This window comes from Oncorhynchus clarkii, chromosome 15 (genome assembly GCF_045791955.1).
Source record: "Oncorhynchus clarkii lewisi isolate Uvic-CL-2024 chromosome 15, UVic_Ocla_1.0, whole genome shotgun sequence".
Classification (NCBI taxonomy): domain Eukaryota; kingdom Metazoa; phylum Chordata; class Actinopteri; order Salmoniformes; family Salmonidae; genus Oncorhynchus; species Oncorhynchus clarkii.
Window position 1 is genome coordinate 1946617 of NC_092161.1, and position 71886 is coordinate 2018502.

The 71886-nt window shown below is 45.3% G+C and overlaps 1 protein-coding gene across 3 annotated transcripts; it reads left to right on the plus strand.

Moving 5' to 3' along the window:
• Positions 1-10000: 10000 nt before the first annotated feature.
• On the plus strand, positions 10001-58804 carry LOC139366868 (SH2/SH3 adapter protein Nck1-like). 3 transcript variants are annotated; one of them, XM_071104564.1, is made up of 5 exons: positions 26387-26638; positions 27927-28154; positions 28197-30370; positions 53247-54010; positions 58419-58804. In XM_071104564.1, exons 3-5 carry the CDS (start codon positions 30091-30093, stop codon positions 58617-58619), a joined length of 1245 nt encoding a protein of 414 aa, XP_070960665.1. In that variant the 5' UTR covers positions 26387-26638; positions 27927-28154; positions 28197-30090; the 3' UTR covers positions 58620-58804. The 3 variants fall into 3 exon arrangements, with proteins under 3 accessions (XP_070960667.1, XP_070960665.1, XP_070960668.1); XM_071104566.1 differs by lacking the exons at positions 26387-26638; positions 27927-28154 and adding an exon at positions 10001-10192 and having other exon boundaries at positions 30130-30370; XM_071104567.1 differs by lacking the exons at positions 26387-26638; positions 27927-28154; positions 28197-30370 and adding an exon at positions 37140-37211.
• The last annotated feature ends 13082 nt before the right edge of the window (positions 58805-71886 follow it).

The following is a 71886-nucleotide window of genomic DNA, read 5'->3' on the forward strand; positions in this document are numbered from 1 at the left end:
TTAGAAGGGGAGTGGACAGTGTCAGTACTGTAGATTATAGAGGTTAGAAGGGGAATGGACAGTGTCAGTGCTGTAGATTATAGAGGATAGAAGGGGAGTGGACAGTGTCAGTACTGTAGATTATAGAGGTTAGAAGGGGAGTGGACAGTGTCAGTACTGTAGATTATAGAGGTTAGAAGGGGAGTGGACAGTGTCAGTGCTGTAGATTATAGAGGTTAGAAGGGGAGTGGACAGTGTCAGTACTGTAGATTATAGAGGTTAGAAGGGGAGTGGACAGTGTCAGTGCTGTAGATTAGAGATTAGAAGGGGAGTGGACAGTGTCAGTGCTGTAGATTAGATGTTAGAAGGGGGCTGGCGGATAGTGGTTTAGCAGATGGTTTACCATAAAGCAGATTACCTCAGCCCTCACATCGAGAGGCCTCATGAGTTGGGTAGAAAGAAAAATATGTATTCAAATGATTTGTCAGACATGGAGGAATGTAGAAAATCTGTCTTCTCGCGAAAACGTCTATAACGTCTATAGTTTCCCAACTGTTTGGCCTAAAAATATATATGATTCTCTTATGAACATGATGGTGTTCTCCTTTCTGCTCTATGACCCCCAGAAGTGTCAGGGGACTCATCTGAAGGTAACCTGATACCGGGATGAAAAATGAATGGAAATGATTAAGGCATTTCAATGGCAAAGTTATACAAGTAATTACACAATACATTTTTTATTTTTTTATAATCTGAGATTTTTTATATCGCTCTGATATAGGACAAGGCACACTTAACCAGCATGGCTACCACAGCATTCTGCAGCGATACGCCATCCCATCTGGTTTGCACTTAGTGGGACTATCATTTGTTTTTCAACACGACAGTGACCCAATGCACCTCCAGGCTGTGTAAGGGCTATTTGACCAAGAAGGAGAGTGATGGAGTGCTGCATCAGATGACCTGGCCTCCACAATCACCCGACCTCAACCCAATTGAGATGGTTTGGGATCCGTTGGACCGCAGAGTGAAGAAAAAGCAGCCAACTGTGTGTCCAAAATGTTGACTGGTACTTGTTCAAATATCCCTGGCACAACCTGGAGGAGTGTTGGGTTATTGTACTGTTGAAAAACAAATGATAATCCCACTAAGTGCAAACCAGATGGGATGGTGTATCACTGCAGAATGCTGTGGTTGCCATGCTGGTTAAGTGTGACTTGAATTATATATATATATATATATATAATTCACACACACACACACACACACACACACACACACACACATACATACATACATACATACACACAAAATATATAAATATGGGGGATTATAAATGATGCAGACAGTTGCATTGATGGACGCTACAATCTATGTGCAGTATTAAAGCTGATCCACCTCATGTATGTTTCTATGGGATAATAGCAGGCCAAATTCAGTATATTAAAGCTGATCCACCTCATGTATGAATCTGTTATTCAATGCGTTTCTATGGGATAATAGCAGTAAGGCCAAATTCAGTATGTCATCAAAAAACATGTTCATATTTGTTTTATATACCTACAGGGTTCCTAAAATTCACAATCAAATGGCTGAATTGACTTTGGTGTGATGATCTTTAAACAATTCCATATGTTTAGTTTAGTAGTAATCTCGCGTTGCCATACTTCCAAAATCCCATCGCTGTCCCGCCTCCCTTGACGGTCTGGATAATGTTTTATTGTTGAATGGTCCGCTGGCTCTGTGGCAAGATTTTGATTGGATGTTACATTTCAAGAACCCTCCCCCCACATGCCCGTTGGTGCTACGTGTTCATTGTTTTCAGACCGGGAAGGACACATTTGGCAGAGAGTTGTTCCAATCTTTGCAACATTGCAGAAAATGGAAGAAAACCTGGAGAAAAAACATCATTCTGTTTTGTCAGTGTGCTCTATATAGGAAATCAACATCAACATATTTTTATGGGGTTTAAAAAATAAAAATATAATAATAATAATTATTCTGGGATTTCCCGGCCATCCTCACCATAAACTGTAAAAATAATCGTCACACACTGTTGCATGTATGACACTAATCTAATAAATTATCAAATTACGTCTTTACTATAAAACCCATAAAAAAATGGGATGGGTGGTGGGGGGGGGCTCAGACTGGCCTCTGCCTGGGTCCTCCAAATAACTAAGTCCGCCCCTGGTTGTGTGAGAGAAACCATTTTGTAACCCTAAGGTTTTGATGAAGTGTTTGGGGTGTGGCTAGATGGTATACAGCCTGGGTTGAACAGATGTAAAAATGTATTACCTTTCATGCTCAAATTGAGTCAGTCAGAAGTTTAGCTAACCTTAACCTACTTCTCCTAACCTTAACCTACTTCTCTTAACCTTAACCCACTTCTCCTAACCTTAACCTACTTCTCCTAACCTTAACCTACTTCTCCTAACCTTAACCTACTTCTCCTAACCTTAACCCAATTCTTCTAACCTTAACCTACTTCTCCTAACCTTAACCTACTTCTCCTAACCTTAACCTACTTCTCCTAACCTTAACCCACTTCTCCTAACCTTAACCTACTTCTCCTAACCTTAACCTACTTCTCCTAACCTTAACCTACTTCTCCTAACCTTAACCCACTTCTCCTAACCTTAACCTACTTCTCCTAACCTTAACCTACTTCTCCTAACCTTAACCTACTTCTCCTAACCTTAACCTACTTCTCCTAACCTTAACCTACTTCTCCTAACCTTAACCTACTTCTCCTAACCTTAACCTACTTCTCCTAACCTTAACTCTCCTAACCTTAACCTACTTCTCCTAACCGGCTATGAGGTATGTAGTCGAGGTCTGTTTGTTCCTGTGTGTTTATTTGTTTGACAATATTCATAATGTTGTATTATTTTATTAAGTTATGCAATAATGTATTTAGTTTTCAGTTAGTTGTGTTTGGAGTGGGGTATTTCATATGTGCGTGTCACTGTCAGACATGCAGTATCTTGATGGGTGAAGTAAACACCCACTATTAAGTACTGATACATGGCTCAGTAAGTTAGCCACTGGGCCCTATAGGCTATGCTAAAGAATGTGTAAGCAGGAAATACTGTTTCTACTTAGAAGAGAATTGGCTGGGTTCTTTGCCTGAGAGAATATTAGAGATTGGCCCAGTCAATGGTCGGGGGGGGGGCAGCACACTGCAGGATGCAATCTGTTTCCTGCTAAAACAGATGGACACACTGTACCCAAAGGCGGACATAGTGATTTGGAGAACCTAGGCAGAAGCCAGTCTGAGGGTTTTAGAGTAAAGATATAATTATATTATAGAAAAGTTTTTACCTTGTTATTAATGTGCTACGAACACAACCAGTCATGATGTTTTCATCTGATTGTCAAACAAATCACTTTAAAAAGTAGCTTACCTTCACACATTCATCCAGAATAATTCCAGCATTCGAACAGTGAGCTGTGCACCCGCCAGCTTTCCTACAATTCGAGGTGGCTGAAACGATCTCTCCAGAGAAGGCATCCGAGCGAAACAGCGCCCCTCTGTGTTACTATACATTGCCCATGTATCTGATGACGTCTGGCCAAAAAGAGTAATGACACGTCAGCATCAGGCTACACGTACATGTCCTCTGCCTCAACGATGATGATGACAGTAGAATCAGCAGCGCCTGTCTTTTTTTTTTACTAAAGAAATGGATATTGTATCCCCCTACGGTCTAAGGGCACTGGGTTTCTACCAAGCTAGCCTTGTGGAGAACCAGGATAAGCCTGGGGAGGTTCATGGCAGAAAAACAGCTAAATGGGGAGGTGACTCTGTAAATCACCTCGCTACATGTCAAACCAATCAAATGCCTTGGCTGAGCTCCATTAGTGCTCACTAGATTAGTGTCGCAGGTGCAACAGAGCATGATAATTATTTTTTACAGTCTGTGGTGAAGATGGCCGGGAAACCACTGATTTAAATCCCCATCAAAATGTTGACGTTGATTTTGGATATTGAGCACACTGACAACACAATTACATTTTTCCTTTTCTGCAATGACGCAAACATTGGAACAATTCTCTCCAAGATACGTCCTTCCCGGTCTAAAATCAGTGACAAACAAAACATGTAGGTTTAGATCTTGAGGTAGTCACCTCATGGCCCTCGCTTCATACTCGTCGCCAAACCTACTGGCTCCTGGTCATCTACAAGACCCTGCTAGGTAAAGTCCCGCCTTATCTCTGCTTGCTGGTCACCATAGCTGCACCCACCCGTAGTACGCGTTCCTGCAGGTATATCTCACTTGTCACCCCCAAAGCCAATTCATCCTTTGGCCGCATCTCCTTCCAGTTCTCTGCTGCCAATGATTGGAACGAACTATAAAAATCTCTGAAACTGGAAACACTTCTCTCTCTCACTAGCTTTAAGCACCAGCTGTCAGAGCAGCTCACAGATCACTGCACCTGTACAAAGCCCATCTATAAATAGCCCAAACAACTACCTCTTCCCCTCCAGTATTTATTTATTTATTACCATTAGGCCATCAGATTTGCCACCAATTCTCCTTATAGGACACAACACTGCAGAGGAGTATAGAGTGTAAACTGGTCATCTCTGTATATCTGTCGCAAGACCCACTGGTTGATGTTTATTTATAAAACCCTCTTAGGCCTCACTCCCCCCTATCTGAGATATCTACTGCAGCCCTCATCCTCCACATACAACACCAGTCCCATTCTGTTAAAGGTCCTCAAAGCACACACATCCCTGGGTCGCTCCTCTTTTCAGTTCTCTGCAGCTAGCGACTGGAACGAGCTGCAACAAACACTCCAACTGGACAGTTTTATCTCAATCTCTATATTCAGACTCAACCATGGACCCTCTTACTGACAGTTGTGTCTGCTTTGTGTGATGTATTGTTGTCTCTACCTTCTTGCCCTTTGTGCTGTTGTCTGTTTCCAATAATGTTTGTTCCATGTTTTGTGTTGCTACCATGTTGTGTTGCTACCATGTTGTGTTGCTACCATGCTGTGTTCGTCATGTGTTGCTGCCATGTGCTGCTACCATGCTGTGTTGCTACCATGCTGTGTTGCTACCATGCTGTGTTGCTACCATGTTGTGTTGCTACCATGTTGTGTTGCTGCCATGTTGTGTTGTTGTCTTAGGTCTCTCTTTATGTAGTGTTGTGTTTTTTTGTCCTATATCTATATATTTTATTTTTAATCCCAGGCCCCGCAGGAGGCGTTTTGGTAGGCCGTCATTGTAAATAAGAATGTGTTCTTAACTGACTTGCCTAGTTCATTTGTATTTATTTAAGTAGCACCAACGAGTGTGGGGGAGGGTTCTTGAAATGTAATATCCAAATCGTGTTGCTTGGGGCCCGCCTCCAAGAGAGGCGTGAAAGCGACGTGATATTAGATGTATGGTAACGGGAGACTATTAAATTTACATATGGAATTGTTTAAAGATGGAAACTAAGGGTAACAACAAGGATCATTTCACTGTTTGATTTGGAATTGTAGGACCTCTGCAGGTATTATTATTTAATCAAAACAAGTTTGATGAATGTGTGACGCCCTGACCTTAGTTATCTCTGTTTTCTTTATTATTTTGGTCAGGTCAGGGTGTGACGAGGGTGGGTATGTTTGTTTTGTATTGTCTAGGTTTTTTTGTAAGTCTAAGGGGTTTTGTAAGTCTAAGCGGATTTGTAAGTCTAGGTATATGTATGTCTATGGTGGACCTGAATTGGTTCCCAATCAGAGGCGGCTGTTTAATGTTGTCTCTGATTGGGGACCATATTTAGATGGATATTTAGGTAGCCATTTTCCCTTGGGTATTTGGTGGGTTCTTGTCTGTGTAGTTGCCTGTTAGCACGCATGTGTATAGCGTCACGTTTCATTCGGTTATTTTGTTAGTTTGTTTCAGTGTTCGTTCATTTAATAAATTAAGAATGTACGCTTACCACGCTGCGCCTTGGTCTCCTCCTTACAACGGACGTGACAGAATGAATGAATGAGTCCTTACTGCTATTAGCCCATAGAAACACATTGAATAACAGATTCATACATAGATGTTTTTTTATCCTGAAAAAGTCCACAGTCCTTAACAATTACAAGCATACCCATAACATGATACAGCCACCACTATGCTTGGAAATAGAGAGTGGTACTCAGTAATGTGCTCTACTGGATTTGCCCCAAACAACACTTTGTGTTCAGGACAAAAAGTGAATTGCTTTGCCACATATTTTGTAGCATTCCTTAAGGGACTTGTTGCAAACAGGAAGCATGTTTTGGAATATTTGTATTCTTCTTGTACAAGCTTCATTGTCTTCTTTTCACTGTCAATTAGGTTCGCATTATGGAGCAACTACAATGTTGTCAATTCATCCTCAGATTTCTCCCATCACAGCCATTAAACTCTGTCAATGTTTTAAAGGTTACCATGGTGAAATCCCTGAGCGGTCTACTTGTTCGGAATTAGGAAGGACGCCTGTGTCGCTGTAGTGACTGGTTGTATTCATATACCATCCAAAGTTTAAATAACTTCAATGGATATTTTTTTTACCCATCTACCAATAGGTGCCCTTCTTTGCGAGGCATTGGAAAACCTCCCTGGTCTTTGTTGAATCTGTGTTTGAAATTCACTGCTTGACTGAATGACCTTACAGATAATTGTATGTGAGGGGTGCAGAGATGAGGTAGTCATTAAAACAATTTGAAAACACCATTATTTTATTTTGTTCTACTGTACTATTGACTGTATGTTTTGTTTATTCCATGTGTAACTCTGTGTTGTTGTTTGTGTCGAATTGCTACGCTTTATCTTGGCCAGGTCGCAGTTGCAAATGAGAACTTGTTCTCAAGTAGCCTACCTGGTTAAATAAAGGTGAAATAAAATTGCACACAGAGTGAGTCCATGCAACTTATTATGCGACTTGTTAAAGCAGAAAAGTGTACTCCTGAACATATTTAGGCTTGCCATAACAAACGGGTTGAATACCTATTGATTCAAGTCATTAAAGATTTTCATTTTTAATAAGTTTTGTAAAAATAAAAAATAAACATAATTCCACATTGACATGATGGGATATTGTGTGTAGGCCAGCGACCAAAAAGATCTAACACAACATAATATCAAATAGTCAAAGGGGTTGAATACTTTCTATAGGCACCGTATGTTTTGAGGTGTAATCACCAGTACAGCTTTTTTACACTCACATGGATTTTTCATCCCGGTGCCGGGTTACCTTCAGATGAGCCTCGTTTAGCAAAACGGAGAACACAATCGTGTTGGTGAGAATCCACTTTCCATGGGGTTATATTCATTTTTGTAGGCCAAATCGTTCGTAGGATACAGATGTTTTCTTAAGAGATTTTAGAGATGCCTCCTGTTCTGAGAAATAATTTATGTTTTTATATATATGTTATTAGTTATATGCAGGTCGTGAGGTCTGAGGTCATTTTCTCATCTGCCTGAAGGTAAGTCCGCCAGTGCACACAGCACAGACCTCTCGCCTAGACGAGACTAAGTCCACATTCCAAACACTTAAAAAGACACACCCTATCCCCTCAGCCCTCAAATTAAGTGGACACTTCTGATGACGTATCATGATGTCTGACGAGTATACACTTGCAGGGCAAAGGAGGAAGGAATGATTTGTAAATGGACTGCACTTGGCTGGAAATTCATCACTCGTTCATCCCTCGATGATTGTGTTTTCAGTGCTTTCTATGCGTTAGTCAATTATGATTACAAGTCATTTTAAATTAACTATATCATTATTAATATACGCCTACTGTATGATGACTAGAACATTAATTAGCTAACTAACATTAGCCTGCCTAGCTACTTCTGAAGAATGATAATGTTCAATTTCTACAATTTCCAAAAGTTAACCAAACAAAAACATATTTACTTTTATGAGACGTGTTTGTGTATTAGTAGTAATAGTAGTATTTACATTCGTTTTTACTTAAACTTCTATTTTGGCTCCAAATTGACGTTGAGTTAAGTTTTTGTCGGACAATCATCGCAAATGTAATAATGTGGCGTTTCAGGCCCCGAAGTGAACCTAATTTTTCACTCGCAAACTCCGTTAAAAACCAGGGCTGAGGGGCTTACGTCCCTTACTTGGCTAATAATTTGGACCGACGACAAATATGGACGCAGGGATTCCCATAAGGGCATAGTGTTTAGTACCAAAGGCTGCCTACTTTGATTTGAAAGCTAAGAAGAGGTAGAGACGTTGAGGGTATATATACTTTCTACAGGTTCCCCATTAATAAATGTCCCACAAGAAACACTGACCAAAACGTTGGTTCCTACCTTGTCACACTTTGCGGTGTCGCCACGGCCTCATCAATAGGCACACACTGTCACACAACCTACATAAATAGATCTTAAATAAACATGTAAATATTGATTTGGAAATGTGTTTCTAAATGCCTCATGAGGTAAAGGGAAGTGCACCAATGCGTTTCCAAATATCACAGACAAACTTCTCAATCAAATGTGTAGAATAGAAAAACATTGCAGAAATACAACAGAGATCAGTAGATTACCATACTAGTATTGTCTGGTCAAGACAGGACCATACTAGTATTGTCTGGTCAAGACAGGACCATACTAGTATTGTCTGGTCAAGACAGGACCATACTAGTATTGTCTGGTCAAGACAGGACCATACTAGTATTGTCTGGTCAAGACAGGACCATACTAGTATTGTCTGGTCAAGACAGGACCATACTAGTATTGTCTGGTCAAGACAGGACCATACTAGTATTGTCTGGTCAAGACAGGACCATACTAGTATTGTCTGGTCAAGACAGGACCATACTAGTATTGTCTGGTCAAGACAGGACCATACTAGTATTGTCTGGTCAAGACAGGACCATACTAGTATTGTCTGGTCAAGACAGGACCATACTAGTATTGTCTGGTCAAGACAGGACCATACTAGTATTGTCTGGTCAAGACAGGACCATACTAGCATTGTCTGGTCAAGACAGGACCATACTAGAATGCCATGGTGGTAAATGAATGCCCTCTTCTACAGCAGTAACCCACTATCAGACTTCTAGTTGGACAACCTGCCAATTATAGTGATTGATACATTAATCATTTATTAATTTATTTCAGAGAAATAATGCTGCTGATATGAAATACTAGGCTAATATATGCTGGTGATACACTTAGCCTTACCTTACTGTGGTGGGAAAAGTACCCAATTGTTGTACCTAAGTTAATGTAAAGATCTCTTATTAGAAAATGACTCAAGTAAAAGTGAGTCACCCAGTAAAATACCACTTGAGTAAAAGTATGTTAATTACTTGTTTTTAAATAAACGTAAGTATCAAAAGTAAATGTAATTACTCAAATTACTTACGTATCAAAATATAATTATAAATAATTTTAATTCTTATATTAAATAAACCAGAACCATGATTTATTTTATTTATGGATAGTCAGGGGCACACTCCAACACAGACAAACTAAGCATTTGTGTTTGGCAAGTCCGCCAGATCAGAGGTAGTAGGGATGACCAGGGATGTTCTCTTAATAAGTGCATGAATTAGACCATTTTTCTGTCCTGATAAGCATTAAAAATGTAATGAGTACTTTTGGGTGTCAGGGAAAATGTATGGAGTAAAAAGTACCTTATTGAAACAGGCAAGGAGCAGGCCTCGAACCCCCGACCTTCTAGCCCGATGTCCAGCGCGCTAAAAGCATGCAGTACATTATTATAACATTATGAGTTACAGTACATTATTTTCTCTAGGAATGTAGTGCAGTAAAACATAAATAAATAGTAAATACAGATACTTAAAATGTATTTACTTAATTGTACTTCACACCACTTTCTACATGAGAGCACATGTGGAAATAGAAAATGTGTCTGATGGAAAAATAAACATTTCATATCAATGGGATTGTTGCGGCGGCACCGGTTTGATTGACACTGACATCGTCCAATAACAATACGATTTTTCCCCTGCGACAACCAATAGGAGTGGTGCATCGTGAACATCTCCAAAGAGCTGGCGTCGTGCTGGAAACCAGGAGGCTAGCTAGCTCTTTCCAAAAAGGCATATGATAAACAGCCAGCTAGCTAGGTTTTGGTCCTATCTAGTCACCATCCATCTACACCGGCGTTTCAAATTCCCCTTTTCAGTATAATATGGTGATTTCATCAAGCAAAAACGGACAGGTACGGCCTATCAGCTAAATTCACAGGTAAGAAGACCAGCGGGGTCTGTGATGTTCATTATGCGTTTTAATTAGCTTCGCCAACTAGCCTGTTTTCGGCTAACGCTAGCTAGCTAGGTTAGCTACACTTCTCTGACCTAAAATCTGGAATAGGGGTGGGGGGCACGGCTTGACAATAAAATACAGTCCTATTTTTTTAACGTTGTAGCTAAATGTTTGATAAATAGTATATTGATTAGTTTCACATCAACGCTTACTTCACAAGCCAACTCACTGGCTAACGTTAGATGACTCAATGTTAGTGTTAGCCACACCTGGCTAGCAGGCTAGCCAGAGTGACAACTAACTTGGCTGGCTTTGATTGTTCTGTCTCACGGATTCAGTTTTATGCGATACCCTTCAATTAGAAGACATCTAAATTATTATTATTATTATTATTGGTCAGAAACCCGGTCATAATTGGGGCTGTTGTCTTACATTTTGTCAAGGCATTTTAAACTTGGAATGCTTATTAGTTAACCAGCCAATTTACTGCATAACTAGTTGGCTAACTAGCCAGACTACCTTTTTTGTTGTAAGATTTCCATAGCCATTTGCCACTCAGTTACGGTTCACGGGTTCCCCTACCAAGAGCTAGCTGACTGATCTTTAGTGCCCCTTTCAAGAGCTAGCTGACTGATCTTTAGTGCCCCTACCAAGAGCTAGCTGACTGATCTTTAGTGCCCCTTTCAAGAGCTAGCTGACTGATCTTTAGTGCCCCTTTCAAGAGCTGGCTGACTGATCTTTAGTGCCCCTTTCAAGAGCTAGCTGACTGATCTTTAGTGCCCCTTTCAAGAGCTAGCTGACTGATCTTTAGTGCCCCTTTCAAGAGCTGGCTGACTGATCTTTAGGGACCCTTTCAAGAGCTAGCTGACTGATCTTTAGTGCTCCTTTCAAGAGCTAGCTGACTGATCTTTAGTGCCCCTTTCAAGAGCTGGCTGACTGATCTTTAGTGCCCCTTTCAAGAGCTAGCTGACTGATCTTTAGTGCCCCTTTCAAGAGCTAGCTGACTGATCTTTAGTGCCCCTTTCAAGAGCTAGCTGACTGATCTTTAGCGCCCCTTTCAAGAGCTAGCTGACTGATCTTTAGCACCCCTATCAAAGAGCTAGCTGACTGATCTTTAGTGCCCCTTTCAAGAGCTAGCTGACTGATCTTTCACTCACGACTGTGGAAAACCATTGATTGTCATCTGGACCTTGCCATATTTTCCTAATGACATAGCTAGTTAACCCAACCAAGCTGGGTTAGCCTTACAGTCTGGCACGTTACCTGTGTTTTAGCTGTTTAAACTCTAGCCAACCATCTTATCAAACTTATATTTTTGACAGAACGGGTTGGATCAAAGACATTGTTTTGTTGTTTTAAAATGCAGAAGTCCTCATTAAAATAGTTCCTCTTTATCAAAACAACTGACAGAATGAGATGCAGTCTGTTAATTAACATGACTGCCCATCACAATGCCATACATGGGTTATGTACCATGTTTGTCTTGTCAGAGGGAACTTCTGGACTAGAACAGAATGTATTACATGCTCATAGTGAATATGCAGGGTGCCAATGCCAAGCAACTATTGTCCTTGCCACCGCAAGACAAATTAGAGCATCTGCGCATGCAATTGAACGTCACTAGCCGAAACCGCTATCATCTGAGGGGGTTTGATTGATTTCGCCCGGGCCCCTGAATAGGCGGGTTTTGTTTCGGCTGAAAGTTGATTGCATTCGATTTGGAAGTGGGCTGCCTTCCGGTCGTGAGAGTTAAGTTCCCCGTTCAAAGCCCACGGCGAAGTCTGCATAAAACAAAAGTTTTGTAATTAATCACGTGTAGTAATTAGTAGCATTCGGTGTTCTCTCATGCAAAAAGGAATTGCTTTTGAAAAAAAAAATGTTTTATCAGAAAATTCAACCATTTTTATTTGATCGAAAACAGATGATGTATGTGTCTGAACGATGCACCATGCTACCTCGTTGACAACATGACCAAACGGCACACATCAGTGTTCTATTTGAGAAGGGCTCGTCTCCTCCGCTTTCGCCCTTTTCAAGTGACGGGCCTATGCTTGGCGCCCCACTGTTCAGCATAATCGAATCCGCCCATTGTCCAGTCATGCCACAGCACTGTGAACCGCGGCACATTGAAGCATATGATTGGTCTAGTTATGGAAAGGGCCAAGTAGATTTGATGCGCGTTTTAAAGAAACGCCCCTCAAGATTAGAGTGGAGCTGAATGGAGAGGGAACGTTCTCCGCTGAGTTTATACTGTAACTGTAAAGGGTAGCGCGGTTTTATGTACAATATGGTCTACAAAATTAGGTTGCTGTAACACTCGTTCCTATTGCAGAATGCAGCGTTTTGACAGCATAACGTTAATTTAATTCACACACGTATTAGTCCCCTTGTTTGGTGGTTTGTCATTAGGCTTTGACAAAGGAAAGGGGGCAGGCGGACCTGTAGTATGTTTTAGCAGGGAAGTTTTGGCCTGATTTGTTTTTTCTTTCTTTTAACTATGAAAATAATTTGGTCAAACATTGGGGATCCAGAAGTGGCAATTTTGACATTTTAGTATTGTGGAGATGGTAGGGGGACTCACAACTCGCAAATATATCATTTTTTTAATCTGTAAAGTAAACTGGTGGCAGATACCTTAAACTAATAGGCATAAATTACCTGAGTAATGATATTCATTCAATTTTTTTTTTTAAAGTTGGGTGATTTTGAGAAATGAATTGTTATAAACAAGAAGATTTTCCAACACTCAGCACTTGGGAAACAGATGAGGGGAGGCCAACCCTCCTGGAGAGCCTGCAGGACTTTCTTCCAGCCATGTGTTAGAGTTCACCCAAAATGCTACATGTTTGTGACCTTACCTTGAAAGCAATCTATGATTTGGTTCCTCACAACCATCAACCATTAATATAAACTTTTCCTGTGCAGCGCCTTGGTGTAGTGGTAACATTTCACAGCACGTGTCTCAGAGAACTTTCCACCTGAGAACCGGGATCAATCCCTGCTTCCGACCTTCCCACTGTTTCCCCCCATCTCCCCATATCTTGTCATTACTGCCTGAATAAGGTGTCAAACTACCTAAATAAACAAACAAAGTATTAGCGTACTTAAAATATAATCTGCCAACAATCTCAACAAAGTTGACTAACATAGCTGACTAACCTGGGAAACCAGCTCTGCTCTTCATAGCTGACTAACCTGGGAAACCAGCTCTGCTCTTCATAGCTGACTAACCTGGGAAACCAGCTCTGCTCTTCATAGCTGACTAACCTGGGAAACCAGCTCTGATCTTCATAGCTGACTAACCTGGGAAACCAGCTCTGATCTACATAGCTGACTAACCTGGGAAACCAGCTCTGATCTTCATAGCTGACTAACCTGGGAAACCAGCTCTGATCTACATAGCTGACTAACCTGGGAAACCAGCTCTGATCTTCATAGCTGACTAACCTGGGAAACCAGCTCTGATCTTCATAGCTGACTAACCTGGGAAACCAGCTCTGATCTTCATAGCTGACTAACCTGGGAAACCAGCTCTGATCTACATAGCTGACTAACCTGGGAAACCAGCTCTGCTGACTAACCTGAGAAACCAGTTCTGCTCTTCATAGCTGACTAACCTGGGAAACCAGCTCTGCTCTTCATAGCTGACTAACCTGGGAAACCAGCTCTGCTCTTCATAGCTGACTAACCTGGGAAACCAGCTCTGATCTTCATAGCTGACTAACCTGGGAAACCAGCTCTGATCTTCATAGCTGACTAACCTGAGAAACCAGTTCTGCTCTTCATAGCTGACTCACCTGGGAAACCAGCTCTGCTCTTCATAGCTGACTCACCTGGGAAACCAGCTCTCATCTTCATAGCTGACTAACCTGGGAAACTAGCTCTGATCTTCATAGCTGACTAACCTGGGAAACCAGCTCTGCTGACTAACCTGAGAAACCAGTTCTGCTCTTCATAGCTGACTAACCTGGGAAACCAGCTCTGCTCTTCATAGCTGACTAACCTGGGAAACCAGCTCTGCTCTTCATAGCTGACTAACCTGGGAAACCAGCTCTGCTCTTCATAGCTGACTAACCTGGGAAACCAGCTCTGATCTTCATAGCTGACTAACCTGGGAAACCAGCTCTGATCTTCATAGCTGACTAACCTGGGAAACCAGCTCTGATCTTCATAGCTGACTGACCTGGGAAACCAGCTCTGCTGACTAACCTGAGAAACCAGTTCTGCTCTTCATAGCTGACTAACCTGGGAAACCAGCTCTGATCTACATAGCTGACTGACCTGGGAAACCAGCTCTGATCTTCATAGCTGACTAACCTGGAAACCAGCTCTGCTGACTAACCTTAGAAACCAGTTCTGCTCTTCATAGCTGACTAACCTGGGAAACCAGCTCTGCTCTTCATAGCTGACTAACCTGGGAAACCAGCTCTCATCTTCATAGCTGACTAACCTGGGAAACCAGCTCTGATCTACATAGCTGACTAACCTGGGAAACCAGCTCTCATCTTCATAGCTGACTAACCTGGGAAACCAGCTCTGCTCTTCATAGCTGACTAACATGGGAAACCAGCTCTGATCTTCATAGCTGACTAACCTGGGAAACCAGCTCTGATCTTCATAGCTGACTAACCTGAGAAACCAGTTCTGCTCTTCATAGCTGACTCACCTGGGAAACCAGCTCTGCTCTTCATAGCTGACTCACCTGGGAAACCAGCTCTGCTCTTCATAGCTGACTCACCTGGGAAACCAGCTCTCATCTTCATAGCTGACTAACCTGGGAAACTAGCTCTGATCTTCATAGCCGACTAACCTGGGAAATCAGCTCTGATCTACATAGCTGACTAACCTGGGAAACCAGCTCTGCTGACTAACCTGAGAAACCAGCTCTGATCTTCATAGCTGACTAACCTGGGAAACCAGCTCTGATCTTCATAGCTGACTAACCTGGGAAACCAGCTCTGATCTTCATAGCTGACTAACCTGGGAAACCAGCTCTGCTCTTCATAGCTGACTAACCTGGGAAACCAGTTTCAGTAGCTATAGTTAGCTAGCTAACACCTGTTTCAGTAGCTGCAGTTAGCCGGCTAACACCTGTTTCAGTAGCGCTGCAGTTAGCAGGCTAACACCTATTTCAGTAGCGCTGCAGTTAGCCGGCTAACACCTGTTTCAGTAGAGCTGCAGTTAGCCGGCTAACACCTGTTTCAGTAGAGCTGCAGTTAGCCGGCTAACACCTGTTTCAGTAGAGCTGCAGTTAGCCGGCTAACACCTGTTTCAGTAGAGCTGCAGTTAGCTAAAATAAGGATTAGCCACAATAGTGGACTTCGCAGTTAGCCTTTTATTGATAGTGATGCTAATTAATACATAGTAGAATTATGCCTTAATTGAATAGATCAGGCTAAACGAGGTTGGAATGTTATTTAAAATCAACAAAAGACAATTGTTTATTTGACAAATCTGTTGAAATCACACTGGATGTATTATACTTTAGAATTGCATTTGGGGCATCCTTATTTCACTGTACAGCCTTACCTATGGGTTGTGGATCAATGACATGGGGCATCAGTCTACTCAACCCAGTGTCTCCAGTCTGCTCTACTGGCAACCCAATGTCTCCAGTCTGCTCTACTGGCAACCCAATGTCTCCAGTCTGCTCTACTGGCAACCCAATGTCTCCAGTCTGCTCTACTGGCAACCCAATGTCTCCAGTCTGCTCTACTGGCAACCCAATGTCTCCAGTCTGCTCTACTCAGCATGATCTTCTCTTGATTTCAATATTTTCCTTTTTGTCTTCACTGGAAAACATATATGTGAGTGTGTGGGGCAGGGGGCCTGTTGCAGCTGGTGAATATTGTACTTTCCCTCTTCAGTCTGAAATTACTGTTCCGTGGATGGGAAGAGGGAGACTGTATCCCAGTGTGCTGGGGGAGGGGGTTGAGGCAAGCTAGGCTATTTATAAAGGGCCGTTTCCTTTAAGGCTAAAAGTCACCCCCAGTCCAGTGAGAAGTTTATTGGACTGGCAATAACTGGCCACTGGGAGCCTCTAGCCCTGTGGAAAAGTCCTTTCCCCCTCCCGCTATGTGTCGCTCTCTCCAAGGCCAGCTAGCATTACCCACATTGTACAGACTAGTTTTGAACTGAAACGGTATCAAAAACAGGCCCTACAAAGTGGTGACTAGCCTAATAGGTGGCAGGTCAAATCAAATTTGTCACATACACATGGTTAGCAGATGTTAATGCGAGTGTAGCGAAATGCATGTGCTTCTAGTTCCGACAATGCAGTAATAACCAACGAGTAATCTAGCTAACAATTCCAAAACTACTACCTTATAGACACAAGTGTAAGGGGATAAATAATATGTACATAAAGATATATGAATGAGTGATGGTACAGAGCGGCATAGGCAAGATGCAGTAGATGGTATCGAGTACAGTATATACATATGAGATGAGTATGTAAACAAAGTGGCATAGTTAAAGTGGCTAGTGATACATGTATTACATAAGGATACAGTCGATGATATAGAGTACAGTATATACGTATGCATATGAGATGAATAATGTAGGGTATGTAAACATTATATTAAGTAGCATTGTTTAAAGTGGCTAGTGATTATATTTTATATCAATTCCCATTATTAAAGTGGCTGGAGTTGAGTCAGTGTCAGTGTGTTGGCAGCAGCCACTCAATGTTAGTGGTGGATGTTTAACAGTCTGAAAAACAGCTTCTATCTCAAGGCCATCAATCTCTCGGTCCCAGCTTTGATGCACCTGTACTGACCTCGCCTTCTGGATGATAGCGGGGTGAACAGGCCGTGGCTCGGGTGGTTGTTGTCCTTGATGATCTTTATGGCCTTCCTGTGACATCGGGTGGTGTAGGTGTCCTGGAGGGCAGGTAGTTTGTCCCCGGTGATGCGTTGTGCAGACCTCACTACCCTCTGGAGAGCCTTACGGTTGTGGGCGGAGCAGTTGCCGTACCAGGTGGTGATACAGCCCGACAGGATGCTCTCGATTGTGCATCTGTAGAAGTTTGCGAGTGCTTTTGGTGACAAGCCAAATTTCTTCAGCCTTCAGCCTTCTTCACGATGCTGTCTGTGTGGGTGGACCAATTCAGTTTGTCTGTGATGTGTACGCCAAGGAACTTAACTTACTACCCTCTCCACTACTGTCCCATCGATGTGGATAGGGGGGTGTTCCCTCTGCTGTTTCCTGAAGTCCACAATCATCTCCTTAGTTTTGTTGACGTTGAGTGTGAGGTTATTTTCCTGACACCACACTCCGAGGTAGAGTCCTGGAGCCGACAAGGTGTAAAATGTCACTGTGCCCTTGAGCAAGGAACTTAACCCCAATAGCAAGGTGCATAAAGATGGCGGCCCCCATCGCCTCATTGGCTAAGTTCGGCGTATCGCTACTTTTTTGTTTTGTTTGTTTCTTCTTGTATCGGCGTTAGCGCGGTATACATGATCTCAATTTTAGCTCCAAGACGACGGCAATTTTTAAAAAGCGAAAAAGTAGATTGTGCTGATTTTATAGTTGCGCCATAGTTTCAGAACTCTGTAGATGGTGTTCAAACGATGACGTCATATCTGAATTCTGCCATCTTTATGCACCTTCGTGCTCCTGGGGGCGCTGGACAATGATTGCCCCTGGCCTTGACCCCACTGCCTGAGTGTGTCTCGGGGAGATGGGATATACAAGAAACAGATGTGATAATATACCTAATATAAGCACCCCCAAATAATAATAATTATTAGTTTGTTAGAGAATAACCGGAAAATATTAAGACCCTTAGATTGTATTTCTACGTTTTGTTACGTTACAGCCTTATTCTAAAATGGATCACATTGTTTTTTTCCCCCTCATCAAATCTACACACAATACCCCAAAACATGTTTTTAGAAATGTTCGTAAATGTATCAAAAATAAAAACTGAAATATCACATTTACATTAAGTATTCAGTCAGTACTTTGTTGAAGGACGTTCGGCAGTGATTACAGCCTCGAGTCTTCTTGGGTATGACTCTACATGCTTGTCACACCTGTATTTAGAGAGTTTCTCCCATTCTTCTTCGGTGGGTTATCTCAAGCTCTGTCACGTTGGATGAGAAGCGTCACTGCACAGCTATTTTCAGGTCTCTCCAGAGATCTGGTTCAAGTCCGAGCTCTGTCTGGTCTACTTAAGGACATAGAGACTTGTCCTGAAGCCACTCCTGCGTGTCTTGGCTGTGTGCTTAGGTTTGTTTTCCTCAGTCTCCCAGTCCCTTCCCCTGAAAAACATCCCCACAACATGATGCTGCCACCACCATGCTTCAGCGTAGGGATAGTGCCAGGTTTCCTCCAGAGGTGATTCTTTGCTTTCAGACCAAGGAGTTCAATCTTGGTTTTATCAGACCAGCGAATCTTGTTTCTCATGGTCTGAGTTATTTAGGTGCCTTTTGGCAAACTCAAGGCGGGCTGTCATGTAACCTTTTACTGAGCAGTGCCTTCCATCTGGCTACTCAGTGCTGCAGAGATGGTTGTCCTTCTGGAAGGTTCTCCCATCTCCACAGAGAAACTCTGGAGCTCTGTCAGTGACCATTGGGTTCTTGGTCACCTCCCTGACCAAGGCCCTTGGGCGGCCAGCTCTAAGAAGACTCTCTAGGTGGTTCCAAACCTCTTCCATTTAAGGATGATGGAGGCCAATGTTCTTAGGGACCTTCAATGCTGCAGACATGTTTGTGCCTCAACACAATCCTGTCTCGGAGCCACATTGGAGAATTCCTTTGACATGGCTTGGTTTTTGCTCTGACATTCACTGTCAACTGTGGGACCTTATATAGACAGGTGTGTGCCTTTCCAAATCATGTCCAATCAATTGAATTTGCCACCACAGGTGGATTCCAATCAAGTTGTAGAAACATCTCAAGGATGATCAATGGAAACAGGATGTATCTGAGCTCAGTTTCGAGTCTCATAGCGAAGGGCCTGAATACTGATGGAAATAAAACTTTAGTTTTTAGATTAGACATTTTTCAAATGTATTCAAGTCCTTTTTTCTCTTTGTCATTATTTGGTATTGTGTGTAGATTGAAAATAATTAGGGACCTATAAAATATTTTTTTGTCTGATTCGGTTGACCCCCACCCCAAATTCAGTTTCCTCTGATTTGGTTTTCCGTTGTCCACTTTTTCAGGTTTTCCCTGAAAAAAAAATAGAATGTCCAATTTTGTAGTTTTTCTAATTCCTCAACAATATTTAAACCATATCAGGAGACCACCTTTTTGAGGTCTGGGAAAAATGTGTAGTTACCCTTTTAAAATGCAACTATGCACCAACCAGAGACCCCTGTTCGGTTAGGGATGCTTCTGTAGCGCTCGTGTGATGGCAGGTTTCTCAAAACAAAATGGCTACGGGATCGACGCAAATAATCCTGATCTCCTTCTGCCAGGTAGACAGGCTAATTTGTCGTCTTTTCATCTCTATAAGAAGGTTATCATTGGCATCATGGCCAACGGCTAAACCATGTATACACAAGGGCGGGAAAATGCCAATTACTGATGCATGTGGTTCATGTCTTATGATTTAACTTGGGCAAATTAATTCATTTTTCTATTAAGTTCGATACATTTAGTTGATTTCCTACTAAGTTCAACATTTTTGAATATTGTTGAATTCAGTTTTAATGTCTGGATTTCGTCATTGTTCTCCAACACAGAATTTATATATTTTTTTAAATGTATTTATTTTTTGTTTCAATCTATTAGTAATTAGTTAGTCTAATTTGTTTCTTCTTTAGCTCCCCATCCTGTAAACTCCTTGTACTCGTCTGTCTAAAGCTCTGGTTAGCTAATGGGCTCCAGTTTCCACAACAACCGACATTAGAGAGAACTGTTCTCTGTCTGCTAATAAGTGTCTGAAAACCCCCTCTAGTCAAATGACAACTCTGCTGTATTAGACAGTTCACATTTTAGGACTAAATTGAGCAATGGCGGAAAAAGAATCTCGCCCACCATCTTACTTCACTTCTCTAATGCGCTTGCCAGTCTCAATATTGCATAAGCTGATCTCCATTTCACTTCCTCATTTCTGGTTCATGATATCTCTCTCTGGCTGACTGGTTTTACTATGGCTGCTCATGCATGTGGACACATGTCTGAACGCTCATTAATAACCAGGGGTTGGAACGTTCTGAACAGAGTCCCAATTTTTGTATTTTAATTTTCGTGCAAGCAAAATAAAGTTCTGAACTGGTTCGAACCCCCAAAAAAGCACCGCTTTATAGTGTTCCTTTTTTTTAAACCTTTTGAAATCCAAGTTTTTCACTTTTAAGTCATTAAATTACCTTACCAATCAGTGAACTGGTTCGAACCCCCAAAAAAGCACCGCTTTATAGTGTTCCTTTTTTTTAAACTTTTTGAAATCCAAGTTTTTCACTTTTAAGTCATTAAATTACCTTACCAATCAGTGAACTGGTTCGAACCCCCAAAAAAGCACCGCTTTATAGTGTTCCTTTTTTTTTAACCTTTTGAAATCCAAGTTTTTCACTTTTAAGTCATTAAATTACCTCACCAATCAGTGCGGATAGAGCAAGCAAGCTAGTTTAAATGCGTGATGGACAGTGTAGTCTATGGCTCAGGATTTGTCTACTTTTTGCAGGTGGGGAGAGAGCGAGAGAGGGTTGAGGAGGAGGCTTGAAGCTCTGGGGCATCTTGTTATGAAATGAAGTACACAGAATTATATCTAGGTGGAGCGGCTTCTATGGGAAAACTTTGAGCTAGCTAGCTAACAAGCTCGTGTTTCCGAAGAGGCACCAGAATTAAAAACACATCATGCCCTTTTTGTAGTTAAGAAATCCAACATGAGACGTTATAACTAGGCCTATAGTATCCTTAATAACAAGCATTGAACAAGTCAACCCGTTCTTCTCAAGATAATTTTTAAATTAGCTTTCTTCTGAATCAAACTTGTAGCCTCAGTACAGTAGCCTATGATCTGGATTGGCAGGTAGCCTAAACCCACTCAAAAAAAAATTCAGCTTGCAGGAAGACACTGGAATACGTTTGAGTGAGGGCTTTGCATACGCACTGTGTTGCGTTTTTGTTGTTTTACTAGAAGAAGAAAAAGCGCTAAACATTTTATTAACCGGTTTCTCAATTTCTGTTACGGATCATTTTCGTTCCGTTTCAGTTTATTGAAAATGTTCGTTATTTTCTGTTTCCTGAACCGGTTCCAACTTCTGTTAATAACAAAGGTACGAGTCCCCGTCAAGGAGGGGTACGAGTCCCCGTCAAGGAGGGGTACGAGTCCCCGTCAAGGAGAGGTACGAGTCCCCGTCAAGGAGAGGTACGAGTCCCCGTCAAGGAGAGGTACGAGTCCCCGTCAAGGAGAGGTACGAGTCCCCGTCAAGGAGAGGTACGAGTCCCCGTCAAGGAGAGGTACGAGTCCCCGTCAAGGAGGGGTACGAGTCCCCGTCAAGGAGGGGTACGAGTCCCCGTCAAGGAGGGGTCCCCGTCAAGGAGAGGTACGAGTCCCCGTCAAGGAGAGGTACGAGTCCCCGTCAAGGAGAGGTACGAGTCCCCGTCAAGTCAAGGAGAGGTACGAGTCCCCGTCAAGGAGAGGTACGAGTCCCCGTCAAGGAGAGGTACGAGTCCCCGTCAGGTACGAGTCCCCGTCAAGGAGAGGGTACGAGTCCCCGTCCCCGTCAAGGAGAGGTACGAGTCCCCGTCAAGGAGAGGTACGAGTCCCCGTCAAGGAGAGGTACGAGTCCCCGTCAAGGAGAGGTACGAGTCCCCGTCAAGGAGAGGTACGAGTCCCCGTCAAGGAGAGGTACGAGTCCCCGTCCCGAGTCCCCGTCAAGGAGAGGTACGAGTCCCCGTCAAGTCAGTCCCCGTCAAGGAGAGGTACGAGTCAAGGAGAGGTACGAGTCCCCGTCAAGGAGAGGTACGAGTCCCCGTCAAGGAGGGGTACGAGTCCCCGTCAAGGAGGGGTACGAGTCCCCGTCAAGGAGGGGTACGAGTCCCCGTCAAGGAGGGGTACGAGTCCCCGTCAAGGAGGGGTACGAGTCCCCGTCAAGGAGGGGTACGAGTCCCCGCCAAGGAGGGGTACGAGTCGCCGCCAAGGAGGGGTACATGTAGGGAGCTGCGTCTGAAACGGCACCCTGTGGGCTCTGGTCAAAAGCAGGGCACTATATACTGTGTAGGGTGCTGCGTCTGAAACGGCACCCTGTGGGCTCTGGTCAAAAGCAGGCCACTATATACTGTGTAGGGAGCCATTTCAGACAGCGCCTCTGTGTGCAGCGGAATGTTCTCAACTGTTCGTCTTGACTTATCATGCAGAAGACTGAAACAGCAGCGGTTTAACTTCCTCTTTCTGTGTGGGGAAGTTGTTGTCCACAGTGTCAATGTTTGGGTTTCATCTGTCTATCTTCCGTGGTTTTGGTGGATTTTAATGAAGTTCCTCTAAGTAGTGAGAAAGATGTGGCCACTGTTCATGACTGTCTTTCTATGAAGAGATTTTATATTGCCACCGAAATAACTTGTCATATTTCATCGTGTGGTTCTCTAGAGATTGAGACAGTTTTTGATTTGCTACAAAGATAACAAGTGATACAACAAAACAGATTTTAAACGGTGTGGTTAAGTGATACAACAATACAGATTTTAAACAGTGTGGTTAAGTGATACAACAATACAGATTTTAAACAGTGTGGTTAAGTGATACAACAATACAGATTTTAAACAGTGTGGTTAAGTGATACAACAATACAGATTTAAACGGTGTGGTTAAGTGATACAACAATACAGATTTTAAACGGTGTGGTTAAGTGATACAACAATACAGATTTTAAACAGTGTGGTTAAGTGATACAACAATACCGATTTTAAACAGTGTGGTTAAGTGATACAACAATACCGATTTTAAACAGTGTGGTTAAGTGATACAACAAAACAGATTTTAAACAGTGTGGTTGGAAGCCTAAGGGGCTTGTAGAAAAACCACACCACAAAAATAAATGTTTATTAAAATAACTAATGGAACCTACTAATTCTAAATGTAATTGATCAGTAATCACAACATTCGGTTAAAGATCTGGCTACTGACGGTTAGAAAGCAAACATTTCCATTGTTTAGTGAAGGCCGAGGTCTTTTAGGTGGAAGGGGGAAGACGAGGCTTCGCCATGAGGGATGTGGCTGAACATAACGAGAGTACACTTCGACTGGTTTCACTATTACGCAGTGAAAACGAACCTCAACGGCACACAGGAGGAGATAGGAGTGCTCCCAGAACAGGAAACATAGGCTTACAGTGTGTGTGTGTGTGTGTGTGTGTGTGTGTGCACACCTCAACCTGATTTCTGTATGAAAGGAATATTGCCAGGTGTGGTTCTGTGTGAAATTGAAATGTCTGTTTCCTTCTCTCTTTCACCCCGTCTTTCAAACATTTTCCTTGTTGTATTTAACTAGCCTACATCTGGACCATCCCATTTATCACCGTACTCCTTAGTGTCATGGGAAGGAAACAGAACAGGAAGTGGATTTAACCGCCGTAGTGTTGGAAACAGACATCATTATGACGTTATCCATTGGCACACGTGTTTATTTCCCAAGCTACAGCACAATATTTAACACACAGCAGGTCTTTGAAGGACCAAAGAGATGTGATACTGCTATCGTCCCGGCCAAACATCTGTATGGCATCGTGTTCCAGAATGCCTCCCTCTGCTTCAGAGAGTCGTCTGTCTCAAGTGGCTTGTTTAGTCCTGTAGTGACAGCCAGACGGCTTCCTCCCGGGGGCTTGTTTAGTCCTGTAGTGACTGCCAGACGACTTCCTCCCGGGGGCTTGTTTAGTCCTGTAGTGACAGCCAGACGGCTTCCCCCCGGGGGCTTGTTTAGTCCTGTAGTGACAGCCAGACGGCTTCCCCCTGGGGGCTTGTTTAGTCCCGTAGTGACAGCCAGACGACTTCCCCCCCAAAAGGCACCTAAAGACTCGCAGACCATGAGAAACAAGATTCTCTGGTCTGATGAAACCAAGATTAAACTCTTTGGCCTGAATGCCAAGTGTCAGTGCTGGATGAAACCTGGCACCATCCCTATGGTGAAGCATGGTGGTGGCAGCATCATGCTGTGGGGATGTTTTTCAGCTGCAGGGACTGGGAGACTAGTCAGGATCGAGGGAAAGATGAACAGAGCAAAGTACAGAGAGATCCTTGATGAAAACCTACTCCAGAGCGCTCAGGACCTCAGACTGGGGCAGAGGTTCACCTTCCAACAGGACAACAACCCTAAGCACACAGCCAAGACAAGGCAGGAATGGCTTCGGGACAAGTCTCTGAATGTCCTTGAATGGCCCAGCTAGAGCCTGGATTTGAACCTGATCAAACATCTCTGGAGAAACCTGAAAATAACTGTGCAGTAATGCTCTCAATCCAACCTGACAGAGCTTGAGAGGATCAACAGAGAAGATTGAGAGAGAACACAGGTGTGCCAAGCTTGTAGCGTCATACCCAAGAAGACTCAAGTCTGTAATCGCTGCCAAAGGTGCTTCAACAAAGTACTGAGTAAAAGGTCTGAATACTTATGTAAATGTGATAATTCAGTTTTATTAAACCTGTTTTTGCCTGGTCATAATGTTTTTTTTTTTGTGTAGATTGAAAAGAAAACATTTTAGAATAAGGATGTAACGTAACCAAATGTGGAAAAAGTCAACTGGTCTGAATTCTTTCTGATCACCTTATGCAGTCTTTGTCTTCTGAGGTGGAACCTAATCGTGCATTTCCTCTCTAAGACAGGAAATGACGTTGAAATAGTGGGGACAACTTTGTGTGTGTGGGGGGGGTCCTTTTAAACATTTATGAAGGTTATTTAATTTTCATGACGGGTTTCATGCATAACCGTTGATTACGTGGTTATACGATACTTGTGAAAGCCTAACAGTGAGAGTCAGTGGACCTCTGTCTATTCTGTTGGTCTAATACAGATGTCTTTCTGGCATTCCCAACTCTGCAAATGGTTATCCCAGGTAACCAACTGATTTCACACAGTGTTGTTAGCCCTGTTCTCTCTGTTTTCTCTCTCTGTTTTCTCTCTACTCTGTTTTCTCTCTGTTTTCTCTCTCTACTCCGTTTTCTTTTCTCTCTGTTTTCTCTACACTCTCATTTAATGATATGCATGTCTCTGAACTCTGACCTCTTGATCTCATGGTTCTCTAGTTCTCTGTCAGAGGGGTGTTGCGTCACTCTTCCACCCACATTCTCTACGGTGTCCCCACTTCCTGTCTCACTGCAGATCCGGTCGCCAAGTCTCCCACGACTACTTGCTGCTTCAATGCCATTTTTGTTTTGAGAGGATTTGGGACAGCTGTCAGGAGATGCAGAGATGAAGAAATACAGGCTTTGGTGTCAACTACAGTTTTGGGGTCAGATATGTTCTCTTGGGTTAGGTGTAATCTGTAAAATCACACCCAATTGTAACTATTCCTAGTCTTCTCTAAACTGGTCTGTCCATTCTGGGTTCAGACTGTGTGTGTGTGTGTGTGTGTGTGTGTGTGTGTGTGTGTGTGTTTGTAGCCTATACTAGTGTGTGCTGTAAGGAGGTGTAGCATTGGTGCCGGAGGGGGCCTTGCTCAGAGCTCACAGAGCATCACATTCCAAAAGCCTGATTTTTAGCAACCTGTCTGAGGGGTGAGGTTACTCCGCTATCTCTGTCTGTCCCTCTCTGTCTGTCTCAGGTAACGCTATTGCTGTTTCACTGCTTCCGAGCACTGACCCAGATTATCTACTGGGAAGATGGAGAGACCTGTATCTACTGGGAAGATGGAGAGACCTGTATCTACTGGGAAGATGGAGAGACCTGTGTCTACTGGGAAGATGGAGGAGTAGAGACCTGCGTCTACTGGGAAGATGGAGGAGGAGTAGAGACCTGTATCTCCTGGGAAGATGGAGGAGGAGGAGTAGAGACCTGTATCTCCTGGGAAGATGGAGGAGGAGGAGTAGAGACCTGTGTCTCCTGGGAAGATGGAGGAGGAGCAGAGACCTGTGTCTCCTGGGAAGACGGAGGAGCAGAGACCTGTGTCTCCTGGGAAGACGGAGGAGCAGAGACCTGTGTCTCCTGGGAAGACGGAGGAGCAGAGACCTGCGTCTCCTGGGAAGACGGAGGAGCAGAGACCTGCGTCTCCTGGGAAGACGGAGGCTGTACATTTTGATACGTATCACATTAACACCGTTATGCTGTAGTTTTGGTGTGCAACATTGTTGCGGTGGAAGGGGTTGCAACGCTGTGAGAACTGCTGTAGTTTTGGCGTGCGCTCAATGTGCACTTTTCCTGCTTCCTCTATCTAACCGGCTGATTGATGCCTCTGTACTAGATAGAAGCATTAGGTTAACACCGTTATGCTGTTAGTTAGGCTGGTAATCTGACTCGGGGGAATTATACTGAACAAATGGTATCTACAAGGTAATCTGACTCAGGAGAATTATACTGAACAAATGATATCTACAAGTTAATCTGACTCAGGAGAATTATACTGAACAAATGGTATCTACAAGGTAATCTGACTCAGGAGAATTATACTGAACAAATGATATCTACAAGTTAATCTGACTCAGGAGAATTATACTGAACAAATGATATCTACAAGTTAATCTGACTCAGGAGAATTATACTGAACAAATGATATCTACAAGTTAATCTGACTCAGGAGAATTATACTGAACAAATGGTATCTACAAATTAATCTGACTCGGGGGAATTATACTGAACAAATGATATCTACAAGTTAATCTGACTCAGGAGAATTATACTGAACAAATGGTATCTACAAGTTAATCTGACTCAGGAGAATTATACTGAACAAATGATATCTACAAGTTAATCTGACTCAGGAGAATTATACTGAACAAATGGTATCTACAAGTTAATCTGACTCAGGAGAATTATACTGAACAAATGGTATCTACAAGTTAATCTGACTCAGGAGAATTATACTGAACAAATGGTATCTACAAGTTAATCTGACTCAGGAGAATTATACTGAACAAATGGTATCTACAAGTTAATCTGACTCGGGAGAATTATACTGAACAAATGGTATCTACAAGTTAATCTGACTCGGGAGAATTATACTGAACAAATGATATCTACAAGTTAATCTGACTCGGGAGAATTATACTGAACAAATGATATCTACAAGTTAATCTGACTCGGGAGAATTATACTGAACAAATGGTATCTACAAGTTAATCTGACTCAGGAGAATTATACTGAACAAATGGTATCTACAAGTTAATCTGACTCAGGAGAATTATACTGAACAAATGGTATCTACAAGTTAATCTGACTCGGGAGAATTATACTGAACAAATGGTATCTACAAGTTAATCTGACTCGGGAGAATTATACTGAACAAATGATATCTACAAGTTAATCTGACTCGGGAGAATTATACTGAACAAATGATATCTACAAGTTAATCTGACTCGGGAGAATTATACTGAACAAATGGTATCTACAAGTTAATCTGACTCGGGACAATTATACTGAACAAATGGTATCTACAAGTTAATCTGACTCGGGGGAATTATACTGAACAAATGATATCTACAAGTTAATCTGACTCAGGAGAATTATACTGAACAAATGGTATCTACAAGTTAATCTGACTCGGGAGAATTATACTGAACAAATGATATCTACAAGTTAATCTGACTCGGGAGAATTATACTGAACAAATGATATCTACAAGTTAATCTGACTCAGGAGAATTATACTGAACAAATGGTATCTACAAGTTAATCTGACTCGGGAGAATTATACTGAACAAATGATATCAATGCAACAATTTCAATGATTTTTCTGAGTTACAGTTCATATAATGAAATCAGTCAATTGAAATAAATAAATTAAACCCTAATCTATGGATTTCGCATGACTGGGAAGGGCCACAGCTATGCGTGGCCTTGGGAGGATATAGGCCCACTCACTGGGGAGCCAGGCCCACTCACTGGGGAGCCAGGCCCACTCACTGGGGAGCCAGGCCCACTCACTGGGGAGCCAGGCCCAGCATATCAGAATAGGTTTTTACGGCTTTTGGGATGCTAATATGACTAGGATTATCATCAACTAGCATGGGATGCTAATATGACTAGGATTATCATCAACTAGCATGGGATACTAATATGACTAGGATTATCAACAATTAGCATGGGTTGCTAATATGACTAGGATTATCAACAATTAGCATGGGTTGCTAATATGACTAGGATTATCATCAACTAGCATGGGATACTAATATGACTAGGATTATCATCAACTAGCATGGGTTGCTAATATGACTAGGATTATCATCAACTAGCATGGGATACTAATATGACTAGGATTATCATCAACTAGCATGGGTTGCTAATATGACTAGGATTATCATCAACTAGCATGGGTTGCTAATATGACTAGGATTATCAACAATTAGCATGGGTTGCTAATATGACTAGGATTATCATCAACTAGCATGGGTTGCTAATATGACTAGGATTATCATCAACTAGCATGGGTTGCTAATATGACTAGGATTATCAGTAACTAGCATGGGATACTAATATGACTAGGATTATCAACAATTAGCATGGGTTGCTAATATGACTAGGATTATCAGTAACTAGCATGGGATACTAATATGACTAGGATTATCAACAATTAGCATGGGTTGCTAATATGACTAGGATTATCAACAATTAGCATGGGTTGCTAATATGACTAGGATTATCAGTAACTAGCATGGGATACTAATATGACTAGGATTATCATCAACTAGCATGGGTTGCTAATATGACTAGGATTATCAGTAACTAGCATGGGATACTAATATGACTAGGATTATCAGTAACTAGCATGGGATACTAATATGACTAGGATTATCAACAATTAGCATGGGTTGCTAATATGACTAGGATTATCAGTAACTAGCATGGGATACTAATATGACTAGGATTATCAACAATTATCATGGGTTGCTAATATGACTAGGATTATCAGTAACTAGCATGGGTTAGCATATGACTAGGTTAGTGCCTTTGACAACTGGACAATGAAAGAAAGAATATTGTAAAATAATTGCCTCCACGGATATGGTCTGGTTTTTGGCTAGGCTATTCTGAAGCAAGGTAAGGCGTGCCTCGTTGTAAAACCTTCATGTTTCCAACTATTTAAGAATATGTTTTCAAAATGCATACTGCCTTCAACTCATTGCAGAGTGGTGTGTGAGGCGCTGGGGAAGCCTGCCTTCGTTGACAATTAATTTCATGTTTGAGATGCTGTAGCACCAGCTCTTGTGCTTTTGTGACAGAATATCCACTCAGACTGTATCTGTATGCTGGACGCATGTGATCAAATGCATAATGAATATACTGTTCACATCCAATTTAATTCCACTAAATGTTGCTAATTAACCCATTAACCATCCATCAATGAGGAGGTTCAAAAACATTTTCTCAATGGGATTTTTTCTTCTCCCTGACAATTGGCCACAAATACATTTCTTGATCTGCTTTTCAAATGTGTTTTATTGGCCAAAGGCCGGCTGTTACTGTCTAACAGACACCCTGTGTCCTTTATGACATGACCCAAATACAACTACCAAAACCAATGGTGAACCTGAACAATCCTAATCAGTAGTTGGGTAAAACACCATTTTATACAGCGGGTTTAGTAACAATGACCAACTACGTTGGTTGTCACTCCACTAATAAAGCCTATGATTTAACATTGCGAAAGCCATTTTAGAAGCATCTGAATGCTGAAGGAGCTGTGCAGATATAGCTTATTAGAACAGGGATAGGCCTACCTCTCGTTGGCGCACTATCCCAAACTGTCCACACAGTTATCTGCCAGTCACACAGGTCCCCAGGTCCAAGATGACAAAACTAAACCTTATATCTCCTCTCTCTCCCCAGGTCCAGAGGTCCAAGATGACTGAAGAGGTGATTGTCATCGCCAAGTTTGACTACCTGGCTCAGCAAGACCAGGAGTTGGACATTAAGAAGAACGAGCGGCTGTGGCTGCTGGACGACAGTAAGTCCTGGTGGAGGGTCCGCAACGCCACCAACAAGACCGGCTTCGTACCCTCCAACTACGTCGAGAGGAAGAACAACGCCAGGAAGGCATCCATCGTCAAGAACCTCAAAGACACACTAGGTCAGGAACTGTCCTAACCTTAACCTCAGACACACTAGGTCAGAAACTGTCCTAACCTTAACCTCAGTCAGAAACTGTCCTAACCTCAGTCACACTAGGTCAGGAACTGTCCTAACCTTAACCTCAGTCAGAAACTGTCCTAACCTCAGTCACACTAGGTCAGGAACTGTCCTAACCTTAACCTCAGTCAGAAACTGTCCTAACCTCAGACACACTAGGTCAGAAACTGTCCTAACCTTAACCTCAGTCAGAAACTGTCCTAACCTCAGTCACACTAGGTCAGGAACTGTCCTAACCTTAACCTCAGTCACACTAGGTCAGAAACTGTCCTGTGTGACAGTTATTATGACATGTAAACCCCGTAAACAGTGTAAAAAAAGTGTTATTTGATGTTCAATGAAAGCACATGTTTACTCCAGTACCAGCTTTTTGAGGAGCTGCTCTCTGACAGGTGATGGGCCATTCTGCTCATCAAACTGGGTTCTGTGTGGATGTCATGAAGACTAACAAAAATAGACAGTTGTTAATTTCATTCCACAAAATTATGCAAAATAACCTATAGGCCGATAAGCATCATTGGTGAAAATGTTCTGTGGCTAACCGGTTAACCATTAACATCCCTAGTGGAACTCAAAACACTCGGCTGGATTGTTATCTCTAAATATAATATTGTTGCTATATGGCCATGTAGGCTAATTTATCTGCCAGGGAAATCTGACCATACCTATATCCTCCTGATTCCTGCTTACAAGCAACAACTACAGCTCTGGCTTTTAGCTCAGTGTGGATGTTGTCTGTAATACGTGGCTTCTGGTTGGGAAATGTACGTACGGTCACTGTGGGGACGACGATCCCAGAACATATTCCAGTCTGTGCTAGTAAATCAGTCCTGTAGCATCCGTGTCATCTGACCACTTCCATATTGAGCGAGTCACTGGTACTTTCATTATTTTTTGCTTGTAAGCAGGAATCAGGAGGATATACACTGTAATTATGGTCAGATTTGCCAAATGCAGGGCGAGGGAGATGTTTGTGTGTGTAGTAAAGGTGGTCTTAATCTATTGTTTTTTTTTCTCCAGTTGCACATGCGTTTGTGTTGGGGGAGGGGTGTAATTATGTTGTGTGTGTGTGTTGGAGGGGGGTAATTATATTGTTGGGGGGGTGTAATTATATTTTGTGGGGGGGTGTAATTATATTGTGGGGGGGGTGTAATTGTGTGTGTTGGGGGAGGGGGGGGGTGTAATTATATTGTTGGGGGGTGTAATTATATTTTGTGGGGGGGTGTAATTATATTGTGGGGGGTGTAATTGTGTGTGTTGGGGGAGGGGGGGTGTAATTATATTTTGTGGGGGGTGTAATTATATTGTGGTGGCGGTGTAATTGTGTTGTGGGAGAGGGGGGGGGTGTAATTATATTGTTGGGGGGGTGTAATTATATTTTGTGGGGGGGGTGTAATTATATTGTGTCGGGGGGTGTAATTATATTGTGTCGGGGGGTGTAATTATGTTGTGGTGGCGGTGTAATTGTGTTGTGGGGGAGGGGGGGGGGTGTAATTATATTGTTGGGGGGGTGTAATTATATTGTGTCGGGGGGGTGTAATTATATTGTGTGGGGGGGTGTAATTATATTTTGTGGGGGGTATAATTATATTGTGTGTGGGGGGGGTGTAATTATATTGTGTGTGGGAGGGGGAGTGTAGTTGTGTGTGTGTGTGTGTGGGGGAGTGTAATTGTTGTGTTGGGGGGGTGTTGATTTTGTGTGTTTTTCTTCCTATGGCCCACCGGGAACAGAGGTCTTACCTGGACTTGAAGAACGCACTGCCACCTTTACAGGTTACAACTATAGCCTAGAGATTCAACCATGTTGTCCTACCCAGACTCTCTCCACCTTTACAGGTTACAACTATAGCCTAGAGATTCAACCATGTTGTCCCACCCAGACTCTCCTACTTGGTGATGTTGTCCCTGTGTTACAGACACCTCCTGCTTGGTGATGTTGTCCCTGTGTTACAGCCACCTCCTGCTTGGTGATGTTGTCCCTGTGTTACAGACACCTCCTGCTTGGTGATGTTGTCCCTGTGTTACAGACACCTCCTGCTTGGTGGTGATGTCCCTGTGTTACAGACACCTCCTGCTTGGTGATGTTGTCCCTGTGTTACAGACACCTCCTGCTTGGTGATGTTGTCCCTGTGTTACAGCCACCTCCTGCTTGGTGATGTTGTCCCTGTGTTACAGACACCTCCTGCTTGGTGATGTTGTCCCTGTGTTACAGCCACCTCCTGCTTGGTGATGTTGTCCCTGTGTTACAGACACCTCCTGCTTGGTGATGTTGTCCCTGTGTTACAGACACCTCCTGCTTGGTGATGTTGTCCCTGTGTTACAGACACCTCCTGCTTGGTGGTGATGTCCCTGTGTTACAGACACTTCCTGCTTGGTGATGTTGTCCCTGTGTTACAGCCACCTCCTGCTTGGTGATGTTGTCCCTGTGTTACAGACACCTCCTGCTTGGTGATGTTGTCCCTGTGTTACAGTGTGTATAGTGGTGATGTGTATAGTGGTGATGTGTAATAGTGGTGATGTGTATAGTGGTCTAAGTGGTGATGTGTGTAGGGGTGACGTGTATAGGGGTGATGTATATAGGGGTCTAGGTGGTGATGTGTATAGTGGTGATGTGTATAGTGGTCTAGGTGGTGATGTGTATAGGGGTGATGTGTATAGGGGTCTAGGTGGCGATGTGTATAGTGGTGATGTGTATAGTGGTCTAGGTGGTGATGTGTATAGGGGTGATGTGTATAGGGGTCTAGGTTGTGATGTGTATAGGGGTCTAGATTGTGATGTGTATAGTGGTCTAGATGGTGATGTGTATAGTAGTCTAGATGGTGATGTGTATAGTGGTGATGTGTATAGTGGTGATGTATATAGTGGTCTAGGTGGTGATGTGTATAGTGGTGATGTGTATAGTGGTCTAGGTGGTGATGTATATAGTGGTCTAGGTGGTGATGTATATAGTGGTGATGTGTATAGTAGTGATGTGTATAGTGGTCTAGGTGGTGATGTGTATAGTGGTCTTGGTGGTGATGTATATAGTAGTGATGTGTATAGTAGTCTAGGTGGTGATGTGTATAGTAGTGATGTGTATAGTGGTGATGTGTATAGTGGTCTAGGTGGTGATGTGTATAGTGGTCTAGGTGGTGATGTATATAGTAGTGATGTGTATAGTAGTGATGTGTATAGTAGTCTAGGTGGTGATGTGTATAGTAGTCTAGGTGGTGATGTGTATAGTGGTCTAAGTGGTGATGTGTATAGTAGTGATGTGTATAGTAGTGATGTGTATAGTAGTGATGTGTATAGTAGTCTAGGTGGTGATGTGTATAGTGGTCTAGGTGGTGATGTGTATAGTGGTCTAGGTGGTGATGTGTATAGTGGTCTAGGTGGTGATGTATATAGTAGTGATGTGTATAGTGGTCTAAGTGGTGATGTGTATAGTAGTCTAGGTGGTGATGTGTATAGTAGTCTAGGTGGTGATGTGTATAGTGGTCTAGGTGGTGATGTGTATAGTAGTCTAGATGGTGATGTGTATAGTGGTCTAGGTCGTGATGTGTATAGTAGTGATGTGTATAGTAGTCTAGGTGGTGATGTGTATAGTAGTCTAGGTGGTGATGTGTATAGTGGTCTAGGTGGTGATGTGTATAGTGGTGATGTGTATAGTGGTCTAGGTGGTGATGTGTATAGTGGTGATGTGTATAGGGGTCTAGGTGGTGATGTGTATAGTGGTCTAGGTGGTGATGTATATAGTGGTGATGTGTATAGTGGTCTAGGTGGTGATGTGTATAGTAGTGATGTGTATAGGGGTCTAGATGGTGATGTGTATAGGGGTCTAGGTGGTGATGTGTATAGTGGTCTAGGTGGTGATGTATATAGTGGTCTAGGTGGTGATGTGTATAGTGGTCTAGATGGTGATGTGTATAGTAGTCTAGGTGTTGATGTGTATAGTGGTGATGTGTATAGTGGTCTAGGTGGTGATGTGTATAGTAGTGATGTGTATAGGGGTCTAGATGGTGATGTGTATAGTGGTCTAGGTGGTGATGTGTATAGTGGTCTAGGTGGTGATGTGTATAGTAGTGATGTGTTTAGTGGTCTAGGAGGTGATGTGTATAGTAGTGATGTGTATAGTGGTCTAGATGGTGATAGAGGGTTGGTGACCACTAGAGGGTAACTAACTGTAGGTTGGCGACCACTAGAGGGTAACTGTAGGTTGGTGACCACTAGAGGGTAACTAACTGTAGGTTGGTGACCACTAAGAGGGTAACTGTAGGTTGGTGACCACTAAGAGGGTAACTGTAGGTTGGTGACCACTAGAGGGTAACTGTAGGTTGGCGACCACTAGAGGGTAACTGTAGGTTGGCGACCACTAGAGGGTAACTGTAGGTTGGCGACCACTAGAGGGTAACTGTAGGTTGGCGACCACTAGAGGGTAACTGTAGGTTGGCGACCACTAGAGGGTAACTGTAGGTTGGCGACCGCTAAGAGGGTAACTGTAGGTTGGTGACCACTAAGAGGGAAACTAAAGGTTTGTGTGTGGATGAGTTGGGTTGGGTGTCATCAGTGTGTCATGTTGTGTCTGCAGATGGTTGTTTGTTATAAGCGCGTCTCTACAGGCAACTGGAGCCGGAGCACAGAGTCCTGACTCACTGACTGTAGCTAACGTTCACAGGCAGTTAGACAGGCAGGCAGTTAGGCAGGCAGGCAGGCAGGCAGTTAGACAGACAGGCAGGCAGTTAGACAGACAGGCAGGCAGTTAGACAGACAGGCAGGCAGTTAGACAGACAGGCAGGCAGTTAGACAGACAGGCAGGCAGTTAGACAGACAGGCAGGCAGTTAGACAGACAGGCAGGCAGTTAGACAGAAAGGCAGGCAGGCAGTTAGGCAGTTAGACAGGCAGTTAGGCAGGCAGGCAGGCAGGCAGTTAGACACGCAGACAGGCAGGCAGACAGACACACAGACTCACACAGAGACGCACAGACACTCCTCTCTCTCCCCTCTCCCCCTCTCTCGCTCTGCCCTCTCTCCCCCTCTCTCGCTCCCCCCTCTCTCGCTCTCTCGTTCCCCCCTCTCCCCCTCTCTCGTTCCCCCCTCTCCCCCTCTCTCGTTCCCCCCTCTCCCCTCTCTCGTTCCCCCCTCTCCCCCTCTCTCGTTCCCCCCTCTCCCCCTCTCTCGTTCCCCCCTCTCCCCCTCTCTCGTTCCCCCCTCTCTCGCTCTCTCGTTCCCCCCTCTCCCCCTCTCTCGTTCCCCCCTCTCCCCCTCTCTCGTTCCCCCCTCTCCCCCTCTCTCGCCCTCTCTCCCCCTCTCTCCCACCTCTCTCCCACCTCTCTCGCTCCCCTCTCTCGCTCCCCTCTCTCGCTCCCCTCTCTCTCTCTCTCTCGCTCGCCTCTCTCTCTCTCGCTCCCCTCTCTCTCTCTCGCTCCCCTCTCTCTCTCTCGCTCCCCTCTCTCTCTCTCGCTCCCCTCTCTCTCTCTCGCTCCCCTCTCTCTCTCTCGCTCCCCTCTCTCTCTCTCGTTCCCCTCTCTCTCTCGTTCCCCTCTCTCTCTCGCTCCCCTCTCTCTCTCGCGCCCCTCTCTCTCTCGCACCCCTCTCTCTCTCGCTCCCCTCTCTCTCTCGCTCCCCTCTCTCTCTCGCTCCCCTCTCTCTCTCGCTCCCCTCTCTCTCTCGCTCCCCTCTCTCGCTCGCTCCCCTCTCTCTCTCGCTCCCCTCTCTCTCTCGCTCCCCTCTCTCTCTCGCTCCCCTCTCTCTCGCTCCCCTCTCTCTCGCTCCCCTCTCTCTCCTCCCCTCTCTCTCGCTCCCCTCTCTCTCCTCCCCTCTCTCTCCCCTCTCTCTCTCCCCTCTCTCTCTCCCCTCTCTCTCACCCCTCTCTCTCACCCCTCTCTCTCACCCCTCTCTCGCTCCCCTCTCTCGCTCCCCTCTCTCGCTCCCCTCTCTCTCGCTCCCCTTTCTCGCTCCCCCCTCTCTGTCTCTCTCGCTCCCCTCTCTGTCTCTCTCGCTCCCCTCTCTGTCTCTCTCGCTCCCCTCTCTGTCTCTCTCGCTCCCCTCTCTGTCTCTCTCGCTCCCCTCTCTGTCTCTCTCGCTCCCCTCTCTCTCGCTCCCCTCTCTCGCTCCCCTCTCTCTCGCTCCCCTCTCTCTCGCTCCCCTCTCTCTCGCTCCCCTCTCTCTCGCTCCCCTCTCTCCCCTCTCTCCCCTCTCTCCCCTCTCTCCCCTCTCTCTCGCTCCCCTCTCTCCCCTCTCTCTCGCTCCCCTCGCTCCCCTCTCTCTCGCTCCCCTGTCTCCCCTCTCTCTCGCTCCCCTCTCTCGCTCCCCTCTCTCGCTCCCCTCTCTCGCTCCCCTCTCTCTCGCTCCCCTCTCTCTCGCTCCCCTCTCTCTCGCTCCCCTCTCTCTCGCTCCCCTCTCTCTCGCTCCCCTCTCTCTCGCTCCCCTCTCTCTCGCTCCCCTCTCTCTCGCTCCCCTCTCTGTCTCTCTCGCTCCCCTCTCTGTCTCTCTCGCTCCCCTCTCTGTCTCTCTCTCTCTCTCCCCCTCTGTCTCGCTCTGTGTGTCCTCCCTCTGAGAAGGCTGTACTGGGCTCAGCAGGCAGTTAGCTGAAGCCTCTCTCCTTGCTCTCTATTGGCTGTGTCATGTCACATGTCCATGGAGTGGGCTGCCTGCCCTGTTCCTGTCTCTGGTTGTTCACACAGAATAAGCTGCAGCTGTAGTGGGAAGTGGAGAGAGAGAGGCTGGGAGAGAGAGGCCGGGGGCGAGAGAGAGAAAGGGAGCGCCCAAAATGAACATGGCTAACCTCTTCAAGCACTTTTTCCGTGAGTTTTACAATTTCTGGTCTTACCCAGATTCTCTGGCTTTCTGTAAAAATGTTTCTGGTGCGATTTTACTTAGAAAAAGCAGTTTTTTGAGAGTTTTCGAAGTTCAGTATTTGTTTTCCCTCCCAGAGTTTGGAGGTTGTCAGTTATTTCCTTCTTCCTCTCTCTGATTTCTGTCTGGTTTCGGGAGTTTTACACAATGTAAGAACAGCGATGTTGTGTGTTAGTTAGTTGGTGCTGTCTGTGTGTTTAAACCGAGCTGGTGAAACGGGGCGGATGTGATGCTAAAGCCCGATGCTAAAGCCCGATGCTAAAGCCTGGGATTGCTGCCTAACACACACACACACACACACACACACACACACACACACACACACACACACACACACACACACACACACACACACACGACCCTCTGTAATCCTACTACGCTGGAGTGGGCTGTAGTTTTCTATGCTGGAGTGGGCTGTAGTTTTCTATGCTGGAGTGGGCTGTAGTTTTCTATGCTGGAGTGGGCTGTAGTTTTCTATGCTGGAGTGGGCTGTAGTTTTCTATGCTGGAGTGGGCTGTAGTTTTCTATGCTGGAGTGGGCTGTAGTTTTCTATGCTGGAGTGGGCTGTAGTTTTCTATGCTGGAGTGGGCTGTAGTTTTCTATGCTGGAGTGGGCTGTAGTTTTCTATGCTGGAGTGGGCTGTAGTTTTCTATGCTGGAGTGGGCTGTAGTTTTCTATGCTGGAGTGGGCTGTAGTTTTCTATGCTGGAGTGGGCTGTAGTTTTCTATGCTGGAGTGGGCTGTAGTTTTCTATGCTGGAGTGGGCTGTAGTTTTCTACGCTGGAGTGGGCACTAGTCTATAGTGGGCACTAGTCTATAGTGGGCACTAGTCTATAGTGGGCACTAGTCTATAGTGGGCACTAGTCTATAGTGGGCACTAGTCTATAGTGGGCACTAGTCTATAGTGGGCACTAGTCTATAGTGGGCACTAGTCTATGGTGGGCACTAGTCTAGTAGTCTATAGTGGGCTGTAGTCTTGTGGTCTATAGTGGGCTGTAGTCTTGTGGTCTGTAGTGGGCTGTAGTCTTGTAGTCTTGTGGTCTATAGTGCTGCTGGATAATAATCCATTCTAGGTTCTTATCCATGTTTTGGAACTGAAGAGTATTTGGAAAGATGACTAAGCAGTAAACAAGTCTAGCTGGTTTCAGTCTGTAGAGTACATGTCATTTAAGGGGGGCTAGTCGTCTGACTCCCCTGTAGCCCAGGGAGGGTCCCCACTTGGAGGGGCTCTGGTTAGTGGGTCAGCCCTCCCGCTGTGTCGATTGATGATTCAAGGGTATCTCCTCCTCAGCCAGTTATCAGGAACAAGAATGTGATTACAGAGATACTTCTTTACCCCTCCCCTCTCTTTACCCTCCCCTCCCCTCTCTTTACCCTCCCCTCTCCTCTCGTTACCCTCCCCTCTCCTCTCGTTACCCTCCCCTCTCCTCTCTTTACCCTCCCCTCTCCTCTCTTTACCATCCTCTCTCTTTACCCTCCCCTCTCTTTACCCTCCCCTCTCTTTACCCTCCCCTCTCTTTACCCTCCCCTCTTTACCCTCCCCTCCTCTCTCTTTACCCTCCCCTCCTCTCTCTTTACCCTCCCCTCCCCTCTCTTTACCCTCCCCTCCTCTCTCTTTACCCTCCCCTCCTCTCTCTTTACCCTCCTCTCTCTTTACCCTCCTCTCTCTTTACCCTCCTCTCTCTTTACCCTCCCCTCCTCTCTCTTTACCCTCCTCTCTCTTTACCCTCCTCTCTCTTTACCCTCCTCTCTCTTTACCCTCCTCTCTCTTTACCCTCCCCTCTCTTTACCCTCCCCTCTCTTTACCCTCCCCTCTCTTTACCCTCCCCTCTCTTTACCCTCCCCTCTCTTTACCCTCCCCTCTCTTTACCCTCCCCTCTCTTTACCCTCCCCTCTCTTTACCCTCCCCTCTCTTTACCCTCCCCTCTCTTTACCCTCCCCTCTCCTTCTCTTTACCCTCCCCTCTCCTCTCTCTTTACCCTCCCCTCTCCTCTCTCTACCCTCCCCTCTCCTCTCTCTACCCTCCCCTCTCCTCTCTCTACCCTTCCCTCTCCTCTCTCTACCCTCCCCTCTCCTCTCTCTACCCTCCCCTCTCCTCTCTCTACCCTCCCCTCTCCTCTCTCTACCCTTCCCTCTCCTCTCTCTACCCTCCCCTCTCCTCTCTCTACCCTTCCCTCTCCTCTCTCTACCCTTCCCTCTCCTCTCTTTACCCTTCCCTCTCCTCTCTTTACCCTTCCCTCCCCTCTCTTTACCCTTCCCTCCCCTCTCTTTACCCTTCCCTCCCCTCTCTTTACCCTTCCCTCCCCTCTCTTTACCCTTCCCTCCCCTCTCTTTACCCTTTCCTCCCCTCTCTTTACCCTTCCCTCCCCTCTCTTTACCCTCCCCTCCCCTCTCTTTACCCTCCCCTCCTCACTGCTACGATTCTTCTTCAAAAGTCCTGGCGGTTTAGTAATCACACACTTTACTGTAGAGTAATGACTGCTCTGCCTCCTCTCTCTGTGGTGTGAGAGAGAGAGATCACGCTGGTTGGGCCTAGTTGTGGTAAAGATACAGGCTAGATTGTTGATGAGAGGAGCTCTTTAAAACCTTACATACCTGCTAACTAAACTATCTGAACTTTTACGTGGTTAAACGTTACAATCACTAGGAGCCTGGTACTCTCTCTGTTTCCTGTACTCACCCCCTTTCTCCCTTTCTGTTTCCTGTACTCACCCCCCTTCTCCCTTTCTGTTTCCCGTACTCACCTCCTTCTCCCTTTCTGTTTCCTGTACTCACCTCCTTCTCCCTTTCTGTTTCCTGTACTCACCTCCTTCTCCCTTTCTGTTTCCTGTACTCACCTCCTTCTCCCTTTCTGTTTCCTGTACTCACCTCCTTCTCCCTTTCTGTTTCCTGTACTCACCTTTCTCCCTTTCTGTTTCCTGTACTCACCTCCTTCTCCCTTGCTGTTTCCTGTACTCACCTCCTTCTCCCTTGCTGTTTCCTGTACTCACCTCCTTCTCCCTTTCTGTTTCCTGTACTCACCTCCTTCTCCCTTTCTGTTTCCTGTACTCACCTCCTTCTCCCTTTCTGTTTCCTGTACTCACCTCCTTCTCCCTTTCTGTTTCCTGTACTCACCTCCTTCTCCCTTTCTGTTTCCTCTCCCTACCCCCTCCTTGTCCCTTTCTGTTCTCCTCTCCCTACCCCCTCCTTGTCCCTTTCTGTTCTCCTCTCCCTACCCCCTCCTTGTCCCTTTCTGTTCTCCTCTCCCTACCCCCTCCTTGTCCCTTTCTGTTCTCTCTCCCTACCCCCTCCTTGTCCCTTTCTGTTCTCCTCTCCCTACCCCCTCCTTGTCCCTTTCTGTTTCCTCTCCCTACCCACTCCTTGTCCCTTTCTGTTTCCTCTCCCTACCCCCTCCTTGTCCCTTTCTGTTTCCTCTCCCTACCCCCTCCTTGTCCCTTTCTGTTCTCCTCTCCCTACCCCCTCCTTGTCCCTTTCTGTTCTCCTCTCCCTACCCCCTCCTTGTCCCTTTCTGTTCTCCTCTCCCTACCCCCTCCTTGTCCCTTTCTGTTCTCCTCTCCCTACCTCCTCCTTGTCCCTTTCTGTTCTCCTCTCCCTACCCCCTCCTTGTCCCTTTCTGTTCTCCTCTCCCTACCCCCTCCTTGTCCCTTTCTGTTCTCCTCTCCCTACCCCCTCCTTGTCCCTTTCTGTTCTCCTCTCCCTACCCCCTCCTTGTCCCTTTCTGTTCTCCTCTCCCTACCCCCTCCTTGTCCCTTTCTGTTCTCCTCTCCCTACCCCCTCCTTGTCCCTTTCTGTTCTCCTCTCCCTACCCCCTCCTTGTCCCTTTCTGTTCTCCTCTCCCTACCCCCTCCTTGTCCCTTTCTGTTCTCCTCTCCCTACCCCCTCCTTGTCCCTTTCTGTTCTCCTCTCCCTACCCCCTCCTTGTCCCTTTCTGTTCTCCTCTCCCTACCCCCTCCGTGTCCCTTTCTGTTCTCCTCTCCGTGTCCCTTTCTGTTCTCCTCTCCTTGTCCCTTTCTGTTCTCCTCCCTCCCCTTTCCCCTCTCCTTGTCCCTTTCTGTTCTCCTCTCCCTACCCCCTCCTTGTCCCTTTCTGTTCTCCTCTCCCTACCCCCTCCTTGTCCCTTTCTGTTCTCCTCTCCCTCTCCGTGTCCCTTTCTGTTCTCCTCTCCTTGTCCCTTTCTGTTCTCCTCTCCTTGTCCCTTTCTGTTCTCCTCTCCTTGTCCCTTTCTGTTCTCCTCTCCTTGTCCCTTTCTGTTCTCCTCTCCCTCTCCGTGTCCCTTTCTGTTCTCCTCTCCTTGTCCCTTTCTGTTCTCCTCTCCCTCTCCGTGTCCCTTTCTGTTCTCCTCTCCCTACCCCCTCCTTGTCCCTTTCTGTTCTCTCCCTCTCCGTGTCCCTTTCTGTTCTCCTCTCCCTCTCCTTGTCCCTTTCTGTTCTCCTCTCCCTCTCCGTGTCCCTTTCTGTTCTCTCCCTCTCCGTGTCCCTTTCTGTTCTCCTCTCCCTCTCCTTGTCCCTTTCTGTTCTCCTCTCCCTCTCCTTGTCCCTTTCTGTTCTCCTCTCCCTCTCCGTGTCCCTTTCTGTTCTCCTCTCCCTCTCCGTGTCCCTTTCTGTTCTCCTCTCCCTCTCCGTGTCCCTTTCTGTTCTCCTCTCCCTCTCCTTGTCCCTTTCTGTTTCTTGGTCTGATGAGGAACATTCAGACGCTGCAGTTGATACGTCCATGATGTTGATTCTTCCAGGTATTGAGTTATTATATATGAATTGTGTTATTATATTCCAGCACCTATTAAACTGTCTGTTATAACTGTTACGGCCCTGTGTATTGATGAGGAATTTAACAGCTGTAGAGGTACGAGGCAGACGATTTGGTGAATAAGTCTGATTGCTTGACTTACTGTAAATTGAGAAATGATGAGACTTAAACTGAACAAAAAAAATTGTATTATGAAACCAAGATAAATGACCATGTATGAATGATTTAACTCTTTCATTGAATCAGATGGCTCATTCATCACAAAACCATTTGATGTTGCCAATTATTTTAATGATTACTTCATAGTGGGCAAACTTAGGCAGGAAATGCCAACAACAAACAGTGAGTCATCATATTCATGCATAAAATAACTAATAATGAAAGATAAGCATTGCAATTTTGGTATTTCATAAAGTTAGTGTGGGAGAGGTGTTATCGATCAATAATGACAAACCTCCTGGCATTGACCACTTAGATGGAAAGCTACTGAGGATGGTAGGAGTGGCTTTAGACTCAGCCATCTGTCATATCTTTCTGGGGGTGTAACAGGTGGGTCTGAAAAGAGTGATGTAGTTGATGGGGGTGTAAACAGGTGGGTCTGGACAGAGTGATGTAGTTGATGGGGGTGTGAGCAGGTTGGTCTGGACAGAGTGATGTAGTTGATGGGGGTGTAACAGGTGGGTCTGGACAGGGTGATGTAGTTGATGGGGGTGTACACAGGTGGGTCTGGACAGAGTGATGTAGTTGATGGGGGTGTAACAGGTGGGTCTGGACAGGGTGATGTAGTTGATGGGGGTGTAACAGGTGGGTCTGGACAAGGTGATGTAGTTGATGGGGGTGTAACAGGTGGGTCTGGACAGGGTGATGTAGTTGATGGGGGTGTAACAGGTGGGTCTGGACAGGGTGATGTAGTTGATGGGGGTGTAACAGGTGGGTCTGGACAGGGTGATGTAGTTGATGGGGGTGTAACAGGTGGGTCTGGACAGGGTGATGTAGTTGATGGGGGTGTAACAGGTGGGTCTGGACAGGGTGATGTAGTTGATGGGGGTGTAACAGGTGGGTCTGGACAGAGTGATGTAGTTGATGGGGGTGTGAGCAGGTTGGTCTGGACAGAGTGATGTAGTTGATGGGGGTGTAACAGGTGGGTCTGGACAGGGTGATGTAGTTGATGGGGGTGTGCACAGGTGGGTCTGGACAGGGTGATGTAGTTGATGGGGGTGTAACAGGTGGGTCTGGACAGGGTGATGTAGTTGATGGGGGGGTGTAACAGGTGGGTCTGGACAGGGTGATGTAGTTGATGGGGGTGTAACAGGTGGGCCTGGACAGGGTGATGTAGTTGATGGGGGTGTAACAGGTGGGTCTGGACAGGGTGATGTAGTTGATGGGGGTGTAACAGGTGGGTCTGGACAGGGTGATGTAGTTGATGGGGGTGTAACAGGTGGGTCTGGACAGGGTGATGTAGTTGATGGGGGTGTAACAGGTGGGTCTGGACAGGGTGATGTAGTTGATGGGGGTGTAACAGGTGGGTCTGGACAGAGTGATGTAGTTGATGGGGGTGTGAGCAGGTTGGTCTGGACAGAGTGATGTAGTTGATGGGGGTGTAACAGGTGGGTCTGGACAGGGTGATGTAGTTGATGGGGGTGTACACAGGTGGGTCTGGACAGGGTGATGTAGTTGATGGGGGTGTGACAGGTGGGTCTGAACAGGGTGATTTAGTTGATGGGGGTGTAACAGGTGGGTCTGGACAGGGTGATGCCTTTAATTGTTTTTGTTTAGTTCTGTCCTTGAGCTGTTCTGTGTAGACCCCAGGAAGAGTAGCTTCTGCTTTTTGCAACAGCTAATGGGATCCTCGTAAAATACCAAATAACCTTCCTTCCTTCCTTCCTTCCTTCCCTCATTCCCTCCCTCCCCTCTTCATTCCCTCCCTCCCCTCCCTCATTCCCTCCCTCCCCTCCCTCATTCCCTCCCTCCCTCCCTCCCTTTCTGTTTCCTGCCTTGGCCTCCTCAGCGAGGGAGCGGAAGCTCTAATTTGAGACACATTTCTCCCGAGGAGCAGCAACAGGAAGTGAGGGGGAGGCAGATGGCCGGGCCTGTTGAAGAACAGCTAGCTCCATAAACCTGATAGACAGACAAAGGAAATATCCACACCACCATTTGGGGCGGCAGGTAGCCTAGTGGTTAGGGCGTTGGGACAGTTCCCGAAAGGTTGCTGGATCGAATCCCCGAGCTGACAAGGTTCTGCCCCTGAACAAGGCAGTTAACCCACTGTTCCCTGGTAGGCCGTCATTGTAAATAAGAATTTGTTCTTAACTGACTTGCCTAGTTGAATAAAAAATATATAAAAATGGTCTGCTGGATAGATCACAACTACTGCATTAGTCTATAACCCTAGGAGAAGTCTCTCTCTGGGATAACCCTTAGACACCTTGATATAACCCTAGGAGAAGTCTCTCTGGGATAACCCTTAGACACGTTGATATAACCCTAGGAGAAGTCTCTCTGGGATAACCCTTAGACACGTTGATATAACTCTAGGAGAAGTCTCTCTGGGATAACCCTTAGACACGTTGATATAACCCTAGGAGAAGTCTCTCTGGGATAACCCTTAGACAAGTTGATATAACCCTAGGAGAAGTCTCTCTGGGATAACCCTTAGACAAGTTGATATAACTCTATAACCCTTAGGATATAACTCTAGAAGTCTCTCTGGGATAACCCTTAGACACCTTGATATAACCCTAGGAGAAGTCTCTCTGGGATAACCCTTAGACACGTTGATATAACCCTAGGAGAAGTCTCTCTGGGATAACCCTTAGACAAGTTGATATAACCCTAGGAGAAGTCTCTCTGGGATAACCCTTAGACAAGTTGATATAACTCTAGGAGAAGTCTCTCTATAGGATAAACCTTAGACACGTTGATATAACCCTAGGAGAAGTCTCTCTGGGATAACCCTTAGACAAGTTGATATAACCCTAGGAGAAGTCTCTCTGGGATAACCCTTAGCCAAGTTGATATAACTCTAGGAGAAGTCTCTCTATGGGATAACCCTTAGACACGTTGATATAACCCTAGGAGAAGTCTCTCTATGGGATAACCCTTAGACAAGTTGATATAACCCTAGGAGAAGTCTCTCTGGGATAACCCTTAGACAAGTTGATATATCTCTAGGATACGTCTCTCTATGGGATAACCCTTAGACACGTTGATATAACCCTAGGAGAAGTCTCTCTATGGGATAACCTTTAGACAAGTTGATATAACCCTAGGAGAAGTCTCTCTATGGGCTAACCCTTAGACAAGTTGATATAACCCTAGGAGAAGTCTCTCTATGGGCTAACCCTTAGACAAGTTGATATAACCCTAGGAGAAGTCTCTCTATGGGCTAACCCTTAGACAAGTTGATATAACCCTAGGAGAAGTCTCTCTATGGGATAACCCTTAGACAAGTTGATATAACCCTAGGAAAAGTCTCTCTATGGGCTAACCCTTAGACAAGTTGATATAACCCTAGGATACGTCTCTCTATATACTAACCCTTGGACAAGTTGATATAACCCTAGGAGAAGTCTCTCTATAGACTAACCCTTAGACAAGTTGATACAGTGCCTTGCGAAAGTATTCGGCCCCCTTGAACTTTGCAACCTTTTGCCACATTTCAGGCTTCAAACATAAATATATAAAACTGTATTTTTTTGTGAAGAATCAACAACAAGTGGGACACAATCATGAAGTGGAACGACATTTATTGGATATTTCAAACTTTTTTAACAAATCAAAAACTGAAAAATTGGCCGATACAAGAATCCTAACTCAGTTGCCAGAGAGGAAGGAAACTGCTGAGGGATTTCAGCATGAAACTAATGGTGATTTTAATATCGTTTTAATGGCTGTGATAGGAGAGAACCGAGAATGTATTAACAACGTTGTAGCTACTCAGTAATACTAACCTAAATTACAGTGGTGCAAATCTAACACATCACTGAGTACGGCTTTCCATATTTTCAAGCATTGTGGTGGCTGTATCATGTCATAGGTATACTTGTCTTTAGCAAGGCATGGTGAGTTTTTCAGGATAAAAGGAAACAAGTAGAGCTAAGCACAGGCAATATCCTAGAGGAAAACCTGGTTGTCTGCTTTCCAACAGACACTGGGAGACAATTTCACCTTTCAGCAGGACAATAACCCACAACACAAGGCCAAATATACACTGGATTATTTTACCAAGAAAACTGTGAATGTTCCTGAGTGGCAGAGTTACAGTTTTAACTGAAATCTGGTTAAATCTATTGCAAATGGTTTTCTAGAAAATATAAACAACAAACCAGACAGAGCAAGAATAATGAGCAATTGTTTCACAATCCAGGTGTGGAAATCTCTTGGAGATGTTCCCAAAAAGACTCACAGCTGTAATCTCTGTCAAAGGTATTTCTAGCACTTATTGACCATTAGAGGAAGGGGAAAAGGAGGGACAGGAGGAGGAGGAGGGACAGGCGGAGGGACACGAGAAGGTTGGGCGACAGGAGGAAGAGGCATTGGCTTCCTTCTTCAATGACCACCGCTCAGTGTTTCCTCTCCTCACTTTTCTTAGACAATAAAGCTGTTTCCTCATCTAATCCCTCTGCTGCTGCCTCGGCCACATTGTTCTCAACACCAATATGCTGGTTACTTTTGCTATTATGCACATAGCAACACGGTCTAGGAAAAGACGCCAATTCAACCGCGCACTGATGTTTCAGAACTGTGGACAGGGACTGCTATCCAACGTCGGAGAAAACACATTTTTTATAATATTACAGTTGAAGTCGGAAGTTTACAAACACCTTAGCCAAATACATTTAAACTTTGTTTTTCACAATTCCTGACATTTAATCCTAGTAAAGATTCCCTGTTTTAGGTCAGTTAGAATCACCACTTTATTTTAAGAATGTGAAATGTCAGAATAATAGAATGATTTATTTCAGCTTTTATTTCTTTCATTACATTCCCACTGGGTCAGAAGTTTACATACACTCAGTATTTGGTAGCATTGCCTTTAAATGGTTTAACTTGGGTCAAATGTTTTGGGTAGCCTTCCACAAGCTTCCCACAATAAGTTGGGTGAATATTGGCCCATTCCTCCTGACAGAGCTGGTGGAACTAAGTCAGGTTTATAGGCCTCCTTGCTCGCACACGGTTTTTCAGTTCTTCCCACAAATGTTCTAATGGATTGAGGTCAGGGCTTTGTGATGGCCACTCCAATAGCTTGACTTTGTTGTCCTTAAGCCATTTTGCCACAACTTTGGAAGTATGCTTGGGGTCATTGTCCATTTGGAAGACCCATTTGAGACCAAGCTTTAACTTCCTGACTGATGTCTTGAGATGTTGCTTCAATATATCCACCTAATTTTCCTACCTCATGAAGCCATCTATTTTGTGAAGTGCACCCGTCCCTCCTGCAGCAAAACACCCCCACAACATGATGCTGCCACCCCTGTGCTTCACGGTTGGGATGGTGTTCTTCGCCTTGCAAGCCTCCCCCTTTATCCTCCAGACATAACGCTGGTCATTATGGCCAAACATTTCTATTTTTGTTTCATCAGACCAGAGGACATTTTATGACGGTTGCGTGGTCCCATGGTGTTTATACTTCGTACTGTAGTTTTGTACAGTTGAACATGGTACCTTCAGGCGTTTGGAAATTGCTCCCAAGGATGAGCCAGACTTGTCAGTCTACAATTATTTTTTTCTGAGGTCTTGGCTGATTTCTTTTGATTTTCCCATGATGTCAAGCAAAGAGGCACTGAGTTTGAAGGTAGGCCTTGAAATACATCCACAGGTACACCTCCAATTGACTCAAATGATGTCAATTAGCCTATCAGAAGCCATGACATCATTTTCTGGAATTTTCCAAGCTGTTTAAAGGCACAGTCAACTTAGTGTATGTAAACTTCTGACCCACTGGAATTGTGATACAGTGAAATAATCTGTCTGTAAACAATTGTTGGAAAAATGACTTGTGTCCTGCACAAAGTAGATGTCCTAACCGACTTACCAAAACCATAGTTTGTCAACAAGAAATTTATGGAGTGGTTGACAAACAAGTTTTAATGACTCCAACCTAAGTGGATGTAAACTTCCAACTTCAACTGTATCTATATTCTGTAGATCTGATCTATATCTTCAACTGTATCTATATTCTGTAGATCTGATCTTCAACTGTATGTTTATTAGTGCTGCACCATTGTTCTTACGTAGTATAACTAATTTCAGTAGGACATGTCTTAGTGATGACCATCCCCACGGCCTTCACAATAAACAGGCGCCAATCAGACCGGTGTCTTGTACACCAGGAAATATAGATCTTTTTTTTTTGCTACTGCTCGACTAAAGAAATCTCGGTCGACCAACAGCCTATTGACCAAACAATGGACCATTCTGCAAAATGGGGTCAGCCCTAGTGACTGTAGAAGGTTTTAGGGTGTATATGTTGGAGTGGTTTAGAGAGCTCAGTGGTAGCTCTGACGAAGGACATGAGGCCGATACGTTAGCTAAATTAAGTGATACTGGCAAGCACAATGTGCAAGTTTTTCCTGATCTATCGCACAGTCCCATACATTGGTGTTATTGTTGCTTCCTGAGATGAGTAGAGTACTTTGATGAATGAATGTATACCAGTTTAGATTAGGACAGACGGGCCTCTCATTTTACACAACCAGGCTTATACATGACTACTACTATTAGGACTGGAACAATTGCCTAACAGCACAGCCCTGACAAGCTCAGACACGTTGACATCACGACAGACACACCAGATGCCCTAGAATACCACCTCTTATCTTAGTCCAGTGTCATCCTCCTATCACTCCAGAGGATACCGACTACCATAGACTACACCATGACTAGCTGATATTACCGGGGGTGCGGGTGGGTGGGTGGGATGGTGGGGGATGCCAGCCAGGTAAACAAAGTGATCAGTCTCGGGCCTCATGCTATTTTAATGCAAAGTGGTTGTTTTGAATAGTGGAGGGAAAAAATAAATTCCCTTGATGCCCAGTGTGATAACACTACTGTCTCCTCTCTAGTTCTATACAGTTGAAGTCTGAAGTTTACATACACCTTATCCAAATACATTTAAACTCAGTTTTTTTTACCTTTACTGACATTTAATCCTAGTAAAAATTCCCTCTCAGTTAGGATCACCACTTTATTTTAAGAATGTGAAATGTCATCATAATAGTAGAGAATTATTTATTTCAGCTTTTATTTCTTTCATCACATTCCCAGTGAGTCAGAAGTTTACATACTGTCAATTAGTATTTGGTAGCATTGTCCATCAGCTTCTCCATGTGGTCTCCCTAAAGACTGGTTATCAGTTTAAAGACTGGTAGCTCTTTGTCTAGGAGTCTAGTAATTGCCTTATAGAGGATAGCTTTTTGTCTAGGAGTCTAGTACGGCCTTATAGAGGGTAGCTTTTTGTCTAGTACGGCCTTATAGGCCTTATGACTTTACTTTTGACCTTTTTAGTTTTGAGTTAACAGGGTCTGTTCTCAGGGCCTGTACTGACCTGTTGTTTTTTTCTCACTGTGTTGTGGCTCTCTCCATGTGGAGTCTAATGATGGGGTCTACCTGCCTGGCCTTAGTTCTGCTGGCTCATCAAACTACCATGGGACTGGCTGTCTGTCAGCTGGCTGGCTGTCTGCTGTCTCTGTCTGTCGGTTGTCTCTCTGTCTGTCGGCTTGCTGTCTGTCTGGCTGGGTCTGGCTGTCTGTCAGATGGCTGTCTGTCTGTCAGCTGTCTCTGTCTGTCGGTTGTCTCTCTGTCTGTCGGCTTGCTGTCTGTCTGGCTGGGTCTGGCTGTCTGTCAGATGGCTGTCTGTCTGTCAGCTGTCTCTGTCTGTCGGTTGTCTCTCTGTCTGTCGGCTTGCTGTCTGTCTGGCTGGGTCTGGCTGTCTGTCAGATGGCTGTCTGTCTGTCAGCTGTCTCTGTCTGTCGGTTGTCTCCCTGTCTGTCGGCTTGCTGTCTGTCTGGCTGGGTTGCTCAACAACAGCCTGAAGGGGTAATATAGACTAGCCGGCTCAGACTGTGGCCTAAATAGCACCCTATTACCTATGGGCCCTTGTAAACAGTAGTGCACTATGTAGAGAATAGGGTGCTATTTGAGATGTAACCGCAGACGACCTCACTCCTTCACAGACCAGACGGTCTCTGGTTCACCCTGTTACCGAGGAGACCTCCTTCACAGACCAGACAGTCTCTGGTTCACCCTGTTACCAAGGAGACCTCCTCACTCCTTCACAGACCAGATGGTCTCTGGTTCACCCTGTTACCAAGGAGACCTCCTCACTCCTTCACAGACCAGACGGTCTCTGGTTCACCCTGTTACCAAGGACACTCCTTCACAGACCAGACGGTCTCTGGTTCACCCTGTTACCAAGGACACTCCTTCACAGACCAGACCGTCTCTGGTTCACCCTGTTACCAAGGACACTCCTTCACAGACCAGACGGTCTCTGGTTCACCCTGTTACCGAGGAGACCTCCTTCACAGACCAGACGGTCTCTGGTTCACCCTGTTACCAAGGAGACCTCCTCACTCCTTCACAGACCAGACAGTCTCTGGTTCACCCTGTTACCAAGGAGACCTCCTTCACAGACCAGACGGTCTCTGGTCCACCCTGTTACCAAGGACACTCCTTCACAGACCAGACGGTCTCTGGTTCACCCTGTTACCAAGGAGACCTCCTCACTCCTTCACAGACCAGACGGTCTCTAGTTCACCCTGTTACCAAGGAGACCTCCTCACTCCTTCACAGACCAGACGGTCTCTGGTTCACCCTATTAGCAAGGAGACCTCCTCACTCCTTCACAGACCAGACGGTCTCTGGTTCACCCTGTTACCAAGGAGACCTCCTCACTCCTTCACAGACCAGTCGGTCTCAAAAAACACACAACCATTTTTCCAGACAAAGATGGGAGTCACAAAAAGCATAACTAGAGATAAAATGAATCACTAACCTTTGATGCTCTTCATCAGATGACACTCATAGGACATCATGTTACACAATACATGTATGTTTTGTTCGATAATGTGCATATTTATATCCAAAAATCTCAGTTTACATTGGCGCCTTGCGTGCAGTAATGTTTTGATTCCAAAACATCCGGCAATTTTGCAGAAATACTCAAAATAAACATTGATAAAAGATACAAGGGTTATTCACATAACTAAAGATAGACTTCTCCTTAATGCAACCGCTGTGTCAGATAAAAAAAAAAAAAGGAAAAGGCATAATCTGAGAATGGCGCTCAGAGCCCAATCCAGCCAGAGAAATATCCGCCATTTTGGAGTCAACAGAAGTTAGAAATAACACTATAAATATTCACTTACCTTTGATGATCTTCATCAGAATGCACTCCCAGGAAACCCAGTTTGACAATAAATGACTGATTTGTTCCATTAAGTTCCATAAAATCCATTTATGTCCAAATAGCCACTTGTTGTTAGCGTGTTCAGCCCACTAATTCATCTTCATGAGGCGCGAGCACTTCGTCCAGACAAAAATTCAAAGTTCCGTTACAGGTCGTAGAAACATGTCAAACGATGTATGGAATCAATCTTGAGGATGTTTTTAACATAAATCATCAATAATGTTCCAACCAGAGAATTCCTATGTCTGAAGAAAAGCTCTTGAACGAGAGGTAACTCTGTCGGGGGCTCGTGTCACGAGCCTGAGACACTGCCAGACCACTGACTCAAACAGGTCTCATGAGCCCCTCCTTTATAGTAGAATACTCATTCAAGTTTCTAAAGACGGTTGACATCTAGTGGAAGCCATAGGAAGGTGCAACTTTATCCATATCCCACTGTGTGTTCGGTAGGCCAAGCTTTGAAAAACTACAAACCTCAGATGTCCCACTTCCTGGTTGGATTTTTCTCATTTTTCTTTTTTTGCCTGCCATATGAGTTCTGTTATACTCATAGACATCATTCAAACAGTTTTAGAAACTTCAGAGTGTTTTATATCCAATACTACTAATACTATGCATATATTAGCATTTGGGACAGAGTAGGAGGCAGTTCACTCTGGGCACGCTATTCCTCCAAAAGTGAAAATGCTGCCCCCTATCCCAAAAAGGTTAAGTTTGCTGATGACACGACAGTGGTAGGCCTGATCACCGACAAAGATGAGACCGCCTATAGGGAAGAGGTATGAGACCTGACCATGTGGTGCCAGGACATCAACCTCTCCCTCAATGTTAGCAAGACAAAGGAGCTGATTGTGGACTACAGGGCCGAACACAACCCATTCACATCGACAAGGCTGTAGTGGAGTGGGTCGAGAACTTCAAGTCCCTCCGCTAAAGATCTATCATGGTCCACAACCACCAACATAGTCGTGAAGAGGGCACAACAATGACTCTTCCCCTGCAGAAGGCTTAAAAGATTTGTCATGGGCTCTCAGATCCTCAAAAAAGTCTACAGCTGCATCATCTCTATACCAGGCGGTGTCAAAGGAAGGCCCTAGAAAATGTCTACAGCTGCATCACCTCTATACCAGGCGGTGTCAAAGGAAGGCCCTAGAAAATGTCTACAGCTGCATCACCTCTATACCAGGCGGTGTCAAAGGAAGGCCCTAGAAAATGTCTACAGCTGCATCACCTCTATACCAGGCGGTGTCAAAGGAAGGCCCTAGAAAATGTCAGACTCCAGCCACTCAAGTCTTCGACTGAAAAAAAATATAAGAAATTTGAAATCATTTAAACTTTCACTTTTGATTCTTAAGTATATTTGGGCAATTACATTTATTTTTGATACTTACGTATATTTAAAACCAAATACTTTTGGACTTTTATTCAAGTATTTTTTTACTGGGTGACTTTCACTTTTACTTCAGTCGTTTTCTATATTAAGGTATCTTTACGTTTACTCAAGTATGACAATTGGGTAGTTTTTCCTCCACTGCTGGTGATGATGGTAGTACGTATTTACTACTGTGTATGTGTGACTCACTTGGTAGTGTTTGCAACGGCAGGATTGTGGGTTTGTTTCCCGCTTGGGCCACCCCAAGTCGCTTTGGATAAAAGGGTCTTCTTAAATGGCATATATTATTTATTATTATATTAGCTATGATCACACACACAAGTTTCACCCTTTTTATAAGATCTCATGGTGCATCGCTCCCTGTCCTAACAGACCATAATATAACTGTCTGAATACCCTCTCAGTAACTATGACAACCTCTCCTGGTATTTCCCAACAGGCATCGGGAAGGTGAAGCGGAAAACGGGAATGCGTGACACGGCCTCGAACGCCGACGCCGACACGTGCTCCGACAATGGCGAGCGCCTTTACGACCTCAACCTGCCGGCGCTCGTCAAGTTCAGCTACACCGCCGAGCGTGAGGACGAGCTCTCATTGGTTAAGGGTACACGCGTCATCGTCATGGAGAAGTGTAGCGATGGCTGGTGGCGTGGGGGGTACCAGGGCTGTTCTGGATGGTTCCCTTCCAACTACGTGACGGAGGACGCAGATGGGACAGCGGGGGGAGGAGGGGGTGACAGTTTGGGGGACCCAATAGGGTCACTGACTGAGAAGCTAGCAGCAGTGGTTCACAGTGTGTCTAACGGGAACCGGAGACTCCACACGGTGCAGGCGCTGTACCCTTTCAGCTCGGGGAACGACGAGGAGCTGAACTTTGAGAAGGGAGAGGTGATGGAGGTGGTAGAGAAACCAGACAACGACCCTGAGTGGTGGAAGTGCCGTAAAGCAGATGGACAGCTGGGACTAGTGCCTAAGAACTACGTCAATGTGCTACCTCCCCAGCAGGACTCCACTGCCCAGAATGCCTCACCGGGCCCCGCGGGGCCGCCCACGCCCGACTGTGACTACATCTCTCCAGCCACGGTGGGGCGGTTTGCTGGGAAGCCGTGGTACTATGGCAAGGTGACGCGTCATCAGGCAGAGGTGGCTCTCAACCAGAGAGGAGTGGAGGGAGACTTCCTCATCAGAGACTCTGAGTCATCGGTGAGTCCTGACCTTCATATATAGCCCAGGGTTTTAGACGTTTATAATTTAGGGAGTCTTCCTCATCAGAGACTAGGTCATCGGTGAGTCCTGACCTTCATATATAGCACAGGGTTTTAGACGTTTATAAGTTAGGGAGTCTTCCTCATCAGAGACTAGGTCATCGGTGAGTCCTGACCTTCATATATAGCCCAGGGTTTTAGACGTTTATAAGTTAGGGAGTCTTCCTCATCAGAGACTAGGTCATCGGTGAGTCCTGACCTTCATATATAGCCCAGGGTTTTAGACTTCCTCATCAGAGACTAGGTCATTAGTGAGTCCTGACCTTCATATATAGCACAGGGTTTTAGACGTTTCTAAGTTAAGGAGACTTCCTCATCAGAGACTAGGTCATCGGTGAGTCCTGACCTTCATATATAGCCCATGGTTTTAGACGTTTATCAGTTAGGGAGACTTCCTCATCAGAGACTAGGTCATCGGTGAGTCCTGACCTTCATATATAGCCCAGGGTTTTAGACTTCCTCATCAGAGACTAGGTCATCGGTGTGTACCACCATCCCGAACTCTGACATGGATTTCCGCAAAGTCATAGAGACATCTTTAGCTGTGACTATTAGCCTAGCCTGGGTGCCAGTCTGTTTTCTACACTTTATTACAACCACGATAGCCTTGCCTGGGTGTCTGTTTTCTGCTCTCTTGTCTATCTCATTATAGAACTGGTGTGCCAATTGGCTTGACCATGGCGTAGTGTCTTTATTTAGACAGGGAGTCAATGCTGAGACCAAGGTGTCTTTATTTAGACAGGGAGTCAATGCTGAGACCGAGGTGTCTTTATTTAGACAGGGAGTCAATGCTGAGACCAAGGTGTCTTTATTTAGACAGGGAGTCAATGCTGAGACCAAGGTCTCTTTATTTAGACAGGGAGTCAATGCTGAGACCAAGGTGTCTTTATTCAGACAGGGAGTCAATGCTGAGACCAAGGTGTCTTTATCTAGACAGGGAGGACAAGCGTGACTGTAGACTTTAGCAGAGTTTTTTTTTTGATACTGCGAAAATGATCAATGACGGGCTATTTAGACACTGAGAATCTGAGATCAATAAAAACGACCCTGTCTTGAATCCATCAATAGCCAAGGCCCAGGGTGTGTGGAGGAGACATATTGTACAATATATGAGGAGAAATTATAGTCCTAAAGAAGCATTCCAGTTTCACTGACTCAACCACTGATATGCATCTCGCCTCACTGACTGGCGATGGTCAATGTCCTCGTGCCAGAAGCCTGTCTCTTGTTTTACTTAGTGAAACAATGCTGTTCCCTCAATAGGCCCATTTGGAAGTTGATGACATGGCAGCCTGCAGTCAAACTAGGCTTTTCTTTTCAGCAGGAACCATTTGCTTTCCAACCTGTGATTGTATTTGAAATCTTGCTAAAAGCCTGTTTTGTCTGCATGCTGTTCACTTTTGTCTGCGGTGGTCTATACGGTCTGTACAGGCGGTGGTCTGTACAGGCGGTGGTCTGTACAGGCGGTGGTCTGTACAGGCGGTGGTCTGTACAGTCTATACAGGCGGTGGTCTATACAGTTTGTACAGGCGGTGGTCTATACAGACGGTCTATACAGGCGGTGGTCTATACAGTCTATACAGGCGGTGGTCTATACAGACGGTGGTCTATACAGTCTATACAGCCTCCTCTCTTCTGTGAAGGCTTTAATATGGAGTTGGTCCCCCACCTTTGCTGCTATAACAGCCTCCATTCTTCTGGGAAGGCTTTCCACTAGATGTTGTAACATTGCTGTGGGACTTGCTTCCATTCAGACACGAGCATTAGTGAGGCCTGATTAGGCCTTACTCGCAGTCGGCATTCTAATTCATCCCAAAGGTGTTCGGTGGGGTTGAGGTCAGGACTCTGAGCAGGCCAGTCAAGTTCTTCCACACCGATCTCAACAAACCATTTCTGTATGGATCTCGCTTTGTGCAAGGTGGCGTTGTCATGCTGAAACAGGAAAGGTCCTTCCCCAAACTGTTGCCACACAGTTGGAAGCACATGATCATCTAGAATGTCATTGTGTGCTGTAGCGTTGATTTTCCTTCACTGGAACTAAGAGACCTAGTCCAAATGCTGAAAAACAGCCCCAGACCATTATTCCTCCTCCACCAAACTTTACAGTTGGCACTATGCATTGGGGCGGGTAGAGTTCTCCTGGCATCGGCCAAACCCAGATTAGTCTGTCAGACTGCCAGGTGGTGAACCCAAACCCATTTCAAGAAGAGGCAGTTTGGAAGTCGAAAGTGAGTGTTGCTACAGAGGACATATTATTTTTTACTTCAGCACTTGGCAATCCTGTTCTGTGAGCTTGTTTAGCCTACTATTTTTCTGTTGATCCGTTGTTGCTTCTAGAAGTTTCCGGAGCAGCTCTAGCAGGGCAAACATTTGACAAACTTACGTGTTGGAAAGGTGGTATCCTGGAAAGAGATTTGTCTTTTTCTTTGCAACTCTGCCTAGCAGGCCAGCATCCCGGAGTCGCCTCATCACTGTCGACGTTGAGACTGGACAGAGGAACTCTGCCTAGCAGGCCAGCATCCCGGAGTCGCCTCATCACTGTCGACGTTAAGACTGGACAGAGGAACTCTGCCTAGCAGGCCAGCATCCCGGAGTCGCCTCATCACTGTCGACGTTGAGACTGGACAGAGGAACTCTGCCTAGCAGGCCAGCATCCCGGAGTCGCCTCATCACTGTCGACGATGAGACTGGACAGAGGAACTCTGCCTAGCAGGCCAGCATCCCGGAGTCGCCTCATCACTGTCGACGTTGAGACTGGACAGAGGAACTCTGTCTAGCAGGCCAGCATCCCGGAGTCGCCTCATCACTGTCGACGTTGAGACTGGACAGAGGAACTCTGCCTAGCAGGCCAGCATCCCGGAGTCGCCTCATCACTGTCGACGTTGAGACTGGACAGAGGAACTCTGCCTAGCAGGCCAGCATCCCGGAGTCGCCTCTTCACTGTCGACGTTGAGACTGGACAGAGGAACTCTGCCTAGCAGGCCAGCATCCCGGAGTCGCCTCTTCACTGTTGACGTTGAGACTGGACAGAGGAACTCTGCCTAGCAGGCCAGCATCCCGGAGTCGCCTCTTCACTGTCGACGTTGAGACTGGACAGAGGAACTCTTCCTAGCAGGCCAGCATCCCGGAGTCGCCTCTTCACTGTCGACGTTGAGACTGGACAGAGGAACTCTGCCTAGCAGGCCAGCATCCCGGAGTCGCCTCTTCACTGTTGACGTTGAGACTGGACAGAGGAACTCTGCCTAGCAGGCCAGCATCCCGGAGTCGCCTCATCACTGTTGACTGGTGTTTTGCGGTGCCTATGTAATGACGCTGCCAGTTGAGGACTTGTGGGGCGTCTGTTTCTCAAACTAGACACTAATGTACTTGTCCTCTTGCTCAGTTGTGCACCGGGGCCTCCCACTCCTCTTTCTATTCTGGTTAGAGACAGTTTGCACTGTTCTGTGAAGGGAGTAGTACACAGCGTTGGACGAGATGTTCAGTTTCTTGGCAATTTCTCGCATGGAATAGTTATCATTTCTCAGAACAGGAATAGACTGACGAGTTTCAGAAGAAAGGTCTTTGTTTCTGGCCATTTTGAGCCTGTAATCAAACCCACAAATGCTGATGCTCCAGATACTCAAGTAGTCTAAAGAAGGCCAGTTTTATTGCTTCTTTAATCAGGACAACAGTTTTCAGCTGTGCTAACATCATTTCAAAAGGGTTTTCTAATGATCAATTAGCCTTTTAAAATGATAAACTTGGATTAGCTAACTCAACGTGCCATTGGAACATAGGAGTGATGGTTGCTGATAATGGGCCTCTGTACGCCTATGTAGATATTCCATAAAAAATCAGCCGTTTCCAGCTACAATAGTTATTTACAACATTAACAATGTCTACGCTGTTTTTCTGATCAATTTGATGTTATTTTAATGGGCCACAAAAAATGTGCTCTTCTTTCAAAAACAAGGACATTTCTAAGTGACGCCAAACTTTTGAACGGTAGTGTGTGTATATATATATATATTAGTCTCTGTTGTAACCAATGAGCTTTATCTTGACATCTAGCCACTTGGCTAGCAAGTTAACAAATCAAATGCACTGCTGGAGCCCTGAGCTGGACATCATTGATTTCTTATATTATACTTATAGTTATAAACGGTGGCGTAGCTCTCAGCCCTGCCTTGCCGAGGAGGAACCTGTTAGCGTTTCAACTTGAAACTGTTGGTGCTCATTGGTCCTCTTTTAGATGAAAATGCCCTACAGTCACAAGTAGTAGAATCTGTCATGAGATTAATAGTGTTTACTGTCTGCTCAGTTTACAGCCTGTATTGACCTTTCTCTGTCTCCCTCTCTCTCCCCAGCCCAATGATTTCTCCATCTCTCTGAAGGCCCAGGGGAAGAACAAGCATTTCAAGGTTCAGTTGAAGGATGGTTTGTACTGCATTGGCCAGAGGAAGTTCAGTTCTCTGGAGGACTTGGTGGATCACTACAAGAAGGCTCCCATCTTCACCAGCGAGCAGGGAGACAAGCTCTACCTGGTTAAGGCCCTGGCTGCCTCTTGATCACACACTCTTAAACACACTCACACACAGAGGGAAACCAACAGTACATACACTCACAGAGACTTCACATCGCTAGGACTACTTATGTGCCAGGAGCTGTGTGCAAGAAGAAAGGGGAGGAGGAGAAGAAGAAGAAAGGGGAGGAGGAGAGAGAGAAGAAGAAGAAGATGAGAGAGAAGGAGGAGTGGAGAGGGGAGGGAAAAGGACATTCTGGATTCTGTCAGACCTGTAGGTGGATCATGTGTTTATGTCTTCTAGGTCATTATGCCATCTACTAAATCTATACTGAACAAAAATATAAACGCAACATGTAAAGTGTTGATGAGCTGAAATAAAACATCCCCTAAAAATATTCCATACACACAAAATGCTTATTTCTCTCAACTTTGGTGCACATCCCTGTTAGTGAGCATTTCGTTGCCAAGATAGCCTATCCACCTGACAGGGGTGGCATATCGAGAAGCATGGCCTTACACAGGTGCACCTTGTGCTGGGGACAATAAAAGTTCACTCTAAAATGTGCAGTTTTGTCAAACAACACAATGCCACAGATGTCTCAAGTTTTAAGGGAGCGTGGCATGCTGACTGCAGGAATGTCCACCAGAGCCGTTGTTTTTTTGTTTTTTTTACCTTTATTTAACCAGGCAAGTCAGTTAAGAACAAATTCTTATTTTCAATGACAGCCTAGGAACAGTGGGTTAACTGCCTTGTTCATGGGCAGAACGACAGATTTGTACCTTGTCAGCTCGGGGATTTGAACTTGCAACCTTCCGGCTACCAGCCCAATGCTCTAACCACTAGGCTACCCTGCCGCCGTTGTAAGAGAGTTGCTACCAAATCCACCTCCAATGTAGTTTTAGAGTGTAACCACACTAGCCCATATCCGGTGTCTCCACCCATGGCTGTGCCCCGGCCCGCTCTGGCCAAAATCATGTGAAATCCATAGATTAGGGCCTCATTAATATTTTTCCAATTGACTTGATTTTCTCATAAACTGTAACTGAAATTGTTGCATGTTGCGTTTTAATATTTTTTCCAGTGTACGTTTAGTTGTGAATAATATATATATAGTTTTATTTTTTAAAATGTGATGTTTTTTTATTCAACCCGAACATACCCAATAACGACCAGTCACCAGCGAGCAATGTTTTGTATTGGGGGGGGTGCCAAGTGAAAGACCTAGTTAAATAAGTATACATATTTTGTAGATTTATCAGCGGTTTATCAGCGGATGCAGTCCCTTCCTCCCGCGGCAGTCTCTTCCTCCCGCGGCAGTCCCTTCCTCCCGCGGCAGTCCCTTCCTCCCGTGGCAGTCCCTTCCTCCCGCTGCAGTCCCTTCCTCCCGCTGCAGTCCCTTCCTCCCGCTGCAGTCCCTTCCTCCCGCTGCAGTCCCTTCCTCCCCCTTCAGTCCCTTCCTCCCGCTGCAGTCCCTTCCTCCCGCTGCAGTCCCTTCCTCCCCCTTCAGTCCCTTCCTCCCGCGGCAGTCCCTTCCTCCCGCTGCAGTCCCTTCCTCCCGCGGCAGTCCCTTCCTCCCGCGGCAGTCCCTTCCTCCCGCGGCAGTCCCTTCCTCCCGCTGCAGTCCCTTCCTCCCGCTGCAGTCCCTTCCTCCCCCTTCAGTCCCTTCCTCCCGCTGCAGTCCCTTCCTCCCGCTGCAGTCCCTTCCTCCCCCTTCAGTCCCTTCCTCCCGCGGCAGTCCCTTCCTCCCGCTGCAGTCCCTTCCTCCCGCGGCAGTCCCTTCCTCCCGCGGCAGTCCCTTCCTCCCGCGGCAGTCCCTTCCTCCCGCGGCAGTCCCTTCCTCCCGCGGCAGTCCCTTCCTCCGCGGCAGTCCCTTCCTCCCGCGGCAGTCCCTTCCTCCCGCGGCAGTCCCTTCCTCCCGCGGCAGTCCCTTCCTCCCGCTGCAGTCCCTTCCTCCCCCTGCAGTCCCTTCCTCCCGCGGCAGTCCCTTCCTCCCGCGGCAGTCCCTTCCTCCCGCGGCAGTCCCTTCCTCCCGCGGCAGTCCCTTCCTCCCGCTGCAGTCCCTTCCTCCCGCTGCAGTCTCTTCCTCCCGCTGCAGTCCCTTCCTCCCGCTGCAGTCCCTTCCTCCCGCTGCAGTCCCTTCCTCCCGCGGCAGTCCCTTCCTCCCGCGGCAGTCCCTTCCTCCCGCGGCAGTCCCTTCCTCCCGCGGCAGTCCCTTCCTCCCGCTGCAGTCCCTTCCTCCCCCTGCAGTCCCTTCCTCCCGCGGCAGTCCCTTCCTCCCGCGGCAGTCCCTTCCTCCCGCGGCAGTCCCTTCCTCCCGCGGCAGTCCCTTCCTCCCGCGGCAGTCCCTTCCTCCCGCGGCAGTCCCTTCCTCCCGCGGCAGTCCCTTCCTCCCGCTGCAGTCCCTTCCTCCCCCGGCAGTCCCTTCCTCCCCCGGCAGTCCCTTCCTCCCGCTGCAGTCCCTTCCTCCCCCAGTCCCTTCCTCCCGCTGCAGTCGTATCCTCCCCCAGTCCCTTCCTCCCGCGGCAGTCCCTTCCTCCCGCGGCAGTCCCTTCCTCCCGCGGCAGTCCCTTCCTCCCGCTGCAGTCCCTTCCTTCCGCGGCAGTCGTATCCTCCCCCAGTCCCTTCCTCCCGCTGCAGTCCCTCCCTCCCCCAGTCCCTTCCTCCCGCGGCAGTCCCTTCCTCCCGCGACAGTCCCTTCCTCCCGCTGCAGTCCCTTCCTCCCGCTGCAGTCCCTTCCTCCCCCGGCAGTCCCTTCCTCCCGCTGCAGTCCCTTCCTCCCCCAGTCCCTTCCTCCCGCTGCAGTCGTATCCTCCCCCAGTCCCTTCCTCCCGCTGCAGTCCCTTCCTCCCGCTGCAGTCCCTCCCTCCCCCAGTCCCTTCCTCCCGCTGCAGTCCCTTCCTCCCGCTGCAGTCCCTTCCTCCCCCAGTCCCTTCCTCCCGCTGCAGTCGTATCCTCCCCCAGTCCCTTCCTCCCCCTGCAGTCCCTTCCTCCCCCTGCAGTCCCTTCCTCCCGCGGCAGTCCCTTCCTCCCCCAGTCCCTTCCTCCCGCTGCAGTCGTATCCTCCCCCAGTCCCTTCCTCCCGCTGCTATAAGGCCTTTTGTTGGGGATCCAGAATCTAGTCTAGCTAAACATTTCAAAGCTACACTTGTATTTTTGTCTTTTTTTTTTTTAACTCTCAACGTTTTACAACATGTTGTGGACAGAAATCCACAGTCCTGCTAATTTACTGCTCAACCTGAATAAAATATGTTTAAATGACCAGGGTTTCATTTCATCCTAGGTCATTTGATGTATTTAGGATATTGTACTGTATAAAATGTAACCAATGACTGGGGTCAGGAGAGATACTGTGTGGATCTGCTCTCCTATCTGTCTGTAGTTGAGATTACGGGTCAGAAGACAGGTTCTGTTGGTTCAGAACAGAACCTGAGTCGGGTGGATGGTGTTACCTGAATATGTTTTACCACCTAGCAGTGATGTCACTAGATTAAACACCAGTACATGATGTGGTGTTTCCTCTCCTAGACATCTAGTCTCCTAGACATCTAGTCTCCTAGACATCTAGTCTCCTAGACATCTAGTCTCCTAGACATCTAGTCCCCTAGACATATCTTCCTGGGTTCCACACAAACATTACAGGACATAAATAGACAAGAACAGCTCAAGGACAGAACTACATCAATTGAAACATTTAACACGTGGCCTCCATATCAATACACACACAACCTATCTGGGTCCATTAGAGGAGAGGAGTTGTACCAAACTATCTGGGTCCATTAGAGGAGAGGCGTTGTACCAAACTATCTGGGTCCATTAGAGGAGAGGAGTTGTTAGGTGTTGCTTTATCTGTATTTTGAAATCAGGTTTGCTGTTTATTTGAGCAATATGAGATGGAAGGAAGTTCCAATTCAATAAGGGCTCTTTATATTACTGTACTCTTTTTGGAATTTGTTCTGGATTTGGGGACTGTGAAAAGACCCCTGGTGGCATAAGTGTGTGTGTCATTGCTGTGTGTAAGTTGACTTTGCAAACAATGTTTCTTATAAACTCTTAGCCAAGAGAGACTGGCATGCATAGTATTTATGTCAGCCCTCTGATTACAATGAAGAGCAAGACGTGCCGCTCTGTTCTGGGCCAGATGCAGCTTAACTAGGCCTTTCCTTGCAGCACTCGGCCACACGACTGGACAATAAGCAAGATCAAAAAAGCAGAACATCTCTTCATTACAGACAGACCTCTCCCCATCTTTACAACCATTAAATCTGTGTTTTGACCATGACAGTTTACAATCTAAGGTAACGATAAGTATTTTAGTCTCCTCAACTTGTTCAACAGCAACACCATTCATTACCAGATTCAGCTGAGGTCTAGAACTTAAGGAATGATTTGTACCAAACACAATGCTCTCATTAAAACCAGTAGAGAGTGATCGCGCTCACGTATTCCCTTGGAAACGCCTAAAGGAGCATGAAGGCGGAAATATTTGAGTTTTAAGCGCGACATATTGTATTGATGAATGGCACCAAGAAATAGCTATGGATCATGGGGAAGGTGGCCGTAACTAGCAAAGGATCATGGGGAAAGTGGCCGTAACTAGCAAAAGATCATGGGGAAGGTGGCCGTAACTAGCAAAGTGTCATGGGGAAAGTAGCTAGTAGCTTGCCAGCCAATGATTGGTCTGTTTTAGCACTTTGTCCTGTGTGACAACAAATGTAGTCACAATGGTTCATTATCCCAAAAAAATTGCTGGCGATGGTAATTGACGCTTTCTAGGGAACAACAGGGCTTTCTTTGGGCACCGCTAGGTTGCTATGCAGTAGCCGACCAGCAGAGCTTGTGACTTCACACTCCGAGAGAGAAATAAATATAGTATATGGGGTCGTGTGTGCGTTCCAAACAAGACAACTCTTGTACAACACCCAGGAATCCTCCCTTCTTCACAATAGCTTCCCCTAAGTAGATGGTTGCCACTGTGTGTTGTATGATATGATAAGATATTTTGGTGTATTCTCTTCTCCTTTAACTTCTGAAGGCTACAGTGTTTCTGCTTGTATTTTGCTTAGTACCACCCTGTCAGACAGCACTAACAGATCTGGTACCAGGCTATTCAACACCTACTGTCTTAGTACCACCCTGTCAGACAGCACTAACAGATCTGGTACCAGGCTATTCAACACCTACTGTCTTAGTACCACCCCGTCTGTCCCCCACCCCCCCCCTGTGCTTCCCTCTAGCCTGTCATAGCAGTGTGTTATCTGATTACAGCTTTGCATGTACGTACTGATCTGGTAGAGATGTTGAACTGATTTCTGTTCCAACCCATCTCTTCTCAAAACTTCCTCTTCCATCCAAACAGATCACTTTTCCTATGGAGACTTGAATAACATTTTGATCTATATCTCTGTCAATTGAAAATATTTAATGTTAAATAATCAAATGACCTTAAACTCGAGCTCAAATCAAATCTAATTGTATTGGTCACACGTAGCTTAGTGGTTAGAGAGTTGGACTTGTAACCGAAAGGTTGCTGGTTCGAATCCCCGAGCTGACATGGTAAAACTCTGTCGTTCTGCCCCTGAACAAGGCAGTTAACCCACTGTTCCTAGACTGTCATTGACAATAAGAATTTGTTCTTAACTGACTTGCCTAGTTAAACATATGGATGACTAAGATACAGTATACACATATGAGATGAGTAATGGAAATATGTAAACATTATTAAAGTGGCATTAATAAATGGAACACTAGCCACTTTAATAAAGTGGCCAATGATCTAAAGTCTATAAACAGTCATTGCCTAAAATATTGGCACACTTTTTTTCAAATAATGCAACATTTCTCCCAGAATTTTGTATGTATGTGTGTCATGTGTATGTCTTCGGTGTGCAGTTGAACCCCCCCCAAAAAACTGAATAATTTACTAAATCTTAGCTAATTCCACAAAGAAATCTTTAAAGGGCCCAGACAATATTATTGGCACCTAGAAGTAGTTAGAAATCATTTGATTTCAAGCAGGTGATTTCTCCTTTATTCTCTCAGTATATCCCGAGAGAGCCATGTTTCCGTGAGAAACAGAGTATGTTACAATCCCTGATGTCTCTCTGGAAAGAGACCCGCACCATGAGCTCGTCAATTTTGTTATCCAGAGACTGAACATTAACGAGTAATATACTCGGAAGCGGTGGGTGGTGTGCGCGCCTGCTAAGTCAGACTAGAATACCTCTCCTTCGTCGGCTTGTTTTGGGTCGGCTTCTGGAATCAGTTCAATTGCCCTTGGGGGTGCAAACAAAGGATCTGCTTCGGGAAAGTCGTGTTCCTGGTCGTAATGGTTCTAGTGCTGATGAGTTACCGCCGCTCTGATATCCAAAAGTTCTTCCCGGTTGAATGTAATAACACAAAACATTTTCTGAGCTAACAATGTAAGAAATAATACGTTTAGAAAAATATATCAAGTTTCCTAAGAGCTAGAAGCAAGGCAGCCCTCTCCGTCGGCTCCATTTTTAATCAAACTGATGAGCGTGTGCGTGAAATGTGCGTCCCAAATTGCACCATATTCCCTATATTGCGCAGTACGTTTGACCGGGGCCCATAGGGGTGCGATTAATCTATACTCAAAACAGTGCTTTACAGTGAATGTAAACTCAGCAAAAAAAGAACCGTCCTCTCACTGTCAACTGCGTTTATTTTCAGCAAACTTAACATGTGTAAATACTTGTATGAACATAAGATTCAACAACTGAGACATAAACTGAACAAGTTCCACAGGTGACTAACAGAGATGGAATGACATGGACATCACCCGAGTTCTTGCTGTGAGATGTTACCCCACTCTTCCACCAAGGCACCTGCAAGTTCCCAGACATTTCTGGGTGGACCATGGCAGAACACTGACATTCCTGTCTTGCAGGAAATCACTCACAGAACGAGCAGTATGGCTGGTGGCATTGTCATGCTGGAGGGTCATGTCAGGATGAGCCTGCAGGAAGGGTACCACATGAGGGAGGAGGATATCTTCCCTGTAACGCACAGCGTTGAGATTGCCTGCAATGACAACAAGCTCAGTCCGATGATGCTGTGACACACCGCCCCAGACCATGACGGACCCTCCACCTCCAAATCGATCCCGCTCCAGAGTACAGGCCTCGGTGTAATGCTCATTACTTCAACGATAAACGTAAATCCGACCACCACCCCTGATGAGACAAAACCGCAACTCGTCAGTGAAGAGCACTTTTTGTCACTCCTGTCTGGTCCTGCGATGGTGGGTTTGTGACCATAGGCAACGATGTTGACGGCGATGTCTGGTGAGGACCAGCCTTACAACAGGCCTACAAGCCCTCAGCCCAGCCTCTCTCAGCCTATTGCGGACAGTCTGAGCACTGATGGAGGGATTGTGCATTCCTGGTGCAACTCGGGCAGTTGTTGTTGCCATCCTGTACCTGTCCCGCAGATGTGATGTTTGGATGTACCAATCCTGTGCAGGTGTTGTTACACGTGGTCTGCCACTGCGAAGACGATCAGCTGTCCGTCCTGTCTCCCTGTAGCGCTGTCTTAGACATCTCACAGTATGGACATTGCAATTTATTGCCCTGGCCACATCTGCAGTCCTCATGCCTCCTTGCAGCATGCCTAAGGCACGTTCATGCAGATGAGCAGGGACCCTGGGCATCTTTCTTTTGGTATTTTTCAGAGTCAGTAGAAAGGCCTCTTTAGTGTCCTAAATTTTCATAACTGTGACCTTAATTGCCTACCGTCTGTAAGCTTTTAGTGTCTTAACGACCGTTCCACAGGTGCATGTTTATTAATTGTTTTTGGTTCATTGAACAAGCATGGTAAAACAATTATGTTTAACTCTGTACAATGAAGATCTGTGAAGTTATTTGGATTTTTATGAATTATCTTCGAAAGACAGTCCTGATAAAGGGCCGTTATTTTTTTTTCTGAGTTGATGTTATGTCCAGGCCTCCTGCTATGGTGCACAGCTAGGGACAAACTTCTAGACCTGTGTTGAACAGCTTGGCAGTGCTAGAACATGTCATTCACTTTTACTAGAATATAAACTGATCCCAGATCAGCACTGCCACCTTGAGACGCTTTGTAGAATCAGTTTAGTTTAGTGTTTAGTTACGACATGATTCCGTGGGTTATTTCATAGTTTTGATGTCTTCACTATTATTCTGTAATGTAGAAAATAGTATAAATAAAGAAAAACCCTTGAATTAGTAGGTTTTCTGAAAAATTTGATCGGTAGTGTATATTTTTGACTATTTTTACTTCACTACATTCCTAAAGAAAATAATGTAGTTTTTACTCCATATATTTTCCCTGACCCGTTACATTTTGAATGCTTAGCAGGACAGCAAAATGGTCCAATTCACACACTTACAGTATCAACAGAACATCCCTGGTCATCCCTACTGCCTGATCTGGAGGACTCACTAAACAGAGAACAGAGAATGCTTAGCAGGACAGCAAAATGTTCCAATTCACACACTTATCCCTTGTCATCCTGACAAACACACACGTTTCATGTTTAAATTAGGTCTGAGTGTGCCCCTGGCTATCTTTAATAAAAAATGGTGTCGTCTTTACACATAATTCAATCATTTCTTCCAAACTTCTGGTTCCATTTTAGACGGTTGACACGCTACAAGTTCCGCCTCTCCCGTCTCCTCATTGGTTTTTAGGAGCATATACCCACGTGCAGTCTCCTCTCCATGTGGGTGATTGAAAGATGAATGAGGTCCACACTCCAGTCCAGTTGGTGGTGGTAATGCACCTTAAAGTTGGTTGCCAACCACCAAATAAAGTCCAAAGAAGATGAATGATGAGAGATTAATCAAAGAAAACTAACACTACAGAACAAAAATATAAACGCAACATGTAGTGTTGGTCCCATGTTTCATGAAATAAAAGATTCCAGAAATGTTCCATGTGCAAAAAAGCTTTATTTCTCTCATGGTGTGCACATCCTGTTAGTGAGCATTTCTCCATTGTCAAGATAATCCATCCACCTGACAGGTGTAGCATATCAAGAAGCGAATTAAATGGCATGATCATTACACAGGTGCACCTTGTGCTGGGGACAATAAAAAGCCACTCTAAAATGTGCTGCTTTGTCACAACACAATGCCACAGATGTGTTGAGGGAGTGTGCAATAGGCATGCTGACTGCAGGAATGCCCACCAAAGCTGTTGCGAGATAATATAATGTTCATTTCTCTACCATAAGCCTCCAACGTTGTTTTGTACGTCCAACCAAAGAATTTCTGCACAAACTGTCAGAAACCGTTTCAGGGAAGCTCATCTGCTCGTCGTCCTCACCATTGTGACCATAGTTACTGCCATATTTAGGGTTGGTCGTCATGTTACTGCTGTATTTAGGGTTGGTCGTCATGTTACTGCTGGTAGTCATGTTACTGCTGTATTTAGGGCTGATCGTCATGTTACTGCTGTATGTAGGGCTGGTAGTCATGTTACTGCTGTATTTAGGGCTGGTCGTCATGTTACTGCTGGTCGTCATGTTACTGCTGTATTTAGGGCTGGTCGTCATGTTACTGCTGTATTTAGGGCTGGTAGTCATGTTACTGCTGTATTTAGGGCTAGTCATGTTACTGCTGTATTTAGGGTTGGTCGTCATGTTACTGCTGTATTTAGGGTTGGTCGTCATGTTACTGCTGTATTCAGGGCTGGTCGTCATGTTACTGCTGTATTTAGGGCTGTTCGTCATGTTACTGCTGTATTTAGGGCTGGTCGTCATGTTACTGCTGTATTTAGGGCTGGTCATCATGTTACTGCTGTATTTAGCGTTGGTAGTCATGTTACTGCTGTATTTAGGGCTGGTCGTCATGTTACTGCTGTATTTAGGGTTGGTCGTCATGTTACTGCTGTATTTAGGGTTGGTAGTCATGTTACTGCTGTATTTAGGGCTGGTCATCATGTTACTGCTGTATTTAGGGTTGGTTGTCATGTTAATGCTGTATTTAGGGCTGATCGTCATGTTACTGCTGTATTTAGGGCTGATCGTCATATTACTGCTGTATTTAGGGCTGGTCGTCATGTTACTGCTGTATTTAGGGTTGGTCGTCATGTTACTGCTGTATTTAGGGCTGGTCATCATGTTACTGCTGTATTTAGGGCTGGTCGTCATGTTACTGCTGTATTTAGGGTTGGTAGTCATGTTACTGCTGTATTTAGGGTTGGTCGTCTTGTTACTGCTGTATTTAGGGCTGATCGTCATGTTACTGCTGTATTTAGGGCTGGTCGTCATGTTACTGCTGTATTTATGGTTGGTAGTCATGTTACTGCTGTATTTAGGGCTGATCGTCATGTTACTGCTGTATTTAGGGCTGGTCGTCATGTTACTGCTGTATTTAGGGCTGGTCGTCATGTTACTGCTGTATTTAGGGTTGGTCGTCATGTTACTGCTGTATTTAGGGCTGGTCGTCATGTTACTGCTGTATTTAGGGCTGGTCGTCATGTTACTGCTGTATTTAGGGCTGGTCGTCATGTTACTGCTGTATTTAGGGTTGGTCGTCATGTTACTGCTGTATTTAGGGTTGGTCGTCATGTTACTGCTGGTAGTCATGTTACTGCTGTATTTAGGGTTGGTCGTCATGTTACTGCTGTATTTAGGGTTGGTCGTCATGTTACTGCTGTATTTAGGGTTGGTCGTCATGTTACTGCTGGTAGTCATGTTACTGCTGTATTTAGGGCTGGTCGTCATGTTACTGCTGTATTTAGGGCTGATCGTCATGTTACTGCTGTATTTAGGGTTGGTAGTCATGTTACTGCTGTATTTAGGGCTGGTCATCATGTTACTGCTGTATTTAGGGTTGGTCGTCATGTTACTGCTGTATTTAGGGTTGGTCGTCATGTTACTGCTGGTAGTCATGTTACTGCTGTATTTAGGGTTGGTCGTCATGTTACTGCTGTATTTAGGGCTGGTCGTCATGTTACTGCTGTATTTAGGGCTGGTCGTCATGTTACTGCTGTATTTAGGGCTGGTCGTCATGTTACTGCTGTATTTAGGGCTGATCGTCATGTTACTGCTGTATTTAGGGCTGGTCGTCATGTTACTGCTGTATTTAGGGCTGGTCGTCATGTTACTGCTGTATTTAGGGTTGGTCGTCATGTTACTGCTGTATTTAGGGTTGGTCGTCATGTTACTGCTGTATTTAGGGCTGGTCGTCATGTTACTGCTGTATTTAGGGCTGGTCGTCATGTTACTGCTGTATTTAGGGCTGGTCGTCATGTTACTGCTGTATTTAGGGCTGGTCGTCATGTTACTGCTGTATTTAGGGTTGGTCGTCATGTTACTGCTGTATTTAGGGTTGGTCGTCATGTTACTGCTGTATTTAGGGCTGGTCGTCATGTTACTGCTGTATTTAGGGTTGGTCGTCATGTTACTGCTGTATTTAGGGCTGGTCGTCATGTTACTGCTGTGTTTAGGGCTGGTTGTCATGTTACTGCTGTATTTAGGGTTGGTAGTCATGTTACTGCTGTATTTAGGGTTGGTCGTCTTGTTACTGCTGTATTTAGGGCTGGTGGTCATGTTACTGCTGTATTTAGGGTTGGTAGTCATGTTACTGCTGTATTCAGGGTTGGTCGTCATGTTACTGCTGTATTTAGGGTTGGTAGTCATGTTACTGCTGTATTTAGGGCTGGTCGTCATGTTACTGCTGTATTTAGGGCTGGTCGTCATTTTACTGCTGTATTTAGGGCTGGTCGTCATGTTACTGCTGTATTTAGGGTTGGTCGTCATGTTACTGCTGTATTTAGGGCTGGTCGTCATGTTACTGCTGTATTTAGGGCTGGTCGTCATGTTACTGCTGTATTTAGGGCTGGTCGTCAAGTTACTGCTGTATTTAGGGCTGGTCGTCATGTTACTGCTGGTAGTCATGTTACTGCTGTATTTAGGGCTGGTCGTCATGTTACTGCTGTATTTAGGGCTGATCGTCATGTTACTGCTGTATTTAGGGCTGGTCGTCATGTTACTGCTGTATTTAGGGTTGGTCGTCATGTTACTGCTGTATTTAGGGTTGGTAGTCATGTTACTGCTGTATTTAGGGCTGGTCGTCATGTTACTGCTGTATTTAGGGTTGGTCGTCATGTTACTGCTGTATTTATGGTTGGTCGTCATGTTACTGCTGTATTTAGGGCTGGTTGTCATGTTACTGCTGGTAGTCATGTTACTGCTGTATTTAGGGTTGGTAGTCATGTTACTGCTGTATTTAGGGCTGGTCGTCATATTACTGCTGTATTTAGGGCTGGTCGTCATGTTACTGCTGTATTTAGGGCTGGTCGTCATGTTACTGCTGTATTTAGGGTTGGTCGTCATGTTATTGCTGTATTTAGGGCTGGTCGTCATGTTACTGCTGTATTTAGGGCTGGTCGTCATGTTACTGCTGTATTTAGGGCTGATCGTCATGTTACTGCTGTATTTAGGGTTGGTAGTCATGTTACTGCTGTATTTAGGGCTGGTCGTCATGTTACTACTGTAATTAGGGTTGGTCAACATGTTACTGCTGTATTTAGGGTTGGTAATCATGTTACTGCTGTATTTAGGGTTGGTCGTCATGTTACTGCTGTATTTAGGGTTGGTCGTCATGTTACTGCTGTATTTAGGGTTGGTCGTCATGTTACTGCTGTATTTAGGGCTGGTCGTCATGTTACTGCTGTATTTAGGGCTGGTCGTCATGTTACTGCTGTATTTAGGGTTGGTAGTCATGTTACTTTTGTATTTAGGGTTGGTCGTCATGTTACTGCTGTATTTAGGGCTGGTCGTCATGTTACTGCTGTATTTAGGGTTGGTCATCATGTTACTGCTGTATTTAGGGTTGGTCGTCATGTTACTGCTTTATTTAGGGTTGGTAGTCATGTTACTGCTGTATTTAGGGTTGGTCGTCATGTTACTGCTGTATTTAGGGTTGGTAGTCATGTTACTGCTGTATTTAGGGTTGGTCGTCATGTTACTGCTGTATTTAGGGCTGGTCGTCATGTTACTGCTGTATTTAGGGCTGGTCGTCATGTTACTGCTGTATTTAGGGTTGGTCGTCATGTTACTGCTGTATTTAGGGTTGGTCGTCATGTTCCTGCTATATTTAGGGTTGGTAGTCATGTTACTGCTGTATTTAGGGTTGGTCGTCATGTTACTGCTGTATTTAGGGCTGATCGTCATGTTACTGCTGTATTTAGGGCTGGTCGTCATGTTACTGCTTTATTTATGGTTGGTCGTCATGTTACTGCTGTATTTAGGGTTGGTAGTCATGTTACTGCTGTATTCAGGGCTGGTCGTCATGTTACTGCT

What these genes read in the sequence shown, in the direction of transcription:
- LOC139366868 (XM_071104564.1), top strand. Translation starts at nt 30,091, where the DNA reads ATGACAAAACTAAACCTTATATCTCCTCTCTCTCCCCAGGTCCAGAGG. An exon ending in GAACCTCAAAGACACACTAG is followed by an intron (nt 30,371 to 53,246) that starts GTCAGGAACTGT and finishes ATTTCCCAACAG; the next exon opens with GCATCGGGAAGGTGAAGCGG. An exon ending in TCAGAGACTCTGAGTCATCG is followed by an intron (nt 54,011 to 58,418) that starts GTGAGTCCTGAC and finishes CTCTCTCCCCAG; the next exon opens with CCCAATGATTTCTCCATCTC.